Source organism: Molothrus aeneus, chromosome 22 (genome assembly GCF_037042795.1).
Source record: "Molothrus aeneus isolate 106 chromosome 22, BPBGC_Maene_1.0, whole genome shotgun sequence".
NCBI lineage: Eukaryota > Metazoa > Chordata > Aves > Passeriformes > Icteridae > Molothrus > Molothrus aeneus.
This window is the reverse complement of record NC_089667.1, coordinates 4,864,964-4,923,670: the sequence shown is the minus strand read 5'-3', so window position 1 is coordinate 4,923,670 and position 58,707 is coordinate 4,864,964. Positions and strand designations below refer to the sequence as shown.

The 58,707-nt window shown below is 44.9% G+C and overlaps 2 long non-coding RNA genes across 2 annotated transcripts; both read right to left on the bottom strand.

The window, feature by feature from the left end:
- Window positions 1-44,501: 44,501 nt before the first annotated feature.
- LOC136565647 (uncharacterized) lies at window positions 44,502-47,047 on the bottom strand. The gene is made up of 4 exons (XR_010784892.1): window positions 46,967-47,047; window positions 46,248-46,458; window positions 45,950-46,075; window positions 44,502-45,630 (listed from the first exon to the last, which is right to left on the bottom strand). It is a non-coding gene; the product is annotated as an uncharacterized lncRNA (long non-coding RNA).
- A 1,501-nt stretch (window positions 47,048-48,548) lies between these two features.
- LOC136565646 (uncharacterized) lies at window positions 48,549-56,344 on the bottom strand. Its single transcript, XR_010784891.1, has 2 exons — window positions 56,102-56,344; window positions 48,549-49,082 (listed from the first exon to the last, which is right to left on the bottom strand). It is a non-coding gene; the product is annotated as an uncharacterized lncRNA (long non-coding RNA).
- Between the last annotated feature and the right edge of the window lie 2,363 nt (window positions 56,345-58,707).

The following is a 58,707-nucleotide window of genomic DNA, read 5'->3' as shown; positions in this document are numbered from 1 at the left end:
TGCAGTGCTGGTCTCCTTTAAAAAAAAAAAAAAGAGATTTAATCCACTTAGTTCCAGGTGAATAAATTGAGAAATAAAACTGGATTTATGTGCTGGTGCAGTGTGTGAACTGTAAATTCCCAGGCAAAAAGGAGGAGGTAGTATAACACAACATTCTTGTGGCTAATAAATTGTTTCCCGAGAAGAGAGACCTAATAAAGAGACATAATTTCATCCAAACCATGGGGCAACTCTTACTCTTCATCCATTCTTCAGGGAGGAACTTGGGGAGGGGACAGCAGATGCTCCATGGCAATGCTGTGTGGGTTTTGGGAGCTGTTTTGGGTTGGTTCTTTTGAAAAGGAACTTCTGAGGTTGCAATTATGTGGTGTGCATTGACATACATGTAGAGTGTGCACATATATACCATATATAGAGAGTACAAAAATAATATATATATAAAAAGATGTATAAATAGTGCAGGTACTCAGACAAACCTGCAGTAAATCAATCAAGAAAGGAATTTCAGATGAAGGCAGCACTGGGGGAAGCAGCTTAGCACTGAAAATGATACCTGGGAAAGCCCAAGGATCATGGTGTTTATCCCATCACACAGAACCTTGCAGCTTAAAAATCAGGATCAGCTACAAATCCTGATCCCAATCCCACTGTCCCCTCCTCTCCAGCCCCTTATGCTCAAGGAAAGGGGTTCCCCAGCTTGGGGACCTTTCCAGGCTGGATCTGGAGTGATTCATGTGCTGACTGGCTTTTTATTTACCTATTTAATAATTCCCATCTGCCCCTCTCACCAGCCCTTCCTCCTTCCCTGCCTCTCCCATCTTAGAGATGTGCAGAATAATAAACAAAGAGCAAATATTTGCACTAATAATCAGAAGGTGATCTAAATATTGGACTCAAAAATCTCAGCAAAGAGTGGATGAATAGCAAGCATTTAATACTTTCCCCTTCTACACATCTTTCCACCAAAGGCACGAAACAACTTCCTGAAAATGATTTACAATTACCTCGTGCCTCCTTTGATTTCTGTAGCAGCTCGGAACAAGGCTCTGAACTAAGCCCAGATTTAAAAATCTCATTGTTAATTATTAATCCTCACAACAGCACCCAGGCAGGGCAGGAATCCAGGCAGAGCTGGGGAAACTGAGGCACAGGGAGCGAGGATGCAACTCGTGCTCCAGTGATGGAGAAAGCCCAGGATTAAGCTGGAAAAAAGCAATCTGCAGGTGAGGAAGAGCAGGGCAGCCCCCACACCAAAGCCTAGGTGAATTAGAGTTTAAATCAAGCTCTAATCTGAGTTTAAGTTGGGCTGTGGGGGGCAGCGAGGAGCCCACAGGTGAGGCCAGCCCCACCTGCTGGGGTGGGAGACACTTTATTGATCCACTGAGGAGCTTCTTCCCCTGGGTGATCGCCCTCCCTTGAGGGGAAAAAACCAGGAAAAGTGCTCTTTATTTCTATTTGGAGTTTGCCTGGCTCAGTAATAGGCTTTTATGCTTTTCTGCAGTAGATTAAATGGCCTTTTGGTATCTCTGAGTGTGCCAGGGCAGTGCCAGCATGGAGTGATGCAGCCATCTCTGCCCATCCTTTTTCCTAAATAAACTCTTCTTTCAGTCTGCCACCGAGGCACCCTCATCTCACCCCTCAAACCTCTTCAAAAAGCAAGGTTGCTATCAGAATTACAGCCTGGCGTGGGCTGGAGATGCCCTTCCTCTGCCCACACTCTGCCTCCTCCCAGGGCTGCACGAGAGCTCCAGCCAAAGCCCCCTGTGCCACCTGCACGGGGCTGTGTCTGCTCTGATCCCCCCCAGCCTTTCCAAGCTCACTCCCAGGATTTTGTACCCCTGGTTTGCACTCCTGGGCTGTGGGCTGGGGCTGTGATTTATTGGTTTGAGTTTATCCCAGCAGAGTTTGCCTGCAGGGGATGTCTGCAGGCAGATATTCCTGCCCCATTTGTGTGTATATATACAATATCTGCCCCATATATATATATATATATATATATGTATATATATATATATATATATATACAATATATCTGCACCATTTATATATATATAAATACATCTGCCCCATTTATATATATATATATATACACATACATACAATATCTACCCCATTTATATATATATACACAATATCTGTCCATTTTTATATATATATACACATATACACATACATACAATATCTGCCCCATTTTTATATATATATACACAATATCTGCCCCATTTATATATAAATATATATATACATATACACATACATACAATATCTGCCCCATTTATATATATATATATATACACACAATATCTGCCCCATATATATATATATATATATACACACACACACAATTATATATATATATATGTATATATACACATTAAAACACGGGGACAAGGACAAACCAGAAATCTGTCAGCACAGACACATTGGTGATACTCCATGCCAGAAAATGCCTACTTAATAGCAATATCAAGATTTAAAATGTGCCTAAAAGTTCATAAAAAGCTCAGGTGTGGCAGCTCCACACCTTGCTGTCACACCTGAACTTCCCAGCCCAGCTCTGCCAAAGCTGCTCCATTTCTTGCCTCCCTCCAGGTCCCTTTTTTATCTCTCTGTTTGATCTCCCTTCTGTCTGGCATTATCCTCTCCCCAGGCTGGTTTTTGGTAGTGCAGCCCCTGTTTTGGGATGCTCAGGGGGAATGTTTTGCTATGTAAATGCAAACACTCTCCCTGCGTGGTGCCTCCTGTTGTTCCTGCTTTCCTCTGGCTAATTGATTTGTTCTTGTCTAGACTTGAGCTCATTACAAGGAGCACTAAAGGCTCAGCATCATTTATTTCATGGCTAAGTCAATCTGTGCTCGAGTGCTGGGGCTCTAGATTGGATAAGGAACAGGTTCCTGCAGATGGAAATGGGAAGAGAAAATAAAAGCTGAACCAGGTAATGAACGGAAATGGAATGGCCATCATCGAATCCACGGATACCATTGACCTTTCTCAGATTTACATCATTATCTAAAGTTCACCAGAGACCTTCCATGCTTGTTATCATTATCCCTCATTAGAAGTCACTCTAGAAGCATTAACAAGCTTCTGAAATGCTCGGCTAATTGCTTTAATAAGGCAATATCAATACTAAGCCATAGTTCCCATGATTAGATAGAGGCGGGGACCCTTCAGGCTTTGCCTCCTTGGCTTTAAATGCTGGGCTGGGGGCCTGAGGGAGGAAAGAAAAAGGATTTCCTTGGAGAATGGAGCACTTGGAGTGGACATAAAATGCTCTGATGTTGCAGAGTGCAGCTGTATTTTAAACAAACTGGGGCTACACTGTTCCGGTCAGCAGAGGAGGTGAGCAGAGCAGTTTGGGCATGTGGGAGCTCTCCAAATTCAGGCAGGTGAGCTTCCAAAACAAACCCTTCCTCAGAGAATTGCACAAAACAAGGAAACCGCATCCTCACACTTGTCTGGGCTTGGTGCTCAGCCAGAACAAGGCAGCTGAGCTTGACTCCAGCAGGAGCTGATTTATTCCAGGGCAGCAGTGGGACAGGGACAATTTTGGGACATGGACACACTCAGGGGCTCTGACAGCAATGGGGCATCCCATGGAACTGCAAAAAAAACCATCAAAATTTGACTTTGCAGTCACTTCTCCCTGAGGATCCTGCTTTCTGTGGTGAAAATAGGAGTGCACACAATCAGCTCATGTCCCTCTCCTGTCAGATTAATCATTTTATTAAATTTCCTGGCCTGACCTTGTCTGCTGGGAGAAAAAGGAGGACAGAACCAGGCCACGAGAGAGCAGCCCCTCCTCTTTAATGGCAGCAGTGAGTCAGCCCCATTAGGGGGACAAACCCTCCCTCTTTCAGCAAATTCAAAAGTTCCACCAGCTGGACATTTCCTTGTTTATCTCCTGCTTCAGGGACTGGTGAGAAATCAGAAATTTCTCTGGGGAGCACCAAAGAGAGTGAGAAAGCTCCAGGAGAGACTTGGTGCTTGCAGAAATGATTGCAGAAGGGTGAGGAGGACTCATGATCCTACAAACCTGAGGGGCTGGCTGGCAGAGGGACACTTCTCCCTTCTCAGAGGGCCCAAACCTTCATTTTTCCAGCAGATTCTGCAATGAATCCCATATTTCCCGAGACAAATCTGCAGCCCATATAAACCAGGAACAATAGGACCCTCCCAAAATAGCCTGGGTTTCATAACAAGCCCAGCACTGAGCTATTGTCAGGCAGGGCTATTGTACAGGGCCAGGGCAGAACGTTTGGCTCCAATACCCAGGAGTGAGGGCCTGGTGCATTCTAAAAAATGCCACAGCATCAGTTTTCACTCAGGGATGGTGTTTGCTCGGCAGATAATAGCAGATAATTCCTCCAGCCCTCCTGACAGCTTCAGCTGACCAACTGGTCCCAGTTCAGCTTCTGCTCCAAGAAAAGAGGAATTTTTATTATTTTTATATATATATATATTTTTATATATATATATATTTACCCCCCCCCCCATGCATTTGTATTTGTCAAATCTCTCTTAGTGATTGTAGGGGAAGAAGAAGCAGTAAATAAGATGATGGGCTGAGGGTCATATTTGGGAATAAGGAACTTGAAATAAATGGAGCTGGCTTTTAAAAATGAAATAATAACTATCAAGTCATTGTGGGATTTGTTAATTAATTCTTTTTTTTAGGGGGTTACCAGTTTGTTGGGGTTTTCTATGCAGGGGATTTTCTATTAATACTATTTAATTTCAGCTTCTATTTAATTTCAGCTTCTGCACCTTGTAGCAGCATTTTAGTGGCCATAAGCCCAAGATGAATTAGCAATTCCTTCCTAGACAGCAGATCTGCCTGGCATTCAGGCTGGCAGCGTTTCAGAGGTGCACAGGGAGGAATTGCATCACTTTTGGGGGAATTTGGCTGCCATGGGGTGGGCTCAGAGGAAAAGCTGCTGCTGAATGTGGTTTATACCCAAACCCAGTGGCTTCCACTGCCTAAAAACAGGAGCCTGGAGCTGAAGCCCATCAAAAGGCTCAGAGCCCACAGATTTCGGTGACTTTGGATTAACCCCCATGCTTTTAATTACCAGAGGCAAAAGAACATCATTTTACCTTCCCAATAATCCCAAACCTTGCTTGCAGCTATTTAACAAAGCAAAAATAATCTCCCAGAGCTTTTTGTTGCTGGCTCACCCCAGCCCAGTGCCCGTGGAGTGGATTATTCTGCTGCTGACCTTGTTTGTGCAGCCCCATTCTGGAAGTGAAATAGTTACCAAACTATTTAAACTATTGTGTGTGGGTGGGGAGGATCAAACCGGCATTTTTGTTCATCAATTCAGATTAAAAATTTAATTTCATGCTACAATGAACCCATACAGAGTTATATCTATTAAGGTCACCTATTTCTAGTACTCCAGCTTGCTTTAGGTATTGATGGCTGCAGAAACTCTTTAGAAGATAAGAATCACAGCTCCAGCCTTCTCAGCTCTCACAGTTTTAATGTTAGACAAAAATTTTCCTGACTCTCAAATACCTTGGACTTTATGTTTGAGAGCAAGGAGGAAAAAAAACCAAAAAAAAAAAAATGGAACTCACTCTCTCTTTCTCTCTCCCTCTCAGTTGCTGCCTGGAATTTTTAAATAACAGAGATCTGGCTTTAATTGAGGCTTTCATTGTTTGAAAAGGAGCTACAAGTATTTCTAAACTAAAATATTTGCATAGTTTCTTGCGCTCTCTGCTAAATGCTGAGAGGTGCTGGACGTCTCTCTGAACTGTCCCTTCTGGAGAACACAATTCCTGTCCTGTTCCTGCAAGAGAAAAGATTTGTAGAAAGGTCTTCTGAATACATATTTAACATCTAAATGTTTTCCTTGCTATCTTTGGGCCAAGTCCTTATTGGATTGTTACTCAAACAAAACTCCCATTCATGTCAAAGCAAGCCAGCCTTTCATTAGCTCAGGAATTTAGCAAATTTGTGGTTAGTGGCATCCAGAAATTGGTAGCGTTTAATTGATCAAATAAAATCATTTTTAAAGAGGGATTTTTCAGCACCAAAACAAAGATGTGTGGCCATTTGGAAACACTTCAGAACGAACTCACTGGTTTAGCCAGTCTTGGTTTGGTTGGGGCTTTTTTAATCACTGGCTCTCAAATGCTCGTTCCTGGGTTTGTCCCAGGGATCTGTGGCTCAGGAGGTGATTTTTGGAGCAGCCATCCCAATTTTCACCATGAAGAACAGTCCCGACAGTGAAATCCAATCAAGCCTAGGGTTTTGTTGAAGGCAGGTGTTTCTGTCATCTTCATGCCATAAAATTATGAAGTACCCCCAAAATTGCCCACGAATTTGTCTGTAAATCCCAATTTTATTTGGATTTATTCTGAGTCTCCCAGAACAGGATCTGACCCAGCTCAGGCACAATTTGCCCAACAAATCCCTGCTGTCTTTTCTTCCTTGTTACCCTCCAGGTGTGAAGAAATAGTTCAATTATCTTCATTTTCCCAATAATTTTCCATTGGCTGGCCCTGAAATGACTGCTCATTCTGCACTTCTCAGCTCCCCTCCACAACTTTTTTGGGAGCTCAGCATCACCCCTGCCCTTTCAGAGCTATCCCTTCCCCCTGTTCTCAGAATGAACAGCACTGAGATTGCACCAAGCACTGTGCAAATATTACAGGATCAAGTCCATCAGGCCAATCACCATTTCAGACATTTAATTTCCCAGCAAAATTAAAAAAAAAAAAAATCTGTTAAAAGAGGCACTTCTGAGATTTTTCACCGTCATCACTCTTCCTCCACTGCACAAATCAACTTTTCCCTTGCCTCAAATGAGCTTGCAGTCAAATGTTGAGTCATGGTGAGCTGCAAACAGTTCCTTGAAATTAAAAAATTAAAGGATTACATGACTAGACAGCCAGAAGTGGCTTATCAGCCACTGGAGCAGAGAAAGCAAGGAATTAAAAGGACAGCACCAGTCCAGCCAGGCTTGCCTTAAGGTAGCAGGGCCTGAAAGTTTGATCTGGGGGACAGGCAGCACCTTGCAGGTAAGATTTTCAGGTGTGAGCGGTGGAAAGGAAAAGGGAGAATGACCCAGTTTAAACCCCAGTTGGAGTAAGAACCTGAGTCTGCAAGAACAGGGAATACCAAGGGCAAGGAAGACTCACAGAAACAAATAATTAGATAGATAGGTAGGTAGGTAGGTAGGTAGATAGATAGATAGATAGATAGATAGATAGATAGATAGATAGATAGATAGATAGATAGATGATAGATAGATAATTAAATAGATAGGTAGATAGATAGAGGATAGATAGATAGATAGATAGATAGATAGATAGATAGATAGATAGATGGATAGATAGATAGATAGATAGATGATAGATAATTAAATAGATAGGTAGATAGATAGATGATAGATAAATAGATAATAGATAGATAGATAGATAGATAGATAGATAGATAGATAGATAGATAGAGGATAGATAGATAGATAGATAGATAGATAGATAGATAGATAGATGATAGATAATTAAATAGATAGGTAGATAGATAGATGATAGATAAATAGATAATAGATAGATAGATAGATAGATTAGATAGATAGATAGATAGATAGATAGATAGATAGATAGATAGATAGATAGATAGATAGATTTAAGGGATCATGACTACTTGGAAAATCTTGGACTGGAAGACAAACAAAAGGTGGCTTTTCATGTGGATTTAAGTGAGATTTCAATAATTCCCTGCTCTGAAGGGCTGTGTTTATGTGTTCAGTACCTTTGTGTTCGCTTTTGGCAGGAGAGGAAGAACCCAGCAGCTGCTGCACCTGCATTTCTGCATTTTCCCCTGCAAGCCAGCTCTGGCCCCACTGCAATGATGCTCTCAGAGTTCATCTCCCCACCTCCAGTGGCTGCCATCCCACCCTGGCTGTGATTCCATGCTCCAAAGCTGGGTGAATCTTCCACCTCCGTGTCCCCACACCTTTCCCTCCATGTCCCTACACCTTTCCCTCTGTGTCCCCAAACCTTTCCCTCCATGTCCCTACAACTTTCCATGTCCCCAAACCTTTCCCTCTGTGTCCCTACACCTTTCCCTCCATGTCCCCACAACTTTCCATGTCCCCAAACCTTTCCCTCCATGTCCCTACACCTTTTCCATTGTGTCCCCACACCTTTCCATGTCCCTACACCTTTCCATGTCCCTACACCTCTCCATGTCCCTACACCTTTCTCTCACTGTCCCTACCCCTTTGTTTCCATGTTCCCTGCCCAGCCTGTGGCAGCAGATGTGGCTTTTGTCCCCTGGCCTGGGAGCCACAGGGTGTCCCTGTCACCAGCAGCTCCTCCAGGGATTTTCCCCAAAAAAGCCTCTGGAAGACCTCCCTTGTCTACAAACTGTGGGTGAATAATTCCAGTGCTGACTGGGGCAGCGTCCACAGTGCTGCTCCACAGGGAATCTGCAGGGATGGTGTTCTACAGCTGGAATGGCTGTTCCACAGCTGGAATGGCTGTTCCACAGCTGGAATTCTCACGGCCAAGGGTGGCAGGGATTGCTGCTCCTCCCCTGAGGCTGCCCTGGATACTGTGACACCATTTTCACCATTTGCCACGCTGGGGTGGATCATCCTGGGAGTGGGGGAACCCAAAGATCACTTCAGGCCAAAGGCAATAAATACCCCCCCCAAAAAAAAAAGTGATTTACAGCAAGGATTAATTCATCTGCCTGTGGGAGACATGATAATTTCTATTCAATCGTGCTGCAGGTACAATGAGAGCAACACTCAACAGGAAGGATGCACAAGCAGGAGGGCTTTTCTTTAAAGGAGGGTTGAAAAAGGGAAGAGAGGGGGCTGATTCCCACAGGGAATGTGCTCCTCATTCCCCTAGAGAAGGATTGGGAATGTAATTGCTTCCTTGAGAAGGATTGGGAAGAGCCAGGAGAGCTGGCAGTGCCTCCCTGGCGTAGGAACCACAGTGCTTCATGTAGGAGTGAATATTTACTGAGGGGAAAGCAGGACAGGCTGGAATCTCAAATTCTCTGGTGGCTGTGATGATGCTGGAATGTTTTTTTAGGATGGATCAGGATTAGGATGGAGATTTTCACCTAGGAGAAACAATGTGGAGCTGGGCCTGGTGTGTGCTGGGTCTGGCCAGGCCCTCTGTGGCCTAAACCCCAAAATCCTCAGAAAACACGAGGATCTCTCCCACCTGGGACTTTTCACTCCCTCTAAATAATTTCTATTTCCCTTGTCGGGATCAACACCACGTCTTTGGTGTCAAACCATCCAGAAATTGGCACTGAATTTTTTATTTCATCTGTCCAGACATTTAGAATTCTTCAATCCTGATCTGGGCAATGACATGGATTTAAGCAAGCCTTGCTCAGCTGAGATGAATTACTCCTAAACTCGGGTTTTTATGTGAAAGGAGCTCATCACCACCTGAACATTCCATTACCTGGCTGCTGCAGCAGCAGTTCAGTTCACTGTAATTGCTTCCTGAGATTTAATTGTTTCCAAACAATGAAAACAGTCACAGAAAGAAAACTGCAGATTCATTCTGGAGGCTCTCAGGATTATATTTTGACTTCAGTTACAGTTAAATGGCAGCAGAGTCTAAAGTAAAATTGTTTATTTAATTTAATCAATGTAATGTAGCTGCCACATTTATCATATTAATAATTAGCATCCCTCTCCTGTTGAAATTCAGATTATTGCTGTGGAAAAAGGGGAAATTCATAATGGTCAGTGTTCAGGGGAAGGTGTCAAATGCTCTGCTCCAGGCAGCCAGGCTGCTCCTTGGACAGGAGCTTTGGCTCTAAAAAATTACAGATGTAACAAATTTACACACCAGGGCTTGGGGCACTCCCACTGATGGGAAACCAAATTTTTGTGGTAATAATGAAAATAAAAAATAAGAAAATAAACAAATTTTTGTGGTGATAATTAACAAACAGTAGCTGAGGAGCACAAGGTGCAGTCTGACTTAGAAGCCAAAAAAAAAAAGAGGATCACACCAGGTAAAAAAAAGATCTGGCCTCAGGCACTCTGTGAATAAAAAAGGGCTGGATTCAAAGCAGAGATGCCAATCCATTCCTAAACTAAAGGATGTAAAGCAATTCTGCTTTCAAATATTCAAATATCCAATTCCAAAGGCTAAAGCAGCCTCCAGCCAGCAGGAGCTCCAGACTGAATCCTGCCCTTAGCTTGTTCCACACCAAATCTGATTTCAGGGACAGAACTGGGGGAGAGAAGCCTCAGTCCTGGAGGCAAACCCAGGGGATGGATGTGGCTCAATTTCCCCTTCCTTCATGCAGGAACTGGGGAGATATTTGCATTTCTGGCTACCACGACCTTGCAGAGATGTCAGGAAGGGGCTGTGCACACGCCTGAAGCACTCAGACATTAAACAAACTGAATTGATGGATCTGGGGGATTGTTGGATACCTGAGCCAGGTAAAAGTGTTGGCAGAACCAGGAGGGAAGGGATTATTCCTGAGGGGATAAAAGGAAATGCTCATTCCAGGATCCCAGGCAGCAGAGATGGACAGGGACAACCAAAAATCAACCAAAACCACAGCAAAAACGAGTCATGGATGAGTCAGAGCTGGTACAAACCCTCATTCCCAGGTTTGGTGCTCTCACTTTGAAGCAGTCTGCAGGCTTTTAGTCCAATAAACTTTGCTGGGACTAAAAATCATCCCAGATGAGCAACGACACCAGGAATACACTGATGGAGGAACCTGCCAACAAGAACCCCTTGGGCTGAAAAGCACCAGAATCCCTTGGACACGTCCATAATTTGTCAATATTCCACGTTTGAGCCCTGCCTTGCTCATCCTCCGGGCCCTATTGCAGCTCCTCCTTGCTGAGCAACGTTGGGTTTCTCTTGGACAACAAAATAATGGAGGGCAGGGGTTTTAATAACCTGCTCCCCACCTGCCTTCAAGTGGCTGATGGAAGCTCCCTCGAGCTTCACCTTGACCTTGGCTTCTCCTGCACATTCTTTAATTATTTTCTACCCTTTGGGTTATGCTGGATCTCGTGAAGGGAACCTCCAAGAAAGGAGAGGGCTGATTTCTAGCTTGATTCATGAAGAAAACCAACCTGATTTGTAATACCACAGAGCTTCCTCCCACAGATTATTTCGATTTTATTCTTCAATTATGTCCCTCTGCTGCTGTTAGGCATGTAAATTTGAGCTGGAACATCCATCTAATTCCTGTGATAAATTCAGCTATCTCGACTTCAATACAGTGGTGCTGTCCCTGAGCATCTCCTTGCAGCTGAGGAATTTGTACTGCTCTGCAGGAGGGTTCATGATAAGGAATATTAAATAGCTGGCCACGGAATTTTCAGGAAAAAAACCCCACCATTGTTTTGAATCTTCCCTCCTGCAGCTGAGGGAGCAGAACAAAACATTACTTTTCAAAATCTCTGCCATTTTCCCTTTTTCTCTCTAGCTGGTTCTGTTTCACCAGTGGATAAAGGGAGCACAGCTCGCTCTGTTTGCAGTTTTTAACAGGCTGCCTCTTGCAATATTCATGTCATACCTCTTTTCATATTTTTTAAGGGAAATGAACAAAAAACTGAGTTGGAGTAAGACATTTGAAATGATTTTTTTTTTGAGTGCTGGAAGCTTTCTAATATTTCCCCTTGAATCTTGTTGCTCCTGTCCTATAGACAGGTCTATAAAACCTGTGAAGCTGAAGAGCATTTTTAAAAATAACAACACTGTGGGGCAGGGAGGGGATAGGGGAGAGAACACAACTTTCTTTGAAGGCAGAAAACTCAAGTTGTGCCTGTTGTTACCTGTCTGCACGTCCATCCCTCGTGCAGAGTGGATTATCCTGACCTTTTCTGCATTCTGTGCTGATTATCCAGCATTTCCCTTCCTCTGCTGGCCATGTAGGAAAGGGCTGGGATAGGCAGTCACTCAAACTGCAGGATAACGAAAAGGTCACCCCAGCAGCAGCCTCACTTCAGGGGCTGCAGCAGGTGGCACATTTTTGGTGCCTCATCTTCGTCAGAGAGACCATAATGAGATCAGAAATCAGCCCCAAAGGAAGGGCTGGAACAGGAAACCAAATCTCCAAGATTTGCTGCAGTCCTGAAATCTTTCAGGGCTTTGATGGTCAGGGCCATCAAACCAGAGAATCTGGTTCACAGCCCTGCCTTGTGCTGAGGATGTGGCTCTCAAGGAATCAACCGAGAAGCGAAACTGAGCAAATTCTACTGGGTGTGTTCAAAAATATCAATTTTCCTCTGGCAGGAGGAGAAAGGGAAGCAGAGCTCAGGGCTGGCTTAATTGCAGCAGCCAGCAGGGCTGGGGTGTTTGCCACAAATTGCTAAAATATTCCTCGGCTAGAGGCACAGGTGGCTGGGAGATGAGGAAGCAGCTCCCTGTGCCCCTCTGCAAGGTGAGGTCAGGAGGGTGGGATAGGGCAGCTCCTTTAATCATTATTAATTAAAGGAATTGTAATATGGGATGTGCAGGACCCTGCATGAGGAACAGGGTCACCAACAGTTCATGTCCAGCACGTCCATCTGCCAAGGAAGATCAATAATCCCATGCTCAGGTGGCTGAGGGCAGCTGAATCTTGTGGCTGAAGGAATTCATGGAGGAGCCCGACAACAGCAACCCCTTGGGCTGAAAAACCCCAGAATCCCTTGGATATATCTATAATTTATCAATATTCCACGCTGCAGCCCTGCCCTGCTCATCCTCTGGGCCTTGTTTCAGCTGCCTTGTCCCCTGGCACAGCTCCCTCCTCATCCTCTCACCCCTGTCCCTGTTCCCTTCTCCTCAGCATGCAATCCCAGCATGGTTTGGGCTGGAAGGGACTTTCAAGATGATCCTTTTTTGTTTTTTTCCTCTATCCCATGCTGCTCCAAACCCCATCCAAGCTGCCCTTGGACTCTCCCAGGGATCCAGGAGCAGCCACAGCTCCTCTGGGCATTTCATTCAGTTAAAGACTAAATCTGTCCCCACAGGCTCCCATCCCTCCTCAGAGCAGGAATTCCCTGTTCCTCTGTGCTCCACAAGAGCTCTGGACCGGCTCCAAACCCTGGATGCTGATCCCCAACATGGTGTAAAACCCTCCCTAAAATGCACCAGGCCCTTTCCCATGTCGAGGAAAAATAAATTAAAAGAAAAGAAGGAGAAGTGAAAAGCATAAAGGGGATTTCATGGGATTTGAGTGCCAAACTCCAACAGACTCTTCTGAAAATCCCAGCTTAAAGCAATAGATTTGTGTTCTTGCATTTCTTTCTCCTGATGTCAGTAATAACGATTCCTGAATTAAAGATCTCACATATTGCTCCAGGTTTTGTTTGTTCATTTATTTTCTGCGTTTTATGCTCAAAAAGTTAATAAAGGGAAAATTCCTCTGCGAAAGAATGGAAGAAAGAAAAGATAAAATCAGAAATAAAGGGCTGAATTTTCATCCCATTTAAATCCACTGCTGATAATTGAAGAGGAAAGCTGTTTTAAATGAAGGATCTATTGGAAAGATTCTGTTTCTGTGTCCCCACTTACATCCTGTATATTCCAGAAAAAAGTTCAAGTGCAGGGCTCTGGCAAAGGCCGAGTTTAAAATTCAGCACAGGGCTTCAAGTCCATTCACTCCAATGTGACTTTTTTATTGGGTAAAACTTAAGCCTGAGTCAAGGTCAGTGGAGTAGAAATTAAGTCTGGAGCAAAGCATCTGCTGAAGCGCTTTGCCTGGTCAGAGCTTTTATTGCTCAGCCTGGTCCAGGAGGAGGCTGGGAAGACACAAAATGTGCTGCAGTTTTCCCCATAAAAAGTTCCAGAGACCTCCTGAAGTTTTCAAGTCAAATCATCACTGAGAGGATGACGAGCTGTACTCTGAATTTCACTGGGACGAGACATCCAGGAACTGAGAGCTCCCTGCTTTGTCTGGGGGATCTGATTCACGCTGAGCTGTCCCTCTCACCCTTGGCCACCACTGCAGCTTCCTGGCTGCTGCCACTTCCAGTTTTCACTCTTGGTTTGCAAGAGGGATGAAAACAAAACAAGCCCTAAAACCACACCAGAGGCTCTGGCTTGGCTTCGGTGTGTCAGCCTTTGATTCAAAGGAAGAGATTCCAAAAAACCAGCAAGGAATTTCCCTGTGGGGTTTTTTTTTTTTAGTCCACTTGAAGAGAGCCAAGAGCTCAGGAGGCGGCACAGTTAAACCAGCAGTTAAACCACAGTCCTGGCCACCAGCTCAGCCCTAAACTTGTCCTTCCTGAATGATTCTGAGACATTCCCAGCTCTGGGGTCACCCCAAATCCCTGTTGGCTCCTGATTCTCAGGGTGCCCTGGGAATGTCCAGGCACTCCTTCACCTGAGGATTTCAGGGAGGTTGTCAGAATCCAGGAAATTCCTCTGACTGCCCTGGAGGGCTCCAGACCCTGGCAAGGGGCTCAGAGACCTTGGTACAGAGTCAAAACCACCTGTGCCTTTGATTGTAACCCATGGAAACAATTCCCAACTTTGTGTGAGCTACAGGAGTTTGAGTAGAATGATAGTGGATTTATCACCAGTTGAAAATGTAGAATTTTGGGGTTTTTATAATGAGGGTTCAGGGGGCAGGATGGAGGGATTTGGGTGGAAATTCCTCTGGCTGCCCTGGAGGGCTCCGGACCCTGGCAGGGGGCTCAGAGACCTTGGCATGGAGTCAAAACCACCTGTGCCTTTGATTGTAACCCATGGAAACAATTCCCAACTTTGTGTGAGGAGTTACAAGCCACAAAAGTTTGAGTAGAGTGATAGTGAATTTATCACTGGGTGAAAATGTAGAATTTTGGGGTTTTGGAATGGGGGTTCAAGAGGCAAGATGGAGGAATCTGGGTGTGTCTTGTCCTTCCTCCTGCTTCTTCTTGGCCTCCATCTTCTGCTGGGATGGTGGCACTTCTGGATTGGTTTAGAGTAGAGACAAACTGTCTAACACAGGTGATAGGTATTGGAAAATTATTGCAAATAAAGTACAGGTAGTTTTTAGTATAAAAAGATAACACCACCCCAAGGGTGGTCAGTGTGCCTCAGCCCAATCTGCTGGACAGATCTCAGCAGGTCAGAGAAAGAATATTATAGATAAGAGCAAATAAACAACCTTGAGAACGAGAGCCAAGGAATCCCAACTTCTTCTTCAGTCTTGGGGCTGGGAAAAAGAGACTTTCCAACACCTTGGGGTCATCTCAACCTCAGAGGCCCCATCAGGAGGTGCCCACCCTTCTGCTGCACAAGCCCCTGAATGATCAGAAATGCAGCCAGGGGTCCGAATAATGCAAACTCCCAGCGTGTTATTAGTGCTGTCAATTTAGCCAGGGATGTTATGGCACGTGTGTCACTGAGAGAGACAGAAGCTATTATTGAAATGAGATTAGAAGCGTTTTGAAACATCAACAGTGGCATTATAGTTGGTAACATTTCCATCTAAAATAGATGACATTGATGCTATACAATCAACAATGCCACTGGGAATACAATATAGAACTGAAGACTAGATTGTTTTACTCTATATTGATTTTCCCTTAGTACTTTTTGATTAACTGTCAAATCAATTAGCTCTCCCCACCCAAACATAATATTTTTTGATGTCCCCCCTCAGAAACTCCCTGTTCAAGAGCAAACAACCCAGAGGAGCTCAAGTGCTCCAAAGTGCTCCGGAACAGAGGAATTGCAGGCAGAGATAAGTCCCCACAGCGAGCCTGCTTCTCCTCATCCTGCTGGAATCCAGCCATGTTTTTATTGAATCAGGTTCTGAAGCTGTCTAAGGCACTGAGGGATCTGATTATAGCCTTGCCACGATGTCCTTTTAAAATAAAATGCGTGGCATTTTCACAGTGACATAATGTTCCTTTGTCTCAGCAGAGACAGCGTGGCTACAAGTTTTTTACCAGCTTGGCCTTCCCATATTATAGATCTATAAATCCATCCATCCATCCATCCATCCATCCATCCATCCATCCATCCATCCATCCATCCATCCATCCACCCATCCTCATTTCCCAGTCTCTACACAGCCACACACCTTGATAATTTTATCTTTATCCCACAAAAGCCCCACAGAAGCTGTAGGAAAATATTATTAAAGATGGGCATTAAGGAGAATCAGTGAGACACCAGGGAATTTGCCCAAAGTTGCAAGCAGTCCCCAAACCCATCTGGTTTGCCCAATTACAAGATCCTCACCTGGGCTGGAATGGTCAGGAAAAAGGGAAAAGAAGGTTTCAGTCTGTGGAACAGAAGCTGAGAGCTCATCCAGCTCCTGCCACAGCTTCACACCTGAGCAGCAGCAGAAACTCAGATCCAGACTGAGGCAAGATCCCAAACCCCAGAAGTTCAGGAACCTGCTGGACCTTGTTTTTTCTTGCACTTTTTATTCGTTAACCACTGCCTTGATTCTACACCTTCTCTTTGTTTCTCTAATTCAAACTGTGTTCATTGTGAGTGTTGAAAATCTTCTGGGGGTGCTGTACATCCCCTCCATGCACCAGGGCTGATAAACTGGACAATGGGGGAATGTTTGCACTAGCAGTGCCTGTGGGGCCAGCTGGGACCAGGCCCTGTTTCTGTGGGGTTGTGCAGCCACACCAGCTCCAGCTGTGGTGTCCTGGCAGCCTGAATGGAGGGGGCAAGGCAGGGAAACCTCAGAATCAGAATTCACAGAATTCACAGAATTCACAGAATTCACAGAATTCACAGAATCACAGAATGACTGGGTTGGAAGAGACCTTCAAGACCATCGAGTCCAACCCAGCCCCAACACCCCAACTCAACCCTGGCACCCAGTGCCACATCCGGGCTTTGTTAAACACACCCAGGGATGGTGACTTCACCACCTCCCTGGGCAGAACATTCCAGAACTTTATCACTCTTTCTGTAAAATCTTTTTCCTAATATCCAGCCTAAATTTCCCTTGGTGAAGCTTGAGGCTGTGTGCTCTGGTTGTGTCAGAGAGAAAGAGAAAATCTGCCTGGAGAAAGAAAGAGACAATCACAGAGCAGGGGAGTGTCTGGGACAGGTCCTGGGTAATTCCCAATTCCAATTCCCAGCTCTGTCCCCGCATGTCCCTCATGACCAAGGGGCAACGCACGATAAATAAAGATTAATAAAGATTCTAATAAAAACCTCCACTGCTCCACTAAAATCCAGATCACCCAACTCTACCAGACTCCTGCCTGCTCCCCAGACCCCTCAGGAGGGACAAGGATCCCAATCCCAGCCCGAGGTGCCCCAGTGCTGGGCTCAGGAGCCGCGGTGGAACCAGCTGCTGCCACCACGCCGCCAGCCAAGACTCTCATTTGTTTTGGCTGGCGCTGAAGAATCAGCTTAGGCATCTCTGAGAACAAAATGGTGCGTGGAACCGGGCCAAGCTGCAAAAGATAAGAAGCAATAAGAGTCGCAACAGATTATTTGTCTGGTGAAACAGAAGGAGAATTCTATCGGGGGAGAAAACGCGCGCAGATATCGGCCCAGTGCTGCGAGCAGAGGTTCTGTGTGTGCAGCTCCTCTTGGGCTGCACAAAGGTGCTGAGATGCTGCTGCTGCTCCTGGGGATAACAAAATGCTGCTGCCGAGGAGCAGAGGCAGAGGAGAGCAGTGGAGAGGTGTTGGGGAAGATGAAACAGGAAGGCCTTATCAATATGATTGTCTGGCAAAAGATTTTGAGAATATAGAAACCATAACTGAGATTGAAATGAAAGCAAGCTTTGAGATACCTCAGTTACTGAACAACTGGAAAACAATGGTGTGGCTGCTGAAGGTGATCCCCTTTTGATGGAACAACACCCTCTGCCTGCAGACAGGCCCAAGGTCAGAGCAGACCCTACAGCTTGGCAGAAGGGGCCCAAAGAGGAGTTTTTAGGGTTTAAAATGTAACACAGGATGGTGATGTAATGATTCTTATAGGCTGTATGTAAATGCTGTAGGATTTGTATCTTGTACTAGATTGGTTAGTGAGAATCAGACTATTCAACACAGAAGATGATTTATTGTATTGTAACAGGAACCTCGCTCTCTTATCCCTTTTACTCTCTCACCCTCTCATCCTCTCTCCCCTCTCTTCTCTCAGTCCTGCTCCAGCTGTGCCTGGCAGCTCCCAGCAGGGCCCTGCACTTGGCCCTTTGCAATAAACCCCAAGTTCCAAGACCAGAAGAAGATTTATTGTATTGTAACAGGAACCTCACCCTCTGATCCTCTCTTCTACTCTCTCTTTCTCCCTTTATCACTCTCTTTATCTCTCTCTCCCTCTCTCGGGCCTGCTCCGAGCTGTGGCTGGCAGCTCCCAGCAGGGCCCTGCACCCAGGCCCTTTGCAATAAACCCCAAATTCCCAGCCCTGGCTGCAGAGATCTCTGCTCTCTGTCCATCCCAACCCTCCTAGCCCCGTTTCTCCTACAGAGAGGTGATTTCTGCACGGCTGTTCAGAGAGGAAGGCTCTGCAGTGACATGGCAACGCTGCAGGGGAGGGATGCACGATTCAGCCAGAATAAACACCAGGAGCAACAGCCTAAAATAACTGCTGTGCTCTCCTGTGAGGCTGGGAAGGGAGCTTGGGTTGAAGATTAGCCACAGCCTTCCCCAAGTGATTCTCAGCCAGGCAATTAATCTCTCTGGAACTGGACCCAGGATAAATGTATCAGCTCCTCATGTGTTTCAAACAGATTGGGTCCATTTTCTCTGTGGATCTCACACAGGAGGGGAAAAGAGCAGGGGATGTAAGTGAGGAGGGATGCAACCGAACAGATCACAGACCCCCAGCATGGTTTGGGTCAGCAGGGACCTTAAAGCTCATCCAGTTCCACCCTGACCCCTCCCATTATCCCAGGGTGCTCCAAGCCCCATCCAGCCTGGCCTTGGGCGCTGCCAGGGATGGAGCAGCCTCTGGGCACCCTGTGCCAGGGCCTGCCCACCCTCCCAGGGAGGAATTTATTCCCAATATCCCATCTAAATCTACCTTCCTCCAGCTTCAAGCCATCCCTTGTTGTGCTAGCACTGCATGCCTTTGGAAATCCAACCCAAAAGAGGAGAAAAATAGGGAATTCAGGAATCAAATATAAGCTTACTAAGCAGTGAGTGAAGGCTGGCACAAATGCAAGGATTAGGTTCTCACCTGACACACCCCAGTCTGGCTGAAAGAGCCTCAAAGCACCTAAAGTAATTTTTATGCTAGTAAAGCACCTAAAGTAATTTTTATTCCATAACGGGATCTAAAGTAATTTTTATTCTATGTCACTTCCTTAGTCAAATGTAAACTTAACTTCAAAGTTAAGTTTAAAACTTAAAAACACTGATTTATTTTTTAACAAAATCTCTTTAAAAAAGAAAAATTAAGATTTAACACCAAATTCATTACAAGTCTCCCCTTTCAGATCTAGGTTCATTCCAACCCAACCATCAACTGGGAAATAAATCCCAGAGAGGAGGCTCTGAGCAGGCACAAAACAACACCCACCTTCAGCCTAAACAACTGAATTTGCACATATTTTGTGCTAAAAACCAAAGGAAAATACAATAGCAGTGTCTGTCTTGGTTCCCCAGCTCCGTGAGAGGATGCAAGGAGACAGATTGCTCCTCCCTGTGAACCCAGGCTGCCTCAGTGTGCAGCATCTCTTAAAATTCAGGATGTTAAAGCCCTTGTGATAAACACATCTCTGCAGCCAGAGGGATCTTTAATCTCCCTTGATTTACAGGCATTTCATTGCATTTGAGTATAACTTATTTTAATAGCATGGTGGAAATTGCAGCAGGGGCTAATTAGAGCAACGAAGTTAGTTAGGTTTGTGTGCATTTGGAAAACAGGCTGCATCTTTCTTAATGGGATAATCTAAATGGATCACCCTGACCTGCAGAGTTTTCCCTGTAGGTACCAGGACTCTTCTGCACTTCTCTGAATGAGGTAACTCCCTTGGAATTAGGGGACAAAGATAATTTATCCCTGGGAGGGCCAGATCCTACAAATCTGTGGGCAACTCCCCACAGAAATAGTGGGAGGTCTGGGCAGCTCAGAACCTGGCAGAACTGAATATTGAGAAAAAAAAAACAAACCTCTACTTTCACTGCCATGTCATTAATAGATGCTCAACGTGCCTGCAAGCCCCACTGTTTGGGATTTTTAAGCCTCACAGTCATGGTCTTAAACTAAATTACAAACCATTAGGCCTCAGCCAAATCTGACTTGCTTCAGCACCACCAGGCTGGTTTGAATTTTTCTCAACTTGAGGTCGTAGTCTACAACTAATTCAAAACACATTGTGGAGGTCAACAAACCTGTCCCTGCCTCTCCCTCTTGTCTAATCCCTCAAGGTGAGTTCTCAGACCCAATCATCCTTGGATCCTTCTCTATAAAAAAGTGGAACAGCCATTTTTGGGGTACAGAGTCGTTTTCACCTGAATTTTAGGGTGAGGTGAGTCACATCCTACAAAGAGAATTTATTTTAAAGAATTTATTTTAAAGGAGAATTTATTTCTGCACGACCAGATGGGAGGAGCAAACAAAGGATTGACCAAACACCATTCTGCTCTCTGCCACCATCCACTGACCTTCCCAAGCCTCTGTGGGCCCAGTTCTAAGAAAATTACCTGACTTCCAACAATTTAAAGGAGGAAAGGGAAAACCATTCCTGTGTTCTGCTTTTCCAGGGTTTCCCTACCTCACACTGGAACAAGGAAAAGTCCACCTGGGCTCAAGATAAAAAAATAACTGGGGAGCATCTTTGATCCCCTTTGAAATTTCCACAGAAGGATTTCATTTAATTTTCCAGGCTTCTTTGCCTTTCTCCTGCAATAATGGCTGATATCATTTAGTGCAAAGCACAACGACAGCCATTAAAAATGGTTATTAGTCTGGAACTGCCTTCTTAATAGGAAACACACATGCCACACTCTGGGAGTTCAATGTTTTTTAATAGACTTGGAGGTAAATGCCACTGTGACCCTTTTTCTTCGGGAGGGAGCGAGGCAGACACACAGGAATACGTTCCTTGGGCTGAGATTTTGCCCTTAGGCAGAGCCTTGGGCGGGAGGTGGAGCAGCTCCAGCGCTGCCCTGGGGAGGGGCAGAGCCTCTGAAATGCTCCTCTGAGGATCTGCAGCTCTGCTGCAGGGGAGGAGGATGCATTAGCACTGCAGCATCCCTGCTCAGCTGGTGCACCAGCAGACTGACAGCCTTCTCCTCCCTCTCCTGCCTCCTCCTCCTCCTTCCCCCAGGCACAGCAGGACCTTTGCAGGGCTGGGCTGCCCTTCAAAGTGACCCTGGCAAGGCTCAGACAGACACGGGGGCTGTGGGTTCCTGGCATTAGGGCTGATCCCAGCTCCCCCTGCCTCCCAAACGCCCCTTCTGGAGCGAGGGGTGCTAAAAATTCCTGCCTTGGGGAAGAGTAAGACTGGATTTCCCAACCTTCAGCAGGATGATGGGGGAATGCACATCAACATTGAGCAGGAACATCAGTAAGAGCTTTGTGTATTTACTCCCCTTCTCCTTTACTGCACATCAACATTGAGCAGGAACATCAGTAAGAGTTTTCTGTATTTACTCCCCTTCTCCTTTACTGCATATCAGCATTGAGCAGGAACATCAGTAAGAGTTTTCTGTATTTACTCCCCTTCTCCTTTACTGCACATCAGCATTGAGCAGGAACATCAGTAAGAGTTTTCTGTATTTACTCCCCTTCTCCTTTACTGCATATCAACATTGAGCAGGAACATCAGTAAGAGTTTTCTTTATTTACTCCCCTTCTCCTCCCACACCTGAACCTGCTGTTTAAAAGCAGAACTTGGGGCCTTTTAATTGAAAATAGTAAAAGCACCATCCCCACTGCAGTGTGAGGAGCTGGGGCTGCCTTGACCTGATGGGAAGTCTCTAAATCCACAGCACATCCAGTGTTTTCAGCTCTTTAGCTCACCCCCTTCCTCAAAGCCTATTTCACCAAGTGGGAATTTGATTTGCACTGTCAGGGAACCTCCAATGCCTATCTGATGTTTGCATTAGGGTTTGTTGTTGTTTTTGCTCCTTTCATCACCTTATAAAGGCCACACAATGATTGCGTGATGCTGACACTTTTGACAGATGTAACATATGTGCAACAATATTTATCATTTATTTAGCATGCTGGGTAGAGAGGCTGGCAGGGCTCTGCCATGCCTGACTTAAAGGCTGCTGGCATTTCCATGAGATAAAACCCCATCATGCAGGGGGTTAAGAATTCAGGCATTTCAAATCGCATCAGGCTGAATCATGATTCAAATCAGAAAAGCCAGTTTTTGGTTCACTAAGGGCTGACAAAGTGGGGCTAGGGGGAGGGTCAGGAGGAGCAGGAATGGATGGCAGGTCACGAATCTCTTCTTGCTCTATGACCAGGCTAATGCAGTCTGGATTTGCAAATAACTGAGGGAGAGGGGGGTTCTGCCCAGCTCAGGAGCGCTCCTGCCTTTTCAGAGGCACCCATCTCCTGCCTTGCTGCTCCAGCCAGTGTGGGTGGAAGCAGACAGCAGCCAGTAGCCATCCTCTCTGAAGGGCCCACTGCAAAGGGTCTGACAGCTGCATTTTAAGGAGCACACGCCTGCCAGGCACGGGAATTCTGCTCTGCACTGAGGTCCTGCAGCTCACGGGAGCAGAGAGGCAAATCCGTGCTGATGGAGAGAGGCAGCAAGGCCGCGGCAGCCAGAGCCCAGGTCAGGAGCTCCACATCCAAACCCTCTGGGCTGTCCCAGTGTCTGTCAGGTGTGAGTGACACTTCAGACCCCAAACCAGTGCTCAGTGCAAGCATCATTCCTTCAACCATCCTCAAAATCAAGATTTCGCTGACAGGTCTAACGGTAATTTCAATTTACTTTCATTATTTATTTCCATTCCCAAGGAAAAAGGGATTAAAGACCCCACCCAAACAACCAAGGGCTGCCAGTTTATCCTGACCCTGAGTTGCCTGAAGAGTAATGAGAGGAGTCCTTTAACTTCTGCCCAGTTGCAGCTCTCTCTGTTCTCACGGAGCAGCAACATACCACACATTTCATAATTAGGGCGAGAGGCAGAGATAAGGCCATGGGGCTGAGCACATGAAAGGAATGTGCTGGGTGTGGGGAGATGGTGCTGAAAGGAAGGAGAGTTTTGTGTTTTGTACAGGCTGGAAAAGGCTCTGGCAGAGCAGGGTTAGGGAAGGGGGAGCTGCGTGTGCCAGCGGGAAGGAGCACGTGTGGCAGGGCAGCTTCCCCTGCCGGCCCTGCTTTCCAAGGATTAAAGAGAGGCTGGGAAAGATCCCAAAGTCCAGGACACACGTTTAGGAGGAGATTTGGCACCCAGGTAAAAGGAACAAGTGCCCTGCAGTCAGAGGGACACAGCCAGGGTGGCTGTCCCTGAGTCCTGCAGACCCGGTTCGGGGCAAAGGGAAGATTTGGGATTTTTCCCTCTGACCGTTCTGCACAAATCCACCTCAAGGTAATATTTATGAAGCCCACTCTGCATTCTGGAGGGATTTTGTGTTAGTTTGGTTTGAATAGCCCTGGTTTTGGCAGCAGGGCTGAGGAAACCACACATTTTTACAAGATTCCAAAGTGAAGAGAGACCTCAGCGCTGAGCACAAAGCACACAGCGGTGGCACAGCATTATTTGCTGAGCAAATCCAGAAAAACAAAGCCAGGAAATATGAAAATACAGCAACACAGAACCTGTAAATTCTGATTTTTAGCCTGGTCTCTGCTGCCTGTGGATGAGGTGACCTTTGGTGGGCCCATCCATGTTTCAGTGCCACTCTTGCTCCTCAGACCTTGGGTTTCTCCCTCTGATTCCAGCTCTGGGCTCTGAGCCCACAGCTCTGGGCCTGCTGCACTCCTGACCTTTGTGGGCACTCACAGCTGCTCCTGAAACACCAATAAATGTCTGCATTCCATATTTCACCTCCAGTCCACAGCCCTCCCTGACCAAAGAGGAGCCTGAGATGATCTGAATATTGGAGCTGATATTATTCCTGTTAAAATTCCTGGGTGGGAGCAAATCCATATTAACCCTTAGCCTAAAAAAACAGCCCATCCGATTTCTTTTTTTGCTGGTTTAGATATTAAAATTCAGGCCTGGGTATCAGGTGTGGTAGCAGGGAGTCTCTCCTTTGTCTCAGATAAAAGCAACTCTCCTGATTTTACACCACTGCAGCATCCCAGGCTTTGTTCCTCACGAGGATCCCTGCCGGTGATAAACCAGGAAGGAACGACCTAAACGTGGTTTTTTGGTTTTTTTTTCCTTTTTAGTATCTATTGAAATGCTGTGTTTGTACCTGCCAGCCCTTCTGCTGGGGGTTTGCTCCTCCAGCAGCAGCAGCCTCACTACAAAGTGCTCCCAAATCCTCCCATTTTCCTAACAAAAGCAGCACATGAACCCCCTCCATAAATGGTGGGGAGCATTTTCCTAAAATCAATCAGCCTCTATTATTCACTTGAAGGCCAATCTCATTGTCTACTTCTTCCTCCGGAGGCCGATTTCTGCCAGGTAGAAAATTAAGTTTCCTTTACTTTTCTTCCCCTACACAATTTTTCAGTGTTTCAGCACCGTTGTTCGGTGTGGGAAAGCGACTTCCTGTCTCAATAAACAAGTGCACACAAGGCTTTTCTGGACACATAATGGGCTCTTTTTTTTTTTTTTTTTCTTTTTCTTTCTTCTTCTTCTTTTTTTTTTTTTTTTTTTTATTTTATACAAAAATCATTCCACACTTAACACATCAATGAAGCCACTTAAGCTCTACTGCATCTGAATTAAAGGGGGAATTGTGTGATCAAAGAGTGTGAAGGAACCACACATGGAGTTCTTCAGACACTTTACTTTTGTTACATTTGATACATAACAAACCCAATAAATATGCTTATCCCAGCAGCCCATTTCATTATCTCATATCCTTATGTTTAAGAGCATTTCCTTGAAGAGCTGCTCTTTCTCCTTTATTTTTTCAGCATCATACTTTTGAGGCGGCTTATTTTAAATGAAGATGCTAAAAAGAGAGAAAAAAAAGAATTTATTCCCTTTTTTTTTTCTCTAGGTGTGCTCAAACAAGACGAAAAATCCCCCTCCACTGAGTTTTGCCCTGGATATATTTATTCATGTGAAAATACAGGCATTAACCTCAGTTACTGCAGGTTATTAGAGACAAGACTTGCACCAGGAATGTTTCCTAAAACTCTTCACAATTATTCTCCCCAAATTCATCCCTTTCTCTCCACCATAGATCGAATCACTTGGAAAAAATACAGATTTTGTGTACATTGATGCTTTCAGTGCTAAGAATAATTACCTGTTTGCAGCTAAATCATTAAAAATAATGAAGATTGGAGCCTGCCCTTTTTTTCCTGTTGTTTCACATGGAAGTGACCAATTTCTCTGGCCAACAAAGGAGCTGCAAGGTCTGATTTTTGGGGGAATTGCTGATTTTTTGTAGCCAGCAGTGACATGTGGCTGGTCAAAGAGCTGTCAGAGCTGAGCCAAAATGGGACCTTGTTCAATGAGCTGGAGGTTTGGGGGATGATTTTTACCCACAGATGGACAAACCCAATGGTTCCGCGAGGAATCTCCATTTCCAAAAGGAACTCCAATAGAATTCCTGCTGGAAATTGCATGGCCAAAACGATATTTAACCCATTCTACCACAAATAACCATGGCAAAACCATCCACCAAACCTCCTGGATAACTTATTTGGGAGGGAAGGACGGGTGCTTTTAGCAGAGCTGCTCATTAAGAGGCATTTCAAAAATGGAATTTTTCAAACTGCCGTTGTACCCTTTTTTTTTGTTTTTCCCAGCTTCCCCTCCACTTTCCCCAAGGGGTTGTGACAGAAACGCTCGAGACAGGGGGTTCTGTATCCCCTGGAATGGTGAGATCAGCCCCTGGTTGCTGCCACACACAAGATTGGCTCCTTTTTCTTTTCAAAAACAAAACTGAAGAAGAAAATGATCCTGCCTTAAAATCATGGACTGAACTGAACACATCCAAACGTGCAGTAGGGAAAAAAAGCACCTGAATCACCAGAAAAAATCCCCCCAAAAAAAACCACCCAAAAAAACCCCTAATAAAATATATTTTCTGCTCTGTTTAATTCTTATCAGTAAATATCTTTACAAATATGCTTTTGTGATGAGCACAGCCTGGTTGGAGCTGCCTTTGTTTCGAGGCTTCCCAAATCAAAACAAGCAAACAAAACAAGCCCTGCCAGCTCCTCTCCTAAGTAGGGCACATCCCCGACCCCATCCCAGCCTCAGCAGCTCCCAGCCAAGCCCAGCGAGGTAAAAATTTCAATATTTCACCCCAACCATGGGCTGGAAATTCTCTTTATGTCTCAGAAACCTCCAACGCTCCGGCAATAGAGGCTTGACCACTAATTTGCGATTTTTATCCATGAAACAGCTCCTGAAATCAGGGAAATCTGGGACAGCATCATCAAGAGGGATGGACATAGGAAGGTGATTTTGGCACCTGTGGTTGAGGAGGAAAATCTGGTAAAAAAAGCTCAAAGAGAACCAAGAATTTCAAAAGGTAGAAGGCTATGAGAAGTTTTGGGTGTTACTTTCCTAATTCCTTTTCAGACTCAGGATTGCAGCTGACACCGGGGTCTGGAACTGCTTCAGGTCACAATCCTACAGCAATATTTAATGAATTTCTACCAAGAAAGTAGGGAAAAGAGAACCAAAACCCAGCAGCCAGGCTGCTGCTAAAAATTAATGCTAAAATATCAACCCAAAGTGCCACCCTCCCCCTTTGGTTGTGGTGCACTTTATTTATAGTAGTGGGATCCACATAGAAAAGAAATTTTCTACATTTCCCCTCCTTCTGTTGCTTTTTTTTTTTTCTTTCTCTGCAAATCCATACTGGTCATTAAATCAAGAATTGAAGAAGTTTTTAGCAGCAGCTGGGGGATAAAATCTTGCTTTAACTCCTTTAATGCATCCCATTTATTTAGGCATTTCGACACTTCCATGCCGAAAATGATCTGCTTGGAACAAATAGGAAGGACAGAAAACATTCAAAGTATTTTTATCATGTTCTTTTTTTACCCCCCATAATTGAAATCCTCATCCAGTTTTGGATTTCTGCTTCATTTTCTGAACAGGAGCTTTTAAAGGTGACTGTGCTGGGCGTGGTTCTAATCCTTTTTTTTTGCTCCTGAGAATAAACATTTTGGGGAAATTAAAAGAGAAATAATCAATTAATAGCGTTTAAAACAGCCTGATTGCAAGAATTTGAGGGAAAAATTGCAAAGGCTGCAAAACTTGCCTGAAATCTTTGCCAAAACACTTAACTGGTAATGAAAAAAAAGCAGCATTTGGGTTTTATTTTTTACAGATTTAATTGAGAAAAGAGACCTCAAAGACCCACTGATGCTTCCCTAAATCACTGCAGACATTAATTCTGGCAACACGTTGTACCCAATGATTAAACCAATTCCCCAAGCAGAAACTTTTGAATCTTGATGGAAATTGGGAAGCAAATTTCAAAAAGGAAGACGTGGATTTTTTTGAATGGGGCCGTTTGGTTTTTTTCCTGCTGCATGAAATAAATTTTCCCTCATTGTCTTAATTCAATTTAATTTCAGACCTGCCCTGGGGGAAGCCTGAAAAAATTAGAAAAGTTGGCTTAATGTGTAAATTAAGGTATTTCTACGGATTTAACACCCCCCAGAAAAATCCACCAGGTGCACAAAGATGATCCTCCACTGGTTTTGGTGTGGAAGGGAAGATTTATTTCAGTTTTTGAAGCTCTTTCTGACAGTGTAAGTGCAGCTTGGAAATTCCACATTTCCCCTTGCCAGTTTACAATGGATCACTTGAGCTCCTAAGTCCAAAATCCTTCATTTTTTTTTTTAAGCTGTAGCCACTTTTCCTCATACAGGAAAAATCTAATCAGGAATTGGGGAAGCGCCTTTCACTAGCACTTCCTAATTCCAGATATTTTTAGGCCCCTGAAGATGTTAATCCTGCAATTAGAACAGAAATAAACTGGTTTGCACAACAGTTCTTGGCAGAAAGGGAATTCCAGCAGCCTCTTTTGCTCCAATATGAGAGATTCCAGGAAAAACCTCCCCACCAACCTCAGCACAAAAATAAAGGAAAAGAACAATTCCAGGCCAGGCTGGACTAAAGGACTCAGATCCAGGGTTAATTTATTGATTTAGGGTGAGCAGAAATCTTAGAGACACACACAGTGTCCCTTTCCCCAAAGGAAAGTTATAAATTATTCCATACCGGAAATAAATTCCTCATAATTATAAATTATTCCATACCGGAAATAAATTCCTCATCCATCCATGGCTGAAAATCAGACCTAAAATCTGATCATTTTAATTAAAATTAAAATCTGCAGGTCGTAATGAGATTAAAATGACTTGTACTTGAGAGAGGAATAGTGAAAGTAGAGAAAAATTCAGATTTTTTTTCCTTGGGGAGAAAAATCCCAATCAGATCCTGGATTGCCAGCTGAGATGTTTTGGTATCCTTCAATAAAAAATAAAAATTGTCACCACACTGTCCTTCATAGATACCCCTCAACTCTCCAACTACATTTTCCAAGTGCTTTACGCTTCATTTTAACTGATTTAAGAGAAAATAATTCAAAATACAGTGTTTTAATGCCTCTAGAGAAAGATTTTGGCTTTTAGCACTGAAATAAGAATGGGAAAAGGTGGAGCCACTTAACCTTCAGTGGAGCTCCTGAAAACACTGGATTTTGCATTAAAAAGGGCCCAGAAATGGATATTTTAATAAAATAAATGTATATTTGATATAATAAATAATAAATAATAAATGCATAATAATAAATAGTAATTAAAATGCATTGTTTCAGTGCCTCTAGAGAAAGATTTTGGCTGTTAACTCTGAAATAAGAGTGGGAAAAGGTGGAGCCACTTAACCTTAGTGGAGCTCCTGGAAGCAGTGGATTTTACATGAAAAAGAGCCCAGAAATGGATATTTTATATAATATAAATGTACATTTGATATAATAATATCATAAACAATAAACCCATAATAATAAATAATAATTAAAATGCATTGTTTCAGTGCCTTCAGAGAAATATTTCAGCTGTTAGCATTGAAATAGTGAGAAAAGGTGGATCTGGACCTTAGCCTTCAGTGGAGCTCCTGGAAGAAGTGATTTTGCATTAAATATCCAGAAATTGATATTTTATATAACATTTATATAATAATAATTAAAAGGCATCATAAGAAATGCATAATAATGAATAATAATTCAAAATGCATTGTTTCAGTGCTTCCAGAGTAAGATTTCAGCTCTTAGCACAGAAATAAGAGTGAGAAAAGGTGGATCTGGACCTTAACCTTCAGTGGAGCTCCTGAAAACAGTGGATTTTGCATGAAAAAGAGCCCAGAAATGGATATTTTTTATAACATAAATTTATATATTATATAATAATATGTTAATACATGAATAATAGTAAATATTAATTCAAAATGGATTGTTTCAATGCCTCCAGAGAAAGATTTTGTCAGTGAAATAAGAGTGAGAAAAGGTGGATCTGGACCTTAACCTTCAGTGGAGCTCCTGAAAACAGTGGATTTTGCATGAAAAAGAGCCCAGAAATGGATATTTTTATAACATAAATGTATATTTTATATAATAATATATTAATACATGAATAATAGTAAATAATAACTTAAAATGCATTGTTTCAATGCCTCCAGATAAAGATTTTGTCAGTGAAATAAGAGTGAGAAAAGGTGGATCTGGACCTTAACCTTCAGTGGAGCTCCTGAAAACAGTGGATTTTGCACGAAAAAGAGCCCAGAAATGGATTTTTTTTATAACATAAATGTATATTTTACATATTTCATGGAGCAAAAAGACAGGGAGCTCTCTCCTTTTGCTACTCCTCTCACTTCCAGCAGGGCCTGGGCCAGTGCAAGGGAAGATTTGCAGCCCAGGGTGTAACTCATGATGAGCTCAAGTGGGAATCTGAGCTGTGGCATTTGAATTTCAGGCGCATTCAGAGGTAGGAGAGTCCCTCTGTTCTGGCTGAACTTTAGATAAGCACACGCTGTGCCATGGCTCTGCTCTCCTCCCAGCATTCCTCGAATTTTCACTGCAGTAGGAGGAAAGGGAGAGGGGAAAAAAAAACCAAAAAAAAAAGAAAAAAGAAGGAAAAAAAAAAAGGAGAAAAGGGAAAAAAATAGGGGGGGAAGAGAGAGGGAAAAGTTTGGTTTCCAGGAGTTGTTTCATTGTGTGGATACCCAAAGGCTGGGTTCAATCAAGCCCCAGCTGCCTCTCACACACACAAAGCTCCTCCAGGACCTTCCTCACCCTCCAAAGGCAATTTTTGGGGGTTTTTCCTGGGATTCCCTCCCAGGACAGGGCTTTTCCTGAGCAGGAATCTCTTTGACTTCCACTTTGGAGGGAGATGGAGGCTCCGAACCCCAGGGATGCGCTAAAAACTTGGCCTTGAAGAATCAGCTGCTCCCCACAAGCCAGGGGGTAAAATAAATAAATAACCCTGAAGGAGATGCTGAAACGCTTTCAGTAAAGATTCCTGGCTGAGGTTCCTCATTTTTTCTGCTGTTCTAAAGGTTTTTCATGACCATCCCCAAATAAATCCATTTCCATCCACCCAACTGAAGCTCCAGACACTGCATTTTTTGGTGTCCACAGGGTTAAAAATGCCCAGAAATCCAGAGAGCTCAGCCCCACTGCCCTTATTTTCTTGATCCATCACCACCTCAGGTTGCAGAAATAGAGCTAAAAACTAAAATATAACTAAATAAAAAATATAACAAAAGTATAAGAGAAAGATATAAGAAATACAAGATACAAGAAATATAAGATATAAGAAGTATAAGATACAAGAAATATAAGATATAAGAAATAGAACTAAAAAATAAGAGGCTGGAGACAGTGAGATAAATGATACACACATCAATAGACACAAACAATTAATTAGATATAGCTGATAGATGTTCTCAAGTAAAACAAATATCAACTCCCAGAGATTTAGTTTTTCCCTTGTACTGTGAGATTTGATCAATTAATCTTAGTTAGAATGCCTTTTTTTGAGAAAATCAACCAGCACTTGAATTTTTGAGCAAGTTCATCCCTTCCTTTGCTAATTCCCACGTAGCCTTTTCTCCTCCTGAAAGTTCATTTTTTGCTCTGGCGTTTTGGCTCCCATTTTGTTTCCCAGCAAAGCCACCCAGCCAGACAATAACAGCAAAACCTATTCCTTCCTTACCAGATAACACCCATGTCTCGGTACAGAATTCTCAGGCTGTAAATCAACTTGAAAAGCTAATTTAAGGATATTCACTTGCACTATTCAGGGCTGTACAAACATTCCAAATTCCAATTTTTCATCAAGACATATGTGAGCATTTAAAAGGGACTTAAAAGAGCCATTTTGCAGCTGAAGGGAGAAGATCGAGCTCCAGCCTTTTATATTTTTTCCCCCCTTCCGACGAGATTATCATGTAATATTAATACAAAAAAAAATATATATATATATATAATTTCCAGTGCTTCTGTGTATTTATGAGGTCCTAAGGGATGGCAGAGCTCCTTCAGCCCAGAGGAAAGCTGGGGGAATCTGCAGGAACCACGAGAGCGACCCTTGAAACATCAAATGCGCCACGGAATCCGCCGGGCCGGCGCAATTTCTTGCCCCGATGCTGTGGTGTTGGTTTTCACTGTATCTGCTGCTTTAATTGTTTCTGCCTGTTCAGCCCTTTGTCTGCCCAAACCCCCTCGCCTTAGGGAGATTTCAGAATCAAAAGGTGGGACGGGGCTTGGGCAGGAAATGAGCGCTGGTGGCGCGGCGGAATTAAAGGAGAAAGTTCAGGAGTGGCTCTAGGAACGGGCAAATTAATACAAATTTCAAATTTTAGGGTTTCTCCCTCTCCCTCCGCTCTTGGTTTTTGGTTTGGTTTATTTTTTTTTTTTTTGGTTGGTTTAGTTGTCAGTAATCCAAATAAACCTCAGGAGCCCTGGGTTTGTGACTCTGGAATCTCTGGAATTAAAGGAAAAAGTTCAGGAGTAGTTTTAGGAATGGGCAAATTAATACAAACTTTAGGCTCCTCACTCTGTCTCTGCTCTTGGTTTTTTGGGGATTTTTGGTTGGTTTTGTTGCCACTTCTCCCCCATAAACCCTGGACTTGTGAGTCTGGAATGAAAGGAGAAAGCTCAGGAGTGGCTCTAGGAATGGCTGGGTTAATACAAAGTTTAGGGCTTCTCCCTCTCCCTTTGCTCTTGGTGTCTTATTTTTTTGGTTTTTTGGGGTTTTTTTGGTTGGTTTTGTTGTCACTTCTCTAAATAAACCCCAGGAACCCTGGACTTGTGACTCTGGAATGAAAGGAGAAAGCTCAGGAGTGGTTCTAGGAACGGCTGGGTTAATACAAATTTTAGGGCTTCTCCCTCTCTCCCTGTTCTTATTGTTGTTGGGTCTTTTTGGTTGGTTCTGTTGTCACTTCTCCCCACAAACCCTGGACTCATGACCCTGGAATTGATGGAGAAAGTTCAGGATTGGCTCTAGGAATGGGTAAATTAATACAAATGTTAGGGCTTCTCCCTCTCCTCTTGCCATTGGTTTCTTTGGTTGGTTCTGTTGTCACCAATCTGAATAAACCCCACAAACTCGTGTGTGTGACTCTGGAATTAAAGGAGGAAGTTCAGGAGTGGCTCTAGGAATGGCCAGATTAACACAAATTTAAGGACCTCTCTCTCTCTCCCCTGTTCTTATTGTTGTTGGATTTTTGGTTGGTTCTGTTGTCACTTCTCCCCACAAACCCCACAAACTCTGGGTGCGTGACTCTGGAATTAAAGGAGAAAGCTCAGGAGTGGCTCTAGGAACGAGTAAATTAATACAAACTTTAGGGTTTCTCCCTCTCCCTCTGCTCTTTTTGTTGCTGTTGGTTTTTTGGGGGGGATTTTGATGGATTTTGTTGTCGCTGATCCAAATAAACCCCACAAACCCTGGGTTTGTGCCTCCACCCCGCTGATGGGAAGCCCTGCCTGTGCTTTGGTGCCACCCCAACCCTTCCCACGTGGGAGCTTGAGGAGACAGAAAGAGGCACAGGGAGCAGCACTCAGGTCCCTGTTTTTGGTGGGGGAGCGCAAAGTGAGCTCCCAAAATTCTTTACAACACCCGTGGCATGCTCCAGGAAAATAAACAGAGCTGGCACTGGGATCTGTGCAAGGAATTTTATTTTTTTCCCCCTTTTTTAAGTGCACTCAGTCCTCCTCCCCTCTGCTGTCTCTCCCTTTCCCTATTTTTTTTTTCCCCCCCCCTCATCTCTTTGGACAAAAGATTCCACAATCAGAGACGCAAACACCAAGCAAGGAGGATATGTACTTAAAATGCCACATGGCCAATAAAACCTATTTTACAGCAGATCTCACCTTTTACAAGCAAATTGACCACTGTAAGGAAAAAAAAACCACAAAAAACTGGCCCAAAATCCTGGTATAAAACAGCTCCCAACACCCCAAACCTCAGTTACAGCTATTTCAACAACTGCCTGAAAAATACCAAGATTTTAAAAAATCAAAATAATAATACTTAGGAAAATAAATAAAAAGAAAATAAATAAAAATAATAATAATAATAATAGTAGGAATTTCAGTATCCAACCAAACCAACCAAAAGGTACGAGGCCACAGATTTCAGGAATTCATTTGGGTTAATTCAGATGGCAGAGATGAGGTAGGCAAAATAACAAGCAATTACCTTTTCCTGCCTTTGAAGAACAATGAACTTGGGAACTGGTCCAACTTTAGAAAGAGTGATTACTGATTTTCTGCTCAGAGAAACCTCTCCCTCCCCAAGACATGCAACACATGTGTACATATGTACTTTTTATGGCCATCCACTTATCTGTAGCCCATAACACTTGCAGGATTAATTAAAGATAAAATTCAATTATTTATTACATACCCTGCTAATTATTTTTGAAGCTCCATAAAGAGAGCAGGAAAAGCTGCCCAACACAAGCCATAATTAAGCAGAAAAGCAGCATTTGTGTGGTCACTTGGCCAATCCAACATGCAAAACATTTATCATTTAACCATTTCCTTTATATTGTGCACCAGCCTAGAAGGGTTTGAAAGCCGGGCAGAATGACAAATTCGACTTAAATCGAATTTTGAGGAGGGCAATATCTATTCCTACGAGTTTCGACAATCACTTTAGTGGATAATAAGCAACGTTAAATAAAACATGTAGCTAAATAGGCATTAAAGGCCTTTTACATACTTGGAAGAAAAGAAAACAGTTTTTTTTCTCTTTTTTTTTTCCCCCCCTTTTTTTTTCTTTTTTTTTTTTTTTTTTTAATGCTGCAGACTGCAGGCATTTTGGTCTATCTCTGTCAAGTGCAATTCTTTCTTGATGAATGACAAGGTACGATAATAGGCTGCCGTTACCAGGGCAACCAGACAGCAGAGCTGTGTGCCTTGAATTTTGTCATCTGAAAATGAAACCAGAAGCAAAAGAAAAGCTGAGAATCGAGCGACAGATTAACTCTGAGGGGGGGGAGACGGGGACTGGCGGGGGGAGAGGGAGCACAGGAGGAGGAGGAGGAAGGAGAGAGCAAGGAGGGGGAGAGGGGGGGCTGCATTACAGGCAATTAAAATTACTGTAATCTGCGCTCGCCCTGTGTGTCTGGCTTGCAGTTGCAGCTAGAATTTGTCAATAAGCTTCCAGCTCTGTTTTCCTCACCGTTCTCTTTGTTCCAGGGATGTTTGGGGGGGTGGTGGGAAAAGAAAAAGCTTTAAAAAAGTACTTTTCAGGGCACTCACCTTTACCAGCAGCGCCCCCGGTTGCTCCCAGTCCCACCCGGCTGGGAGCTGAGGGTGGGGATGCAACGCTCATTTCATTTTGTCCAAAGGTCCAAACCTTCAGTGTGAACAGCGCTTGGAAAAAGGATTTTGTACTCCTGGCTCGCATCTTCAGGTCTCATTAGGCTGAACAGGATCCCCTCAGCCCGAGAATTCCCCAAGGATTTACCCCAATGGCTTCACCTGGCCCTGGGAAAATCTCCCTGGAGTCCTCACCTCAGCCGCCTGATTCTTGATCAGAGCCATCCCCACGGGAATTGGTTTTGTCTCACAGGGACAAAGTTGGGGACATTCAGGCCAAGGTTGGAAGCAGAAGAGCTCAAGAGGGGGCAGTTCACCAACTCCAACCTGGCATCAAATCTAAACACCAGGATCTGGGCTTGGTTCAGCTTGGCTTTATGGAGATGAGCTAAAATTCTCTCCTTTGTACCCATAAATTCCAATCAAACAGAATCAACACACACACACACACACACACACACACACATACAAGCCTTGGGTTTATAAAAAAATCCCCAAACTGCCAAGTTTTAGCTGTAGATGCACGATGTAAATGGCTTCACAAACTCGAAATATTCCCAGCTGAGCCACTGATTTATTCTGGAATTGTAGAATTATGGGATGTCCTGAGTTGGGAGGGTGGCACAGGGATCCTCAAACCCCACCTTGTCCCAAAGATCCTGGGGAAAGAACCTCTTCCAAACACCCAAGAAAACCTGATCAGATTAAACACCAGGATGGCTGGGTCTGGGCTCTGTGGAGATGAGCTAAAATTCTCTCCTTTGTACCCATAAATTCCAATCAAACAGAATCAACACACACACACACACTCAAGCCTTGGGGTTTATTAAAAATACCCAAACTGCCAAGTTTAAGCTGTAGATGCTGGGTGTAAATGGCTTCACAAACTCAAAATATTCCCAGCTGAGCCAAAAACTCTGCCTGCCCAAGCCCCAGGAACTAAACCTGTAGCAAATTTCCTCAGTTCTGTAACCTGAGCCCTCACAATATTCGTGTTTCACCCTCTTCCATTCCCTCCAGAGATTTTTACAGATGTCTTCTCTCCCTAACCTCCTGGGTTCGCAGATTAAACTTCACTCCTGCAGTTTGGTGGAAGAGCTGTTGATAAAATAAACCTCCTGTAATTTCTCTGCAGCCCCTCAGGCAAAACTCCCCGTGATCCTTGTGTGGTGTGGGTGAATCATTAGTGCTCCTGCACCTCAGAAATCGGCATTTCTGCCAAGTTGGAAGATGAGGAAACCACCACAGAGAGAAATCTGCCTGAGTCAGAGCCTTTGAAGAGTCCACGGGACTCTCTCCTCCTCCTTCAGCTTGGGCCAGGCTTTAACAGCACTTGAAAAAAGGACTTTGGATTCCTGGCTCACAACCTCAGGTCTCATTAGGCCAAATTTCTTCTCAGTGAGCTTTGTCTGAAAACACTGATTTAAAACGTATTTAATTCAATTAAAAAAGAATGCAAAGCAATAAATGTTGCCTAACCAAAATTACTCCACCTTTGCACAGGAAAATTACGCTCTGAGCGTGTCAGTCATAGAGATGACATGTTCTGGAAATAAAAATTCATAACCCATGCATGTTTTTACATGGGCAAGTCAGTTACCTGATTTTTAAGGTATCTAAAGGAAGAGATCATCCCTCCTTTTTCTCCACAGTCTAATGGGTTATAAAAGAATGACTTAATTTTTTTGGCATCTTGACCGCCTTTGAATATTTTCCATGGAAGAAGTGATTTTTCTCAATATCATCACTTCTGTGATTGGCTTTTTTGCCGTGGCAAGCCCAGGACGCTTCAGTTGTGCTGATTTATTTTTGCCTGGCTGTCACCCCAGGCCCGTGTCTGCGTGGCACCAAGGAGAGGAGCCCCTGCTAGCTCTGGCAGCAGCAGCCTCATTCCACGCGGACTAATTAGCTCTGGGTGTTTTGGGAGGGAATGTGGCAATTCACACATTCACACAAAGTTTTGGAGCTGGATCATCTCCACGTTCCAGCGGAGCTCCTGCACAGGTAGCAGGAAGCCAACACTTTGGTTTTTTGGGGTTGAAGGAATGATCTGGCTGCTCCTCCAGTCTCCATCCAAGCAAGTGGTCACCAGGGCAATTACAAACCTGTCTTTATTGCCAGCTGTTTCCAAACCCTGCATTTGGAAGTTGGCTTATTCCTCCTTTTCCACTCAGTTTTTGAGAGGCAGCAGGAATCCGCGCTACAATTTGTCACCAGCTGCATTTACAACATGTGAAGGTGTTACTCCCGATGATCTGGTAACCCCCAAATTGGTTTTGTCCAATGCAAAAAGGGGCTTTATTAAGGGATTTGTTGTATTTAGGGTTTTTTTAAATTTCCTTTTTCTATTATTTCCATTTTTTGTTTTCTATTTCCCTTTTCTATCCTCTCTGCATTCTCCTGTTTGTGCATTGTGAGAAAGGAAGAAAATGAGTTCTGCTTTATTTGAGTGGCTAAAAATCAGGAGATTTGGGTAACATATTAAACTCCAGCCTTTCTGCAGCTACCACACATCAATTCTACTTTTCCCCATCGTGTAGCACAGGTGCCTTTCACCATTTGGGAAACGCTCCTTGAACCCTTGGGTAATGCTCTGTTCAACCTTGGGAAATGCTCCTTGAAACTTTGGAAATGCACCTTGAAACTTTGGTAAATGCTCCCTTAAACTTTTGGAAATGCTCCTTAAACCTTGGGAAGTGCTCCTTGGAACTTTGGGAAATGTTCCTTGAAACTTTAGAAATGCTCCCTTAAACCTTGGGAAATGCTCCTTAAACCTTTGGAAATGCTCCTTAAACCTTGGGAAGTGCTCCTTGGAACTTTGGAAATGCTCCTTGGAACTTTAAAAAAATGCTCCTTGAAACTTTGGGAAATGCTCCCTTAAACATTGGGAAATGCTCCTCAATACCTTGGGAAATGCTCCTTAAACCTTTGGAAATGCTCCTTGAAACTTTGGAAATGCTCCCTTAAACCTTGGGAAATGCTCCTTGAAACTTTGGGCAGCCTTTCTATCCGCTTTGGTCATTGAAAGCAATCCTGTTTAAAGAAATCATCAACGTATTAATAATTTTGACTAATTCCACGCTGCTTTTCTCACAGTTGGGTGAGGCAGTGTAGAGCACAGCCACCACGGTTATTTTAAATTTGGGGCTGAATTAAGGCCTCAGAGCTGTCTTAACCCCACCAGACCATCCTGATTTTTAATCTCCCACGTGTTAACTCAAGCTGAGGCTGAGTTACGGCTCCTTCCTATCCCTGATAAGCAGTGGCAGAGCAAAAGCTGGAGTTGACTCAGCCCTGCGCATCCATCAGCGGCGTGCCAGGCAGTTTCCAGTCCTGGAATCCTTATTAACAGTGGTGATGGAAGAGGCCCCTGGAAAAGAGCGGGGTTTTCAAACACCTCCACGGGGAGGTGACAGCTCAACAAATCACCTTTGGATTCGTGAGCTCAGCAGATTGTTCCTGGAAGCTGTTGAGAGAAAATAAATATGGAAAACCACAATGTCATTTTTAAGAGTCGCTTTTCAGAGCCTGACCACATTTTAAGTATCTGCTAAGTGATGTCCTTTCTCCTCCCCTGCTCCCGGCCAAAACCAATGTTGTATCAATCTCCTGACAAAGACAAGCTTGACGCTGGGGTTGCAGACACCAAAACAAATACCACCTACAGCCCTCGTGAGTCACACAACTCATGTGATTAAAAAAAAAAAAAAATATTAAAAAAAGAATTAAAGAAAGAACAGCTCAACTAATTGTTAATCTGTGAGACTCACAGAAAGGAAATAACTCAGCGAGGCTTTTCTCTTTGTGAATGACTCGGTGTTTGAGGGAGAGAGGATGAGTTATAAATGTGAAATAACTCAGCACATCTTTATATAATAAATGAATTTCGCTGGGCCCAAACCCACCCTGCATGGTCTGACCCCACGGGCAGCCCCTATAAGAAGCGCCTCTGGGGAAGTGCAAAGCTTCCTTTCATTTCCATGGGGTTGGATGGTCCTGCACTGAATCACAGAATCACAGAGTCACAGAATCACAGAGTCACAGAATCACAGAATTGCAGAATCCCAGAATCGTGAGGTTGGAAGAGACCTCCAAGATCATCGAGCCCAACCTGTGCCCTCACACCTCACCCAGACCACAGCACCCAGTGCCATGTCCAGTCTGTTTTTAAACACATCCAGAGATGGTGATTCCAGCACCTCCCTGGGAAGAGCATTCCAGTGCTTTATTGCTCTTTTGGTGAAAATTTTTTCCCAATATCCAACCTATCCTTTCCCTGCCATAGCTGGAGCCTGTGTGCTCTGGTTCTGTCAGAGACCAACCCCACCTGTCTGCACCTCCCTTCAGGAAGGTGCAGAGAGCAATAAGGGCACCTCTGAGCCTCCTCTTCTCCAGGCTGAACAGCCCCAGTTCCTTCAAACGTTCCTCACAGGGTTCGTGTTCCCAACCCCTCTCCAGCCTTGCTGCCCTCAGCTGGGCAGGTGAACCAGATCCATCCCTGGGTTAATGATCCAGCACAGCTTCCAGACCCCAGCCTGCTGCCTTTGGGAAGCCCTGGGTGCTGGCAGGAGAAGCTTTGATGTCTTTGCACCTGTCTGTCCTCCTGTGCTGCTTCCTCCTCGTGGAGATCCCTTGGCTCAGCAAACTTCTCCAAGCGTCCTTCCTGAAATCTGCCTCAGGGATGAACAGAATGTTTAGTAAGGACTGGGGAAAACTGGTTCTTTTGGAGAGAAAGATAATGCTAAGCTTGTATCCATGGCATCTGGGTTTTCTGGTTATGGGTACATTAAAATGTATTTAAATACTGGTATTAAATGAGAGCTTCTTGCTCTGAGTGCAGTTGTCCAATAAATTATTTCAGAAATGGCTTCAGACTTTTGCAATAATCGGTTTCTGGCAAGCAACAGGACTCTTAAAAGAACCACTTTATCATTCTGAGGAGATCATAAATGGGAGTTAACTCCTAGATACGGTCGTTTGCAAAACCATCAGAGGTAATAACAAAACATGAGCCACTTCTAAATGGACTGCAGAGGAGGAAAAAACCTGTCACCAACCCTCAGCAGGCCAGCAAATGCAGGCAAAATGTATTGTACCCTGCAGCCCAGCAGATCCCCTCTCTGTCAGCTGCAGCTGGCACAAGAGAGTTTTTCTCTTTGAGAAGAATGCCAGAGCTGTCTGGTGGGCATCATCTCCAGTGGGCACTGAGAACTCTGTGATCCCAGCTCTGCTTCTCCCTTTGATGCCATTTTCAACTTTCGCTTTCAGCCTTCTGTTCTCTCCAACAAAAGAACAAACAAGTCTCTCAGATTTTTATTTTTATTTTTTTTTTCCCCCCAATAAAAGCCATTGCTCATCAACCCTGAACCACTTTCTGCAGATTCTTCACAGGAGCACAGAGCCAGGAGGGATTTTCTCCTGCTCGGGGTGGCTGAGGGGCAGGTTGGTTACTCATGCACCATATCCCAAACGATGTCACTGCTGACTCATGGTGACACAGGCATGGTGAAAATACGGGAATTCTCACTCTCAGATCTCAAATCTCTGCTCTCTGTGACCAGGGACAGGACCAGCATGGTGAGAATATGGGAATTCTCACTCTTTGAGGGCCCTCAAATCTCTGCTCTCCCTGACCAGGGACAGGACCTGAGGGAATGGCTGGGAGGGGTATCAGGGGATTTTTAGCTCAGTTGGGAATATTTTGAGTTTATGAGGCCATTTACACCCAGCATCTACAGCTTAAACTTGGCAGTTTGGGTATTTTTTATAAACCACAAGGCTTTTGTGTGTGTGTGTGTGTGTGTGTGTTGATTCTGTTTGATTGGAATTTATGGGTACAAAGGAGAGAATTTTAGCTCATCTCCACAGAGCCCAGACCCAGCCATCCTGGTGTTTAATCTGATCGGGTTTTCTTGGGTGTTTGGAAGAGGTTCTTTCCCCAGAGGCTGGTGGGGCACTGACCGTCCCCAGGGAATGGGGAAGGAGCCGCCAGAGCTCCAGGAGCTTTGGGACAAGGTGGGGTTTGATGATCCCTGTGCGTCCCTCCCAACTCAGGACATCCTATAATTCTACAATTCCAGAATAAATCAGTGCCCAGCAAAATGATGAGCCAAAACGAGCCAGTTACCCATGGAAACACACGAAAACCACCCCTCAGACACTCTGGATTTGGGGACTCCTGATGGAGAGCTGGAGGCCTCGAGCTGACAGAGGAACCCAAATATTTGGAGTATGACAAGAAGCAGCTTTGCCAATTTCACTTATCTGTTTTCATAACAGTTGGAGAGGCTCCTGCATCTCCAGTGGGGAGTGGGTGGGGGGTTAGGAGAGCTGCCACACTTTGATAAGTAGGGCACTCCGTTATGAAAGATTAAGGCCAGAGATGTGGATGCAGCTGAGTGTAAATGAGACTCCCAAGAGTGAAGATCAAAGTTGGGAGGGAAACCATAGTAAAGCATGAAAACCAAACTTCCTGCCAGGAACTGAAGCATGAAAGGGCCGTGGTGACTTTCAGCTGAAGGCCTCGCTGAAAGCTTTTGGGGGGAGGTCTCTGTGCCAAGGTTGGATGGTCCTCACTGGAAGCAGAAGGGAAAAGAGGGGTTCCTGCATGTCCCATGAGAAGAATCAATTCTGCAGGCTGGGGAATGGTGCTAACAAAGCCAGACAAGATACAGCTTTGATATTTCTTGGCATTTTTCTCCTACAAATATGAAGACCACAAGACTTTAAAAAAAGCCCAGAGGGTTCTTGTCTGTGTGTAGTCATGTAAACCACTGCTCATCAGAGAGGCTTTCTGGCCAAGGAATTAAAGCTGTTTCCTTCCTGGCCCCATTTGTTAAAGATTTTGTCTCTGCTGTTTCAGTACATCATAACTGGCTGGGACTTCACAGGATGGGAGAGGGGAAATCTCTTCCACAACAAGGTGATAGCCATGAACACTCATCTGGTGCAGGAAAAGAAGGTGCACTGGCCTCAATTCCATACTCCCTTTATCACAGGAACTCTGCACATGTTGCTACCTTGGCCAATTCCCTCACTCTCTGAATGACTTCATGTGAAATTTCGGGTAAATCATTCAATTTCCCTGTGCCTGCAAAAGAGGAGGAGTTTAAATAATGACTGTACTTACCCTATAAACTGCAACTCAGCCATTAGATCCATCTCATCTGAGCATCTGATAATCTCTTGCTGCTTCCCACATTGTGAGCATCAAGTTTGTGGAAATGTGGCCTGGAAGGAGCAGGAATGAGGTCTGTGCTGGTGCTCAGGTCAGAGGAGCAATAAAAGGAACACGGAGGAGCTGCTTTGGCAACGGTGCTTCTCACTTCCAGATCCCAGCCTCCTTTAATTAACTTTTCTAAAGTATGTGAGGAAAGAAGGGAGGAACACTGAGCTCTTCTCGTGTGCTCTGACTGCAGCAGAGCTTCTCTCCAAGGCTATTTTCAGCAGCTGCTGCTCATTGCAGCTCCCAGTGGAGGGGGATTAGGGGTGGCATCTCCCACTGAATGTGCCAGCGCTGCTGCCTGCACCACCACGTCTCAATTTGGGGTTAAAAAGGACGGTTTAAGGTGCTTGCTGAGCAGCCCTGGGCAGCTGTAGGTGAGGGAGCTCTGCCCTCCTTTGGATTTGACCTGTTCCATGCCCAGGGACAGTGGCCTGCTCCTTCCCTTTCACAGGGTTTATGGTGGGAGACAGAGCCTTGCTGGTTTATTTTCCCCCTTCCCCACATTTTTCTCCTTCAGTTTTCCATTCCACCCTCATCATATCTCTCATCAGGTCTCTCCCTCCCTCGATCTCCCTTTCACACTGGGCACAAGTGAGGTGTGAAGTTCCCCATCCCTCCACCCCAGCTCTGCCCATCCCCAGCCTGTCCCAACCCCAGGGGCCTCCCCCTGGTCACCGGAACCCTGCAGCAATAAATTGGGCAGAACTGGCCAGGGCTGAAGTGCACAGCAGTGGAGAGCAGGGGATGTGCCTGGCTCTGCAGGAGCTAAACCACAAAATTCGCAATTCCTGGGCTGGAGCTGAGTAAAGGCTCTGGGTTCTCAGCCAGGGAGCTGGGTCAGGCTCAGTTCTGTGCTGCTGCATTTCCAGCCCACTTTAGCTGTGAGCAGAGCCACAGCCTCCTCACACCTTCCCCTCTGGCAGCAGGGCCAATCTCTGGGATGAATCCCCATCCACAGCCCACCTGATTTTACTTCCATCACTTTTCCCCAGTGCTCTCCCTCCTCCCATCCCTGCAGAAAGCAGTTCCTGACTGGGAGCCCAGCATCCAGCACCTTCCAGGAGAGCAGGAATATTTATATCAGCTGGGGATTGAACCAGATTATGTTTAGCTTTAGTCCCCTCTTTCAGAAACAATAATGTTTAATGTGAATAATCCTTTTATGTTCATACATCTTGTATAAATATCTGAAACATGTAGAAAACCAAGGAGAGGAGGGAATTCATTAAGGTGGTCAAGGGGAATGTCGCTCTGAGGAACAAAGGGGCTGCTTAGGAGAGTTAAAATTGGTTTATCCCATTACTTTTTCTTTAGAAAGAAACCAGGGGAAACTAAATCTAAGGAAATTTTTCTGAACAATGGTGGGTATTAGTTGGTGGAAGCATATTCCTGAGGAGCTCATGGGAGCATTAGTGTGTTAGTTCAGCTGCCCTAAAATATGCATGATAGTTTTTCTTCCGTGTTTTACTGCAAAATTCCTGATCAGGCAGGTCCAAAGTCTGGAATCAATAGTAATTTTTCAATAGAGTTCCATGGATTTACAGGCAGGCCCCATGTGCTCATTATTTAAAATAAATGAAGGGAAGAAATAGTGAATCAAAATGTGACAGGAGCAGCAATTTTTGGAAAATCCCCCTAAGTTTAAAGAGACCTTCCAGCCAATTTTTTAAAGACAAAACAGAGCATGCATTGAATTTTCAGCTCAATGACATCATGTCACCCTGATTTCATCTGGTCCCCGCATGTTCCTGGTGGAGTGTAACTCGATGCAGCTCCATCCAGCCCGTGGCACGCTGTGATTTATTACAATTTAAATGATAAAGCACCCAAGAATGTTCAGGCAATTGGATTAGCCCATTGACTGAATGTGCAGACAGCTATTTTTAGGGAAGAGGTGTCAGTTTGTGCAATATTAGATGGCCTGGTCTGGTTTTTACTGAGGGGGGCAGGGGAATTTCCCTTCTCTCGTGGTTCTGATGTTACCTCTGTGCTCTGCTCTTTTCAAGTGAAGATCTGGATGTCACAAGATTTTATTCATCAAAGGTGAGACCAAGTCCTTGACACCCTCTGCTGAGTCTCCTGAGAGAGACAGAGGCTGGCAGGACAAACCAAGCCCAAACTTTGCCTGCAGTCTAAAGAGATTTAAACTCGGATTTTGGTGTCCCAATATTCTGCAGGGATGGGTCAGCGATGACAATTTATGAGGAGCAGGACTGGAACACATGCAAGCCTCTGGATGCCAAGTTCTTGATTCACACCATCCCATCCTCATAAATCATCAGGTGGATCCTCCAAGCTGGAAGCTGCTGGACCCACAGCTCCAGACAGACAGACAGGAAGTGGGGAAAAAAAAAGATGCTCCTGTCTTTTGTTTGACAAATATTTTAGGATAAGGCACCGAGCCAAAGCAAAAATAACCCTGAAACTGGAATAATTCATGAATAACGTGGCACAACAATGAAAGGCTCGCGTTAGAGCACTGGATTCTTTAATTCAGCCAAGAGGAGAAAGTGCTAAAATCAACACAAAGGGATCCCATTAGGAGATGAAAGGCTCGTTGCAATCCCTTTGGTTTACTCAGCTGGGTCACTTTAGGAGCACTGAGTGCTCAGGTGTGGCCTAATTCTCCTTCTCTTGTGTTCCTAAGCGGGGCAGGGGCTGAGGGCGTGTTTAGGTGGGAAGGGAATTCGAGATGTGTATTTGGAAGGACGGCATTAACATTCTGGCCATCCTACACCGAACTGCTTCAATCCCTCGCGACAAAATCAGGCAAAGGGCCCCAATGGCTCCAAAATTTTGTTTCTTGACAGCAAACTCTTCATTTCACATGAAAGCACCGGCAGCTTCTGGGAAACAGGTTAAACCTGGTTCCAAACTTCCTCTTGATATGGACAAAAAATGCCCAGGGCTGGGCTGATCCCAGCAGGAACGAGACCTCCTGGGGCTGAGCCTTGGCTCAGCGCTTTAACATCGGATCTTAGGGTCCCTGGGTCACGGCGATGCCTGGCGCAATGCTGACAATGAATCAGGGTCGGCTCGGGAAAGAATCCCTCCCGGGGCATGCGTGGCTTCTGCATCCACCAGAGCCCAGCCCTTGGAAGGCTCTGAAGGCAGCAGAAAGGGAGAAAAAGCCAAAATTCAGAAAGAGATTCATTTAAAAATAGAAAGGAGCAGGTTCGAGCGCTCATTCTTTTAAAAATCTCTATTTTTGCATCTCCTCTAGTAGTAAATAGAGGACAATTCTGGCGCAATTCTGACAATGAATTAGGGTCGGCTCGGGAAAGAATCCCTCCCAGGGCATGCGTGGCTTCTGAATCCACCAAAGCCCAGCCCTTGGAAGGCTCTGAAGGCAGCAGAAAGGGAGAAAAAGCCAAAATTCAGGGGGAAAAAAATCATTTAAAAATAGAAAAGAGCAGGTTTAAGTGCTCATTCTTTGAAACGTCTCTATTTTTGCATCTCCTCCAGTAGTAAAAATGTTTTGGGTTTATGGAGGCACCGCCAATGCTGAGGATTTCAGGGATTAATGACTTTGATATTGCTAATTGTGCCAGAGCTGTTACCTTTGTCTTCTGTTTTAGCAGCGAGCAGGGAGAAGCTGAAAGGAAAGGATATGAAAGGATATTCGGGCCCATGTGATGTAAAAATAGGAGCAGGCTGCTATCAAAACCAGAAATTCCCTCATGGAATTTCCCTCCTGGTTAATCCCCCAGGTGCAGCTTCCAAACCCCTCTGGGCTGGGCTTTTCTGGGCCTCCTGGCGAGATTTAAATGAAATATAAAATTATAAAAATTATGTAAAAATATAAAAATCTATTAAAATATATAATATATTAGATATATGTATAATATATATATAAAAATATATAAAATATATAAAAATAAATTAAAAATCTATATTAAAAATATTAAAATTACCTTGAAGGTAATTCTGCAGTCAGTGGTGGAGATGGAGCTGTGAAGTGCAGGGATCCCAAAAGAGCCAGTGCTTCCCATGGCAAACCCTGTGCTTTATTCCAGGGAATTCCCTGCTGCTGTATTTATCTACAATGAGGCAGAATTTAATGACAGAGGAAAATATGTGCAGAGTGAGGGGTTTATCATGATCTATTTGAAACAACAAATAAATTAGGAAGCAGGACTTTCACAGCTTTTGAGTCCTGAGGTCAAAACAACCTGAGCACCTCGAGAAGTCCCTGATGAAGCCAAGATTTACCTGTGCAATTTCTTTTCTGTGTGACTGACGTGAGTTAACGGAGGAAAGTCTTCCCTGAAAGCTGCGCCAAATGCAGCACACTCAGCTCCAAACACCCAAAAACTGCTTGAAGGGTGGGAGCCAACAACTTTCAGTGCGCTCAGGGCACAGCTTCATCCCCCCACCGCATCACCTACGCTGGAGGTGTCTTCACAGGCACAGATGGGAAAGGCTGCAAAGGAAATATTTGAAAAGTGAGGGTGCATTAGGGGAGTGATTGCAGCAGGGTGATTTATAGCTGCAGTAATGGGCTGGGTCTCAGCGAGCTGAAATCCAATTATCAGCCCTGCCATCTCAGGCAAAATGCTTAAGCCAAACTTTCTCATCAGGGCTTTTAGGTTTGGGTTGGTTTTCAGAGGTGCTCAGCACTTCCTCACCCCACGAAAATAATAACAGTAATATCCCTGGCCTTCTGCAAAGCAAACCCTCAGGCTCCCCTCCCCTGTCCAGGAGGAGAAAATGGATTAAAAAACCCCTAAAAGAACCCATTAAATCAGATTATATTTGATACTACACTGCTTGATAAATATTTTCAATAGCTGGGTTGAAAATCAATAATCTTACTCCATGTTATCAGGAAAATCAAAGTGAGGAAAAGAGGTTAAAAGTGGCAAAAATGAGGGATGGGATTCCCTTCCTGTGTGGATCAGGGTCAGGATCAGGAACATTTCCATACCCACCTCACAAAGGCACCTGTGAGAGGTAACTGAGGCCTCTGCAGAAAGGGGCTGGAGCTCCACAGATGAAGCTGCTGTGGAAGGGCTGCAGCAATATTATTATTATTATTATTATTATTATTATTATTATTATTATTATTATTATTATTATTATTATTATTATTATTATTATTATTATTATTAGATATATGATGTATAATATATGATATATTATATGTTATATATTATTGATAATATATAATATATAATATATGATATATGATATATTATATATTATCTATAATATATAATGAGGGGCCATCACATGTGAACAAAACACACTCAGATATTTCTAAGATCTTGATTTCTTAGCTATGTTTTACAACAATGTGCTGTTTTCCAGCAGCCTCATCCATCCCAACCTGGAGAGGAATTCAGAATATTTCGTCTTTTTTTTTTTTTTTTTAATTATTCCTGAGATGACAACATTTTTTGTTTCTTTTCGGGGTATTGAAACCAAAAATGAGATTTCTTTTTTTTTTTTTTCAAAAATAAGAAGGGGAGGTTTCACACAGCACGTGCTAAAGGAACAAAACTTCTCCCTCGACATCTGTCCCTGAACAACAGAGGAGACCTTGGTTTCATATCTCAGCTGAAGAGATAAATGTGGAAACACCTCCCCCCTGTCCCAGCGCAGTGTCAGGGACTGGGACAGATCCCTCAGGACAGAGAACTGCTGGAGGCTCTGCTTTTGCCACTGGAGTCTCCTCTCCCTCCCATCTCCCAGAGAATTCACAGATCCTCCACACAACGGAGAGAGGCTGTGCTTTGGTGGGCTGGAATCTGGGGAAAATTCCTCCTAAAATGTCCCAAAATAGAGGCTGGGGAACAGGAGCAATTTATTGATTGATTGATTGATTGATTGATTTGCCTTTTCAGTGCCAGCTCGTGTGCCATGGCTTAAGGAAAAGGAGAATTTGCCTGCCTGAGGAATATGGGGCCTTCAGCTCCTTGTTGAATACTTTTAGCAATTGAACCAAAATGTTGTGTTTCTTCTGGGCTTTGATCACTGTTTTTAAGCTGTCTGTTCATATATTCCTAAAGGAATTGGATGCTGATGTAAGGACACCAAGAAGGACACCACTAATTCAAAACCAGGGCTTCCCTCCTGCTACAATTCTGCAGCAGCATCTTCCAAAATCCACATTATCCCCCAAAACTACACACAGAAGGTCAGGCCATGAGAAAAAGAGCAAAGGGGGATGAAGGAGAACAGGAATTCTACCAAAGCTGTGCTGTTATCTCTGAATTATCCATCAAACGGGGGAGAGAAAAAAAATCCAGATTTCAGGATTTTTTTTTCCCTATTTGGGCCTTCAGCAGGGAGATGCAACAAGCAGATGGTGGTGGAGCGAAAACACAATTCAAAGAAAAGGCAGATTTGGTGTGTGAGGTGCTCCTCGAGCCCACCAACCCTGTTCCCAAGCATCCAAACCCCAGCAGGAACCAGCCCCAAGCCCTCCGTGCAGGGCAGGAGTTGCCCTGCAAGCCCTGGTGGGAAGGGGAGAAAGGGGTGAGCAAAAGAGACAAACACACGTCAAGGAACTGATTGACAGAGGTGCCATTTACTGGATTCCTCGTGGAAAACCAAGTTCTTTGCATGTTCAGACATGATACAAGCACACCAAAGCCAAAGCAAAGTCCAGTGATGAATTTGTGATCCTTCCCACACCTCGTGGGCTGTTCTGGAGGAGCTGGAATCCAGGTGGGTGCGACTTTATCCACAAAGGAGTTGGCGCACTGGGAGGACTCTTCTCAATCCTCAGCATTTCTGACGCTTCCCAGCATTTCTTGCAGAATCCACCCTCCAAGTGAAGCCACCAGCAGGGCAGTCAGGTGAGAAGGGGGCACCAGGCGCAGCTTCCAGGGCAAGTTCAGCTTCTTGAGGCAGCCAGAGGGAGCAGTTTGGAGGCTTCTCTCAGGGGCTGAGCTTCTCCTCCTTGCCCTTCTGTCCACCTTCCAGAGGGATGCAACAGCACAGAGCACCGGGGCTGGGTCAGGGTTGGTGCTTGGCAGGAGCAGCCATGGGATAAACTCAGTTTATTCAGCCAGAGCTCATCCACTCCTTGTCCCTCAGATCCTGCTGGTGAGGACAGCCCTGGCTGGAAGGGTGCACAGCAGAGCCCCTGCTCATCCTTCCATCCATCCCTCCCTCCCTCCCAGCCCCAAAAAAACCCAGACATTTCTATCAGATCCACCACCAGCCCACTGCTGAGACACCGCTGTAGGTGGAGCTCTGCGAGTCGAGGCAGCAAATAAAGGATTCTGGAAGTGTCAGACATTTCAGTCCAGGAGATTAGAGATTCATTGACTGCAGTGTGGGAAGCGCTGTTAAAGAAAAACAATTGCAAGCAGGCTCACCAAGGAAAGCAGAGATTCCTCTTTCGTCCTGGAAATTATACATATTTTTTTAAAATTGGTTGGAATGCCCTCATGTATTTCAAACACAGTGCCAGAGCATTGGGTGAGAACGACAGAAAAACAGAAGAGAAAAAATGAATCCCTTGTTCACAGAAGTACCATGGGTTTCATTGTTACATGTGGGGTACACCAGAGGGGCTCCTGGCATGTCAGAACCTCATTCCCAACCAGGAAATTTCCAGAGAGGAAGAATTTGTGCTTAAAGAACAGCAGCCCTGCAAACCAGGAGACAGAAATATTTTGGTGTGCTTTGCTTCCTTGCCCAAAGCACTTTTGGGTGCCTTTGCCCCTCCTATTCCTTCCTTTTACCTTCTACAAGTGAGTCTCCACCTCTTTTTGGGCAGGGAAAAATCCATTTCCATGTTCTTTCAGGGGAGCTTGGAGGTTTTTCCCCTCCATGCATAACAATAATCCCAAACTGTCAGATCTCACCCCACTGCAGCACTCGTGTGGGTACCCATGGAGTGAAAAGCACCAAAACTGTAACACAGGAGGAAAATTCAGTCTGGGCCCAGGGTAAAAACCAGAATTATTGCTGAATCCCAGACTGATGCACGGCCCCTTCTGTTATTTAAAGCAGGAGATTTTTAACTGGCTGGAAAAGTCAAATTTTCAGGCATTCCTTTGTTTGGCAGAGGGAAAAGGAACCCCAAATACATCAACCACAGAGGCAGAGAATGGGAGTTTGCAAATGCCCCTCGTGAACTTGGGGATGCATTCAGATCAAAGGATATGAGCAATGAGGTATTCTGAATAACACAGAGAGATATTCTGAGCAATATCTGAATAACACAGAGAGATATTCTGAGCAATACCTGATGCCCCTAATTACTGGGAACGTGCCTCGCTGCGTTTTCCAGGATGGATCAATGCCCTGCAGGTCCTTGCCCACGGATCTGTGGATTGCCAACCTGGATTGAGCTCAGGAGCATCAGCAGCTGCTGATTCCAGGTAAAAAACTCATGAATCCAGAGGAAAAATGTATTTTCATGGCATGAGAGTTGTAGCCATCCTACTGAAGACCTAAAACAACTCCACAGATGACGATGGAGCTTTTCCCAGTTTGGTTTTGGCCTTGGAATGAGAGCCCAGGTTAAACCAGAGACCCCAAACCTCCTCTGAACTTGGCCACATGTTTCTCAATGCCCAAAAAAAAAGCTGGAACCAGCCAATCCAGAACCCAAATTAACTCTATAAAAAGGTCTTGGACTCCAGCAGCTCCAAATGCCAGCCCCATGCAATGAACCCAAGAGAGGCTCCTGGCTGAAAATTTGATTTTTTAAAAGGATCCCTCGTAACAGATCTGGCTTCTCCTCTGCTATTGACTAATATTGAAAATTCCAGCTATGCATATTCATTTCCTCTAAATACCTGATCCCCTTCCATGGAAAATATTATCCTGAGGAAGAGCCCAATTAAATTGTGCAACTCCTTGGTGTTACAGTATCAGGTGGGGAAGCAGCAGCAATGCTGGAAAACACAGGATCTTGGGGAAACCCCACGTGTTATTAGGTTTGATGAGATCCATTTTCTTGATGGCTTCTGAAAGATCTCCGTGCTAATTAGCTAAGAATACCACTGAATTATTTAATTATCTCTACTTTTGTGCCATGAAATATGTTGTCATATCACACTCTGTCTTGCCGTTGCTCTTCATAGTTAATGATGCCTTTGGAGTTGCTGATTTCCTTTGTTCTCCCTCTGCAAGTGGTTTTTGGTGGTGCTGGGGAAGGAGGGGAGAGCGCACAGGGGAGGCCAAGGCAAAAAAATCTCAGGTTTTAAAGAAATTTTGATGTGTGGGAAAATCTTTTACACATGCTCAGCTCCAGCTCCATGTGCCTGTCTCAAAGCTATATATTTATTGCTAATCCAACCAGGAATTCTTTCCAGAGGGGGAAAAAAAAAGAGGGAGAAAACACCATTTAAAAAAAAAAATTAAAAAATAAAAAATCGGTGAGGAAAGCTTTTTTTTTTTTTTTTTAGCAAGGAAGAGGTAAATTATGATAATTACTCTGACTGGTAGGGTCCTTAAGCATTACTAATTAGCATTTATTGCCTGGATTATTGAAACAATGTGTGTGTTCCCAAGAGTGAGGAAGAACTGGGATGCTCTTTCCTTGGGAGCCCTGGGAAAAGGGCAGGGCAGCAGGAATGCGGCACAGTTGGCACCGAGGCTCCTCTCCAGCCTCGTGCAGAGCTGGAATTGTACCTTTGGGAAACCCACGCCTTGAACTCCTCAACCCTGCCTGCCTTCCCCCCGAGCTCCTCGCGGAGAAGGGAGCGAAATTTAGGGCGGAAAAAGGAGGAAAAATAAAATTCAGAACGGTTCGGAGGTGCGGATGAAGGTGGGGTTCATGCTCTGGGAGTTGCAGGGTCTCCTGTTATTGCGGGGATTGCGCACAAACCTCCTATGAACAAGAATTTCATTGCTCTAAAAGCGCTGAGGCACGGCCAAGCACTTCCTTAAAGGGTTAAAAAATCCAACAAAAAATAGGAATATAGTGGTATTTCCAACTGGCTCTGTGAAGAGCTTGCAATCAGATTTCGGCACAAACTGCATTTTAATATCGAGCATTTCTAATGTGATTTGGGTTCGGAATCAGAAATCGATCAGGAATTAATCAATCATCTAATCAGCACTGGCCACTGCTCAGCATCTCAACTGCAATTTGCTATCTGGCCCAATAAATCCTTAAGTACCTTGGAAATGATTCAGGGAAGAAAGGCAGTAAAAGTATTCTCCTTTTTTCTCCTTTTTTTTTTTTCCTTTTTCTTTTTTTTTTTTTTTTTTTTCTGTTTTGTAGCTGCAGCACTGTGCAACTTTAGGTCCTGTTAAACCCCTGGAAATAAAAGAGCAACAATGGAAAACTGCAGAATGCCTCGGACCTTTTATTTTTACCTTTTCCTGCCACCAAACCCCTCTGCCTTTCAACTTGGGAGAGCAAGTTCCAACTCGGCCACAACGAGGTCAAAGTCACCGAGCTCAAAGCTCCACTTGCTGCTCAGACAGAACTCCCAGACACAGAGTTTTGCAAAAGTTACAAGATATATATACAATTTTTAAATAACTATATTTAAAAAAAAAAAATCCCACACCTCATTTGCTTCTCTTTCTCCTTCTTAATTATTTGCATCACATATTGCACAGAATATTTAGCAATGCTTTATATTAAATATGGTGGCAGCATATTGGATATACTTTTAATTGAAACTTGGTCCAGCCTGGTGGTTTTTATTTTAGTATTATTAGTCTTATTGAAAATTAGTCTTATTGATAAAGATCTTTAATTCTTAATAAGCTTCATTTATTCTATTTATTGATTAAATTAATGCCTAATATTTATTTTCTCTTCTATTTTCCTTGTAAGAGAAAAAAAAATCGTCTTTTCGTCCACAGATTCAGGGTTTTTTTAATAATGAAAACATAAAATAATGAAAACTGACGAAATTATTATCAGAAAAACTCTGTGACACTAAGAGAAGAAAGCCACAAAAATTAAACCCCGAGTGCAATATCCCTCCTTTTGTCTGCAGAAGGTAAAAATCGCTGCAGGAATCGTTCAGGATCGAGTTCTGTCTGCTCGAACAGAAGCGATTCCGGCCGGCGATTTCTGATTTACTGAGTTTGACCAGCGCTGACATTTCTGCAGCTCCGGGGCACGGCCGTGGCTGAAATCGCCCTGAACCTGCCCGGAATTTCTGTGCCCGGAATTCTGGAGCGGGAAGCAGCGAAAGGAGAAGGGTTGGGAGGGGGGGGACGGGACCGTTCTATTCCCTCCTTTTCTCCTCTCCTTTCCCCCTGGAAAATCACCCTGGGGGGGGTGGCAGCGCAAAATTCTCTCTGCCCTCTTATTTTCCATCTTATTTTCCATCTTATTTTCCATCTTGTTTTCCATCCCTTCCTCTCATTTATTTCTAATTTTTTTTTTTTTGGGGGGGGGCAGCTCTGCGCGCTCCCGCCGCGCCCGCGGCCGCTCTGTCCCTTTAAACTGATGCCTCCGGGCCAGTCCAGACTGGGAGCGACTGGAGCTGCTCCCAGTCGCGCTGCGCGCAGGGGCGCGGAGCCTCCGCGGGCTCCGTCCTCCCCCTTTTCCCCCCCATTCCCCTCCCCGCCCATTGTTTTGCCGCAGCCCCGCGCAACCCCCGCCCCGCACCGCGCAAAAACCAGCGCGGACACAATAGCGACCCCCGGGGAGGGGACAACGGGGACATCGCGGGGGGTTCCCAACGCGGGGACCCCCCCGAGAAGCGCGGGATGCGCGGGGATGCGCGGGGATGCGCGGGGGACCCATCCCAGCCTCGCAGACAAAGCGCTGCCCCATTCCCTCCTGGCGGAGCGGGGAAAAAATTGAGATTAAAAGCATCGGGAAAGGGTAAAAAGAAGCCCGGAAAAGCGAATTTTTGCGGGTGTGGTAATGGCCGGACAAAGGTGCGGGGCTCCAGCGCTCCCGGTTGCGATTTACGCCAGGTAACAGAAAATAAATGCGGTTACCAAGCAGGTAGCAGCAAATAAATGCGTCTCGCTTTGGGATTAAACAACATTTGGAATAATATGGAAAATCAGAAGGACGAGGCTTTCTTGGCGTTTTTTTTTCCGGAGGTAAAACGCTCAGTGTAATTACAGTGGCAAGAAAAAGCAGCTAAAATTCATTTAAAAAAAAAAATCAAAATCAAACAAGCAACCTTTTCCAGTTCAATAACTGTTAAACAACAGGAACCAGCAAACATATCCTAAAGCTCTCAAATACCAAAATGTTACACCGTCAATTCATTTTTGGTGCATCGTTTTAAGTTCAAGCATTTGCATTCAAATATCAAACAGGAATTCGGTGCCATAACAAGGTACAGTAGCTTCATTATAAATTGCCTTGCAGAACAGAGATAAGAAATACAGTTCCAACCATAATTAATTTTACAGCAACATAAAAAAAAATCTAATAAAGAAAAAACAGCAGCAGCAGGAAACATTTTGGACATTTCTGATTCATCATTTACATATCATATTGCCCGGAAAAGCAGCAAAGCTGGAAGTTCTAGAAAAGGACTCAAAGAAAACTTCAGCATTTCTTTTTACTTCCCGACCATTAATACATGCAACCATTTTATTCTGCACTTTATTTTCCCAACCTATAAAACCCAACCCCGTCTCCTGCCTTTTTTAAATTTTTATTAATTTTTTTCTCTCTCCTTTTTTTTTTTTTAATTTTTTTTTATCCTTTTTTTTTTCTTTTTTTCCCCCCCCCTTTGGTGTGTCCATAGAGCACATTTCCAAGATTAATCGTTCAGTTTTAAACTTGGAAGCATGAGGCATGCTGGGATTTCAGCTGAGGTCAAGCACCAATGTACCGAGCTGTTACTGTTACGCTCTCAGGGTACTCTGTGTTGCTCTCAAGAAGGAGGGGGGGGGGGTGGAAAGGCAAAAAAGAAAAAAAAATATAAATAAAATCAAAATTCAGATGCTCTATGCAGTGGCCTGCAGCAAAAAAAAAAAAAACAACCCCAAAATCTCCCTGTTTTACCACAGGCGTGCTATTAATATTCCTCCATATTGGAATATCTGTATTTATGGTTTTATTTGCTTCTATTAATGAATAGGTCTGAGGATCGCCATGCACACCTCAAGAACTGTATTTACATGCATCCGTATCATGTATATCTTATCTACACACGCATATATAATAATCACCCTGTGTGTACACACATACACCCCCATATCTGGATCAGCTGGAAAATTATCTCGTGAATATATACACACACATTAAAAAGGAAAAAAAAAATATATTACAAGAAAAATCTCAGCGGTACGAACGCTGATTTTAATTTGATTTTTATACAGAAAATGGCCATAACCACCGCCCTACATCAGCCGATGGAGGCTAAGGAGGAGAAATAGACTTATTTTTCCTTAAAAGGTCTCTAAACACTATTGTATGTGTGTGTATACGGCTCTAAATATCCACACCCGCGCTCACACATATACACATAGAGAGAGGATATATTTCTAAAATAAAATAAAGATGTCAAAGCACAACTCACAGCTCCCAAGAGCCTAACCCGTGGATTTAAAAGCTAAACATCACAAGTTAGGGTCTCAGGGATTGAGAGGGGCGCAACAAACTAGTCCTTGCAAAAAAAAATAAAAAAAATTAAAAAAAATACCAAAACCAACGGGGATCAAAAAATAAGAATCATTTAAAAAAAAAGATCAAAAGGAGAAAGAGGAAAAGAATAGCAGGCAAGTTCAATTCATGGCTCAAGATTACAAAACAGGACACACAGGTGGAAGGAAAGAGCTTCTCTAAGGACCCTCTGTCGAGAGAATACATTCCATTTTTAATCGTTTATACAAAAAAATAATAATAATAATAATAATAATAATAATGACATGGCGCGGCAGGTTCCTTACAGCTCCCAACAAGGTCGCTTGCGACAAATACACGAAAAGTCTCCGCATTTAAATAACGAAGAGGAAGTTTGGGGCAGTGACGGAATTATTTTCATTGTTTCAACGAGAAGGAATGCAGAAATAAGAGCAGGAATCCGCAGGCTCGCTCCCGGCCCCTGGCACAAAGCGTGCAGCAGCAGCAGCAGCAGCAAGGCGCTGCCTCCCCGCCCCCTCCGCCAGCCCCGGGGATGGAGAAGAACCCCGAGCAGCCACAAAAGCAGGTAGGAACTCACCGTTCGGAAGCGGGGGAGGCTCCGGTCGGCGGCGGCGGGAAGGGCCGGGGGGGCCGGGGCAGTGCCCGCACCAGGCTGGGTGCCCGGCGGGGTTTGACACCCGAGCGGGTGCGAGCGTGCGGTGTGTGCGCAGCCAGGGAGGGAGGGAGCGGCCGAGGGAGGGCGGGTGTGTGCAGCTGGGCAAGCCGCTTGCATTTTTAAAACATCTCTTTCTTTTTTTTTTTTTTTTTTTTTTCTTCCCTCTCTCTCTCTCTCTCTCTGTCTCCCTATTTTTTTTTTTTTTGGAGGTTAAAAAAAATAAAAAAAATTAAAAATAAAGAGGCGGTGAGGTGGTGGTGGTGGTGGGGGGGGGTTGGTTGGGGTTGGGGTTAGGGGGGTGGGGGGAGGAAAGGAAAAGGAACCGAATTCCTCCGCAGCTCCTCTCGCCCGCCGCCCTCCGCGCTGCCCGGCAATGCCGCTGCCGCCGCTGCTGTTGTTATTATTATTATGATGAAGAGACGGGGCTGGGGGGCTGCGGGAGCCGGGGCCAGCCCGGTGCCGGAGCGAGCCCCAGACTGTCAGCGGGGAGGAGGAGGAGGAGGAGGAGGAGGAGGAGGTGGAGGAGGAGGAGGAGGAGGAGGGAGGAAGGGCGCGGGCAGCAGCGCCGCAGCCCCGGCCGCCCTCCCCTGCCAGCCGCCGGCCGGGGCTTCAAAGGAAAACCTGGAGAAAAAGCCGCTCGCCGGGAGAGGAGGGTGCACACACAGCACACGGCACACACGCACACAAAGGGACTCCATCCTGCACCGACTCCTCTCTCCGAGCACCTTGTGCACCCCCAGCCAATGGAAATTTACGCCGGCCATAACCCAGAGCAGGATTTCGTCCCCAGCTTGCCACCTCCTTCCCTCCGCGCTTCTCCCCCTTCCCTCCCTCCCTCCCTCCCTCCCTTTCCTCCCTCTCTCCCCCCCCCTCCACCCCCCCGCCCAAATAAATAATACGGATCCGCACCCTCCACCCAGCTCTGGAACCGCTTCAGGCCCAGCGACATAAGCGGGGAGAAGCCGAAACGTTCCGGAGGGCCCGAGGTTAAAAATGCAAAATATCCGGCGCTGCCGAAGGCAGCTCCCCCCCGGCCCCGGCCCCGCCGCCGCCCGGCCGGGGGCAGCGGTAACAGGCACCATTACGGAACCATCATCATCATCATCATCATTCACTCCGTCCTTTTCTCACCTCAGGAGTCTGAGCCCATTCACCAAAGTCCTTCCTCGTCCAGGAGCTCAAATATTTTCTTTTTTTTTTTCCTGTTTTTTTTTTTTTTTCCTCCTTCTGGATCAGCCAGTCCCGACATCATTAAACTATAGTCCTCCTCTTCCTCCTCCTTCCTTCTCCCCCTCTCTGTCTCCCCCTCTCTCTCTCTCTCTCTCTCTCTTTTTTTTTTTTATTTCAAAAAGGGGGAGTGGGGGGGTGGCTGGGGGGTGTGGGGGGGAAGCAGACATAGCTGCATGAAGTGGCTGCCTTTTCGAAAGCACATTTAATCTTTCCTGGCTCCCCTAGGCTTCGATGAATTAGAAGGGAAAGGAGAGGAGAGGGGGAAAGAAAAAATCCAGGCAAGGGAGGCTGTTGAGGGACAGCAAGCATCAGGCTCAAATCAACGACCAGATGAAAATGTACTAGACCACACTGCCCCCTCTCTTCCTCTCGCTCTGTCTCCTTCCCTCTCACACACTCTCACTCCTGGAAAGCTTCAGTGTCTGGTTACAGACTCTTTTGGATCCTTCCCCCCGCTCCCCACCCTCGCCCTTTGCCAACTATCCTAGAGATTCCTTGCATGCCTACTTAAATCTTTAACAGAATAAGGACCCGGCTCCCCCCCGCACGCTCTCACACTCTCACACACTCCACTGCCGGTCACCCTTTCCCAATAATCCCTTAAGCCGCCGGGAGAAACCCTCCGGCGCATCCCCTCCGCATCCCCGGCCCCGCCGCATCCCCGCCGGGTACCAGCCCCGGGACCCCGCTCGCCGCCGCCTTCCCGAGGGGGTGCAGGGGGCTGAAAGGGGGAGCAGAGGGGCTGCAGCCTCGCATCCCCGCGGCTGGCGGTGGATTTGAAAACAATAAAATCCAGCGCTGGCTCCGGCGGGTGCCCCCCGCTCCCCCCCGTCCGCAGCCGCCCGTGGAAATCGCACGCCCCACGTCTGCAGTGAGGCAGGCAGACTGCCTGGCTCATGCCCGTGATGACTTTAGAGCTGACAACCTCCTCTCCTCGACCCCCCCTTCCCCTCCACACCCACCCCTGCGCTCAATGGCAGCGCTGCTGCCTCTCGCACCAGACTATATTTGCAATATGTGCTAATTTACCAGCTATATGCCCTTGGATTTTAAAATGAACTCATCAGTCAATGTTTCTAGTAGCGATGCTCCCTCTCTCTCCCTCTCACACACCCTCCGCTGCAGACATGTTACTCATTCTGCAAGCATTTCCTCCCCGAATGTCCGTCAGACGCATATACACTTCATTGATCAAACCAAATCCCCTGATAACAATAAATAATAATACAGACAGTTAACATCAGCGGGGAGTGGAGCGGGGGGGGCGCGGGGGGAGAGACAAAGATGACGACTAAATC